Source organism: Salvia splendens, chromosome 4, assembly GCF_004379255.2.
Source record: "Salvia splendens isolate huo1 chromosome 4, SspV2, whole genome shotgun sequence".
In the NCBI taxonomy this organism is placed as follows: Eukaryota; Viridiplantae; Streptophyta; class Magnoliopsida; order Lamiales; family Lamiaceae; genus Salvia; species Salvia splendens.
Genome location: NC_056035.1, coordinates 29,948,321 through 30,012,113, shown reverse-complemented (window position 1 = coordinate 30,012,113; position 63,793 = coordinate 29,948,321). Strand labels below are relative to the sequence as shown.

At 38.8% G+C, this 63,793-nt stretch overlaps 3 protein-coding genes, 1 long non-coding RNA gene and 1 pseudogene across 4 annotated transcripts; 1 reads left to right on the top strand and 4 right to left on the bottom strand.

The window, feature by feature from the left end:
- Positions 1 to 18,662: 18,662 nt before the first annotated feature.
- On the bottom strand, positions 18,663 to 19,328 carry LOC121800942. The gene has a single exon (XM_042200430.1). The coding sequence runs from the start codon at positions 19,326 to 19,328 to the stop codon at positions 18,663 to 18,665; it is 666 nt and encodes a 221-aa protein (XP_042056364.1).
- Positions 19,329 to 29,261: 9,933 nt separating this feature from the next.
- On the bottom strand, positions 29,262 to 30,595 carry LOC121800235. The gene is made up of 3 exons (XR_006050457.1): positions 30,454 to 30,595; positions 29,944 to 30,016; positions 29,262 to 29,514 (listed from the first exon to the last, which is right to left on the bottom strand). It is a non-coding gene; the product is annotated as an uncharacterized LOC121800235 (long non-coding RNA).
- Positions 30,596 to 36,559: 5,964 nt separating this feature from the next.
- LOC121799391 (histone-lysine N-methyltransferase ASHR3-like) lies at positions 36,560 to 41,796 on the top strand. The gene is given in 12 exon segments (XM_042198754.1): positions 36,560 to 36,851; positions 37,465 to 37,617; positions 37,982 to 38,146; positions 38,294 to 38,320; positions 38,488 to 38,605; positions 38,828 to 38,918; positions 39,035 to 39,075; positions 39,078 to 39,127; positions 39,198 to 39,276; positions 39,801 to 39,972; positions 40,361 to 40,441; positions 41,437 to 41,796. Coding segments are annotated over 12 exon segments (1,377 nt in total). The 5' UTR covers positions 36,560 to 36,632; the 3' UTR covers positions 41,618 to 41,796.
- A 71-nt stretch (positions 41,797 to 41,867) lies between these two features.
- Positions 41,868 to 44,828, bottom strand: LOC121799392 (AP2-like ethylene-responsive transcription factor At1g16060). Its single transcript, XM_042198756.1, has 8 exons — positions 44,493 to 44,828; positions 44,324 to 44,406; positions 44,187 to 44,195; positions 44,018 to 44,106; positions 43,858 to 43,931; positions 43,717 to 43,767; positions 42,855 to 42,931; positions 41,868 to 42,598 (listed from the first exon to the last, which is right to left on the bottom strand). The coding sequence occupies exons 1-8, from the start codon at positions 44,630 to 44,632 to the stop codon at positions 42,084 to 42,086; spliced, it is 1,038 nt and encodes a 345-aa protein (XP_042054690.1). The 5' UTR covers positions 44,633 to 44,828; the 3' UTR covers positions 41,868 to 42,083.
- Positions 44,829 to 51,279: 6,451 nt separating this feature from the next.
- LOC121800941 lies at positions 51,280 to 59,976 on the bottom strand (annotated as a pseudogene).
- Between the last annotated feature and the right edge of the window lie 3,817 nt (positions 59,977 to 63,793).

Genomic DNA, 63,793 nt, shown 5'->3' with positions numbered 1-63,793 from the left:
TGCGACCCACCCTAGAGGGAGCCATAATCCTGTGAAATTGCAAGTTCATATGTTTAAACATATTTATAAGATAGCTATGGAATTTTGTTACTGGCGTACGACCTTCCCTAGAAGGAGTATCAAAACATAAATGAAATTCCTAGATGCTAATATTTAGGGTAAAACCTTAGGCAATATTTGGCGGCCATGCCACCTTAGTGGTCTCTGGACTATCCGTCGGTATTGTGACCAGGAAATTGTTGGAATCCGAATTTGTATGACCTCCCTAGAGGCGTACTTATTTTGGTTTTCACAGTAGTGAGATACATAAATTGTTGTGGTTGTTTGCTATTATGTATCAAGCATAGTATGTGATAAATAGTTTTATTTCTTCTCAGTCAAATTCTTAATAATGTCTGTGAACCTTAAAGAAATCAAACTCGAAGGCCAAAATTATGTAGACTGGAAATATTAAATGGATAAGATTCTCATTGCTTAAAACTTAAAGTTTGTACTCACCAGTTCATGTCCTCCATTTCCTCGACAAAATTCTATAAAGAAAATCCAAGAATGCATTTCATGCATGTACTTGACAAGTTCTTTGAGATAGAAGGTCAAACTACTTTCTTTTAAGTAGTAAGACACAACTTGGTTTATACCGATGATAAAGGGATATCCAATGAGGACGTTGTCCAGATTCTATTGGAACATCCAAAAGAGATAGAATGTTTTGATGAATCTTCTGATTCAGTTACTCAAATAGTTTCTACACTCAGTTCATCGCCAAATGTAATAGGAAGTGATTATTTGAAGGTTGTTACTGAAAAGTTGGAAACCTTCGGCATTGTATTCACTTTATTACTTTTGGAGGAAGATAACTTGATAGTTGACGAATTCATTAAGGCTGCATCTTTCCTATGTCTTAGTTCAATCGAACAGAAGACTAGCAATGGAAAGAGGGAAGAGCTGAATTGTCATCAATGAAAGCTATAAAGGCAAGAAATATTTGGTGAAAAGACAAAGAGAAGATACATTGTAAGTCGGATTGACCTCTTATATAAAGGACAATGACTTAGATAACAATGCAACTTCTAAAGAGAGATCTAAATCCAGTTGGGCAGTTGTTGCAGTGGGAGCTATTTATTTATTCTCACTTTATTGTTTTGTTTTGATGTTAGAGATTTTGTTTTATTGGTACAGTCTTGTTTAGAATGAATTTATATTCAGTTTATAAACTCATTTATAATTCTACGATGTTCAATTTCATTTTATAATGCTTGCATTATTGAGAAATGTGGATCGAATATCTATCATAGTACCATAGAAAAACAAATTATACATCATAGTATCTAAACAATATAATTGCAAAAAGATTGAGTTTAACACGACAGTTCAACTTCTTAAACAATGAATGATAAAGTATTTATGGTACTTAAACATAAGGCCAAGAAAATACTTAGTAATTGTTCAAACTAATTTTGTCTAACTCAAGTGACTATCAAGATTTTAACAACTTGTTTGTTGAATAGCTTGAAGGTCAAGTAAGTCTGGTTGATGCACTACAAGTTAGAATCCTTTGGTGGTTTAAGGGATTCAGAATACTTATAGAGATGCAACATAGAAAGACTAGTAAGTCTCAATGGTTTGCACCATAGGAGACGAGCAAATGAGTTAACATCAGTAGTGGGAGTTAAATCCTAGTTGACTACTCCAAGCATTCTTCTAAAGAATGGGATAGTCATATAAGAAGATATCGAAGTCTCTCGAAGATAAGTTCGATAAGTGAACAGTTTTACTCAATAACATCTTATCATTGATGGGATATACGTTGGAAACAAAGAGTTATACCTTAAAAAAACTACCATAACATCAATACCTTCTACAACACATGAGTTGTGGACTAGAGGCAAGTTTAGTCCAGCACATCTCAAGGCGTGGAGTTATTCCAACACATGTTTTGGAAAAGGTATCCAAGTAATTGGAGTTGTGTACTGAGGTATGTTTTAAGGTTGTCTCAAATGATAGAAAAGGTACAGGTTCTATAATCTTCACGGCAAGATATGTGTTTGTTTACACGAATACTAGATTCTTTGATGAAGATTATGAAGAAGAACTACAAGCCTAACAAACATGATAATTCTCAAGATAATGAGAATATCTATTTTCCATCTTAACCAAGAAGTCATACCATTAGAAACTTATGCACTAAGAAAATCAACGTTTGTACCTAAGATTGTAAGAGTCGTGTCGTAGTGGGAGCGTTCTTTACGAACATAATAAGTTCATGGGTCTAAAAGAGTCTTAAGACTCAGTCTTAGATCAACTTGAACATAATCCCTGTAACTACAAGGATGTAATGACTCATCAGATAATCATTCTTGATAAGATGATAGATTCTGAATAACAATCTTAAATAGACAAGAATGTTTGCAAGACTTGCGATACTACCCATAGACTATTTTAGCCAGTGGGAGCTAGTGGATCTGCAAGTGTAAACAGAGATCTTAAAAGGCTAGAATAATGGTTGAACGGTTATACCAAGAGAGAATCATATTCTCGCATGTCATTCTGCCTAAGTCGATCTGTATCATATTGTCTATTGTAGCCTACATAAATTAGGATGTATGTACTATGATTGTCACGACAGTTTTCTTTAATAGAAGTCTTGAGGAGATCATATGCATGGAACATCTTAATGGTTATGTAATAAATGGCAAGAAACAAGTGATTTGGAAGCTTATGTAGATCATTTATGGTCTTAGAAAAGCATTTAAATCATAGAACATGTGTTTCATGCACGTTGTCAAATCTTTTGAATTTGACCAGTGCCCTTAACAAAGCTACAAGTACAAGAAAGTTGAAAGTGCACTATGTATGGTATTCTTGGTACTCTACGATGATGACGTCTATAAAAGTTGATAAACAACTAAGAGGGTTATCTAGCGTAGGAAACTGGTCGTCTACCCAGTTTAAGGATGATGGATTTAAGATAATCTAGTTACATTCTAAGCATCTATGTCATTAGATTGCTAGAAAAAGAATGTTGTGTTTCTTAAAGAATCCTACATCTACACAATACTTAGACACTTTAGCACTGAAAATTCCAAGAAAATGTTTTACTTTTCTAGATGGAATTATCTTGTCTCTAGTAAGTGTTTTACGACACTGAATGAGATCAAGAGGAATGAGACAAGTTCCGTAATTGGAAGTCTCGATTATGCTTTAATGTGTATTAAGTTAGATATTAGCTTTGCTTTTGGCATAGAAGCTTGATATCATATTAACCATGGCCAAGGACATTGGATTGGTAAAGAATATACTATAGTGCTTGAAAAAGACTAAACGGTATGCTCTAGTTTACCAGACATCCATGTTATGTCATTTAGGTTACATCGACTCAATTTTATAATTGATCGGTGATCGAGTCATCCTCTGACTATGTGTTCACATTAGGAGTTGAATACTGAGACATGAAGGAGTGTTGATCAAATCATAGACTCCATCATGAAAATTACAAGTGTGGTTTCATCGGAAACTACTAAGGTAGTTGTTCATCTCAGTAACTTTCTAATAGCTTTGACCGTGATTCCGAGTATGCCTATGAGTATTATATTTTATTATGGTTACTCTAGCCATGTGTCTAACTCGAGGGAAACACGAGCTGATAAGGCTACACAATCACAAAGAGAGGAAGTAAGAAATTAATTAAGGATTAAGTGCGCAGCAAGACGTTATGGTTTCCAAGATATCATCAGAGAACAACCTGACAGATATTTTCACAAAATGCCTATATGGCAACATGTTTTACACATGAGGTGAAAAGTATGATAGTTCGATGTATCGTGGCCCGAGACCTGCTTAGAGTATAAGTGGGAGAGTTTTGGCAGTGGGTATACTCGAAAGCATGATATTGAGTATAAGTGGAAGATTGTTAGGATTGGTATACTGAAAAACATATTTCGAGCTTGTTGCACGGATAGAATTTCTTGTATACAATAAACTCTATAATCCATTTTTAACCCAAGGCGGGAAGAAGTAATTTTATCGCATTGGTGTTTGCTTGTGCATTTATAAGATGTGTCTCAAATATTTAAATGTATAAGAAGCAAACAAGTCTAATCTTCTACATAGTAGACTGGTCGTGAACGACGTTCACAGAAGGTGACGCAGTCAGTTCTTTGTAGATGAGAAATAGAATTTCACAACCTAGATAGGCTTTGGCTACCTATCGTGAAAGGTTGCAGTGTCAGTCCGCATGTTTCCTTACCTTAGGAAATAAACGACACTGGTGTGGTATAGCACTGAAGGATCTAACAGTTGAGATAAGTCTTTCTTGCTATTTACTGAAAGACGAGGTCTCGGTGATTGTTATTTCTTAATCATTGTTGACATAACATTGAGCATACGATATTGATTATGCACTACTTTGATTTATCAAATGGTGCGGATTTTTCGCAATCCAAGAATCCTGGTATCTTGGGTAGTGGTGATCAATGTCTAGAGGTGCTATTATTGTTATTGCAATGAATCGTGTGCTGGGTGTGTCCAGTTTGATAATATCCTCAAGAGGTGTTCGAAAAAGGTTTTATTATTCAGAAACCCGGCCGGTTGGAATTTATTCCAGAATAATAAATAAAGATTTTGAACTAGACAACTCCTGAAAAAAGAGATTAATTAATTAAAGTCAAATAGCCGACTTAAATTAATTAATGGATATTTATATCTTAAACACGGGAAATAATAAATTAAAGAGATAAAGCCCGGATTACTCGTAATTTGGGATTGGACGGGTAGTCAATATTATTTTACTGTAGTGGCTGATAATAATATTCTGTCGGACTTGTATTAAATTGGGGCTCAATTTAATTAGTAAAAGTCCAACAGGTTTGGCTCAAGTCCAACCTCCATGGATCCCTAATCTGACCCATTATAACTCAATATAAAAGGATATTAGAAAGGAGATTAGAAGAGAGATTTAGCGTTAATTAACCTAGAATTTTCGTGCTCCCCTCTGGGAGTGGACGAAAAAATTAGTTTTTGATAGAACTGGTATTCTGTCTCCTTTCTAATCAAGCCATTTTCGATTCTGACAAGCTTTGCCCACCCAAAGGTCAGATTCTGAGTTCGGGATACAGATTAGAAGATTCGTGGTTGAGTACGAAGAACATCACGTGGACAAGGCGTAAGCAATCGTCGATTCTTTGGAGAATCAGATCGGTAATCCTAAACCGTAGAATATCATGAATTAGGATTTTAATTCCTTAAGCATGATTTTTGTGCGTTCTTGTATGCAATTCAATGTTTAACATGTGAATCAATTAATCACATAATCGGTCAAATAAATCCATATGTATGATTTATTTGTGAATGCATGTCTTCCGCTGTGCAAGGGGCACCAAACCCCAACAAAAACTGCATTTTTGTAAATTTTTGACAATAATTAGTTACATTCATTCTACTAAATTATGTATATGAGAAAGTGTGAAAATACATGTACTACGTGGAATAGGTATCCATTCTCCAGAGTTGACCCCATCACTACATTTTTGACAATAATTAGTTACTAGTTATCATTAATCAACCATCAAGGAAAAATATTTCATTAATAATTCATAGGAGCGTAATTAATTATCATATCCCAATATGTCATTAAAAGAACAAATAAAAATTTCTGAATAATAATAAATGTCCTCTCTGCAATATCAAGGGTGCACATAGTAAGGCCACCCGCAACGCGTCACGCGGGTGGCCCGTATTCCGTCACGGAGGGACGGGACGGCGGCGTGATGTGTTGCAGCGCCCCGCCTCGTCCCCAGCCCGTTCCGCGTTCCGTCACGGCGAGACGTCTCGCCACGCGCCGAGGCGACGTGGCGCGCGCCGGCGCCATGCGTGACGCCCACTCGCCCGCCCGCGAGTGGGCATCGTCACGCTGATGCAATAATTCATTTTTTTAAAATTCAAATTAAATAAAAAAATAATAATAATAATTAAAAACGGTAATATTACAGTTAATATAGCCGTTTTCCATTTTTTTTACTCTATAAATACTTCTAATTCATCCTCATTTCACATACAACTACACATCTATTCTTCCCAAATCATCTCCATTTCCTTTCCAATTTCCATCTAACATCTCATCACAAAATATCCGGCGACGGAAAATCCGGCGGTGGCAGCTCCGGCGGGTGGGATCTCAATGCCTTCGGCGACTGGGGGAGCATGTACAACACATTGGGTGGTTTCGGTTCGTCGACGTCGGACACCCTGGGTTCGTCGACGCCGGGGGTACCAACCACCCAATTTTGACGTGGATGCATACGCTCGTCCCTCTGCCCCGCGGTATTCGCAGGGATTATCCTAGATTCGGGGGGATTATTCCGTTGAACCCACTCCGGAAGAAGGCAGAGGTGAGGGAGGAGGCCGAGGCGGTGGAAGCTCCAGGGCGGAGGCGGAGGCGGACGAGGAGGAGGAGGAGGAGGATCTAGGCCGGAATCCGTACGGCCCCAAAGAAATGCTGGCGGTGTACAACGCCTGGATCAACGTCTCGTACGATCCCATCGTCGGGAATCAACAACCCCGGAAGTGCTTCTGGGAAAAGGTCACCGAGGCCTACCACCAGATTAAGCCAAAGGGGTCCCCCCGCCGCACATATAAGATGCTTTGCGCTCACTTTGACCGAGTTGACAGAGAGATCAAATGATTCTGCGCCATCCACAAAAATGAAGCGCTCATTACCAAAGCGGAGCCACATGAGCCTACATTCTGAGGTCGGCTTTGCGGGTCTACTACGACGACACCGACAAACAATTCAAATATGTCGATGTTTAGGAGGTCGTCAAGGACGAGAAAAGGTGGGCCGGCGGTGTGCGGTCCAGCACGGGCTCGACCTCGAAGCGCACGAAGCAGACGGCGAGTGGCCAATACTCATCTGGTGAGGGCGATTCGGGCAGCGGGCCACAAGAGTTTGCCTCGCAATAGGTTGAGACCCCGGCAGACGATGCCGGGGGGTCCTCCCGTGGGCGCCGTCGGCCGCAAGGGAGAAATGCGGCGAAGGCGGCTAGAGGGAGGAGGGGCCGAGCCGAATCAAGCCAGGCGGGCTCGGGCTCGGGCTCGGGGGGACCCCCAACTCCCTTATGGCCATGTATATGACTGCCACAATGGCGGGCACTTCCCGCATGACGCCCGCCCAATACCAAGTCTGGCTTAACGGCATTACGTTTATGGCAGCACAACTTGGAATAAGCCAAAGTTATGTGTTTGACGGGGGTCTAGGTCTCACTTGGTGGGTACTGCTGTACTTGGCTTCGTAATCGTTAAAGAGAGCCCGCAAGTCGAACTCAAAACTTCTTTGGAGGCTTGGGAGGTGGGGGAGGTTTATTTGGAATGTTTGGGCTAGGTTTATCTAGTTGTCGTCCTCGTCATTTTGCAAAGCTCGGAGTGGTTCAAGATCAATAGAAGTCAAATTGTTGTAATAAAATTCTAAAATTTTTAAAGTACCAACTAGTTTCCACTTTGGATCCAAAACTTTGGCAAGCAAAAAAACCGTTGGGATCTCATTGAAATACTTGAGCCATTTTTCAATCATGTAATATAAAACACACATTAACTCAAGATTGTTTGTGGAATTTTTCATTGCAGTTTTAAAACCAAGTGATATGTACATGCAATGTTCTAAAACACGAACGGATGTGCAATAATACACACCCGATAACTCAACGGTGGCATTTCGAAAACCTTTGAATAATTTAAATAAGCTCATGCTTTGATCCCAACAAGAAGAGGTTAGATATAAATCATCAACAGGGAAAGTTCTATAAATATCAACCAAATATTCTATATGCTCTAATGTAGAATGCAACATATCATATGAAGAGTTCCATCTAGTAGACACGTCTAAAGTAAAAGTTGTGTACCTTATTTTCTTCGAGTGGCAATACTTCTTCCACGCCTTGCCAATTTGAGGCTTCCAGTTGATCAAGGATACAGCTGTTGTAATAGGTTGAATATGTTTTTTCCATAAAGACAAAGCATCTTGTACACATAAATTTAATATATGACAAATACATCGTTGGTGAAAATACTTACCACTTATCACCGGGGAGCAAGCCGCAATTAAATCGGGTATACTTGCGGTGTTAGCGGTTGCATTATCAAAACCAACCGAAAATATCTTGTTGCATAACTCATAATCATTCAAAACTTGAATAATTAAAGATGCAATTGCTTGTGCAGTGTGTGGTGAAGGAAATTGTCTAAAACCAATCAAACGTTTATTTAAAGACCAACTATTGTATATAAAATGACATGAAATTCCCATGTTAGAATTTCGTTGGAAAGAATCCGTCCACACATCGGAGCAAATATTAACATTGTGTCCCAAGTTGGATAGAAATTTTCCAATCTCTCTTTTTTTATCAAAAAACTGCCGGTTGTTAGATATTTGAGCAGTTGAGGGGGGAATTCTTTTTGTTGCAACATTAAAAGCGGTTTGCATAGTAACTTCATATTTTTTGTCATTAAAAAATTGAACGGCAAAAGTTTCATTGCCGCTCATCTTACCATGGCATCGGTAACATTTTTGGGATCATATTTAAATATAAGCGTACCTGTTTGAGACGATGAGCCGGCGGGGAAGTTTATTTGGCTTTGGGACTTAGTATGCCCATATTTCACGGGGTGTTTTGTCTTTAAATGGCGATGGAGAGTACCATATCCCCCACCGGTTCCAAATGGATAGACTTTATCGCAATAGTTGCAGTATGCTTTGAACTCACTTGTCTCCACGGTAGTGGTCGGATCATTAGGATTTGAAATTATCACCGGGACCTTCTTGTAATGTTTGGTGAAGATATCGGATTTCAACTTGGGAGGCATTTTCTTCTTTTGTCGTCCTGCGGAAGGAGGAGCATCGGCCTCCTCATCATTTTTGCCAACTTGGCCGGTGCTAGAAGGGGGGAATTGATGCGATCCATCATCACCTTCGTCCGACGATAGATTCACATCATACTCGAAACGCGAAGCCGAATGTGAATGCCCCCCTTGTTGGTCGTCGTCGGCGAGGGCAAGTAACAAGGCCGCATTTCGATCTTCTTCCTCCTACGAAAATTATACAACTAAGTAAAAATACTAACACAAAAATAAAACACATAGACACATAGATGTTGAAAAATGAAATTATGAATTTAATAAAAATTAATTAACAAAAAAACAAAAACATATTAGAACTTACTTGTGCTCGAAGAGCGGCTCGCCTTCCCACCTCCTCCGCAACTTGTGCTCTAGTAGGGGCACGTCGACGACGAGTATCACTTTGATCTTGGGCAATTCCCTTGCCCCGATCACCACCACGACGAGATGAAGACTTGATATTTATGGAAATTGAAAGTGGAGAATAGAAAGTAGTGTGATTGTGTGAAGATGATAACGTGAACAACGTGAGTAAATTATGAGCGCAAATAACGTAAACAACTTGAGAGAATGAGGATGGGAATAGAGAAATTGAGATTGAGAAGAGAAATTCTTATTAACACAAGAATGGGGTGAGTAGAAATGAAGAGGAGGGGGATATTTATAGATGAAAATTGTGATTTAATTTTTAAAAAAATCAAAATTTTGAAAAAACCGGCAGAACCGCCGGTTTACCGCCAGAACCGCTGGTTTTCGGTGGAAACCGGCGGTTTTTAGATGGATTCAAAATTTAAAATTTTTGAAAACAACGGCAGAACCACCGGAACTGCCGGTTTTCGGTGGAACCGCCGGTTTTCGGTGGAACTGCCGGTTTTTTGGTATAAACCGCCGGTTTCGTCAACGGTTTTCTGACGAAAACCGGCGGTTTCTGAACCGGTTTCTGCAAAGGCTAGGGGTAGGTCGGAAATAGGCCTGAAAAGTTGTCGGGAACCGCCGAACCGCCGGTTACGGTTCGTGCAAAAATTGAACCTGAACCGGCCCGTTGGAACCGGCGGTTCCGGTCACGGTTTGAACCGCCGCCGACGGTTCCGGTTCCGAACCGCCGGTGACGGTTCCGGGACGGTTCGGTTCGGTTTGGGGACCTCTACGTATGTTTGCTGCTTTTCAGCTGCTAGCCTGCTACATATATAATTAAATTATTAATTGAAATTAGCAACCCTTTTAAATCGGTTGAATGTACATACAAATGTGAGCTTTAATTTTTTTCTTCACTAGTGTTATCACCCGTGCTATGCACGGGATAATATTTTTATATAATGAAGATAAAAGTGTAATGTAAATAGATTAAAATATAAAAATAGGATCTTGAGAATATAATTGTGTTTATTAACAAATATGTGCTAATTAAAATAAGTTGAAATATAAAATGTAATTAATTTTTAATACTTCCTCCGTCCCACAAGAATATGCACCTTCCAATTTTGAAAACTCTTTTCACTCTAATGAGGTGGGACCATTCTCCACTAACAATACTTTAATTACTTTTTCTATTTACTTCTCTCTTACTTTCTCAATTTTGCATTAAAACTCGTGCTGAACACAAAATGCATATTCTTTATGGACGGAAGAGTAATACTCATCATTTTAGTTATTGTTGGGATATATACATTTTAGTAGTCATATTTGGCTAGCATCTTACTACCAATAAACTTATATAGCTGATTAGAAATTAAAAAAATAAAAATAAATTAGAGAAGGTCTTGCGTCTTATCGAATGGATGTAGAGTTTGATCTTAGAAAGAATTAAATCATAGTATAAAGTAATTAAATTTACGAAATGCATATAGTAATAGTTGTTTTCTCTCTTTAAATTGAAAATATTAAATTACTTGGTTGATATGAGATTTTGTAATAATTTTAGGAAATTTTTTCAAACTTTTTATATATTTTTTTCACATATGGCCACGATAAGAATCGTGACCAACCATGATCAGTTTAAGATAACATTTTTTTTATCAAACTTTAATGTGTACATAAACATAGAATGTATCAAAGTTATAAACAACAATATCTTATCTCATAAAAGAAATCAAAATCAAATTAATTATAGCTAAGTATACTACTTTTAGTAATTTAAATATAAAAATATTTATATAAAATACAAATAATTAAATTATTTATAAATTTAAACTTTAAATAATTTCAACATAAATGTACTTAAATTAGAAAGAAGTAAATTTTGGAGTAACTATTAAGTACTCCATCCATCGCATGTTACTTGCACTATTCCATTTCGCCTCGTCTCAAACTACTTAATTATTTCTAGTTTAATTAATATGTTAGATTAAGTTAAGACTCTCTTTATTAAGTTATGTCTCATTACACTTAAAATTCTAATTTAATTATACTAAAAAATCAATCTCAAATTTACGGCCTAAAATGAAAAGTGCGAGTAACATGAGACGGAGAGAGTATAATACTGCAAAGCAACATAATAAAGTCAAAGTTAAAACCTACCTAAAGACATAGACATACGGTGGAGTAACTAATTACCTTCAAAAGGAATTAATTTAGAGGGAACATCTTTTTTAGTACATTAACTATCTCAAATGAGCAAATTTGGTCCGTAACATTTCATAATATCTTTTAAGGTCCATTAACTATAAGTTAATATCAATTCAACTACTTTTTGGCTATTTCCAATAATTTCATGACCAAATTACCCTTAAGGCCAATGAGGGCAATTCAATCTATTTACCCTCTCATTTTCATTAAAGTATGTAATTTGGGATAGTTGATGTACCTATAATTTTAATTTCAAAATAAAAATATCTTAATAACATTAATATTCTATTTTACTATTATATATGTATGTTTAGTTTTACTTATTTGTAATATTTTAAATCATTGTACTATATTTAATATTAATAGTAAAAGAACATAGATATAAATATATGTAAACATTATACTTATACAATATTTGTATATAAAAGTAGTTCAATTTATTAGATGGAATATTAATTTTTCAATCTTAAAGCTATACATAGAATATGTTATTTTTAAGTGCAATACAAAATTGATGATTAAAAATAAATTAAAATTTATTAACATGTATAGAACCTTAAATAATTCAAAGAACTAAGTTTTATTTTATCTACTCTTATGTACTAATTGTAGTCTAAAATAATTAGTTGAAATTATCAATAACCAATTTAATAAAAAAGACAATGACATTTTTAGTTGAATACATGGTTAATTTAAATCTATGATTGTTTAATTAAATAAAAAATCAATAGTTGCTACCAATTGTTAAATATCACAATGCCGCGTCTTAATATTATCATTAAACCATTTACAACATCATCAAAACTGTTCATAGTTCTCATATCTATTTCCTTGACTATTCCTGAATTATATTTTTTCTACTTTATTAAATTTTTATTTCAATATAGTATATATTATATATTATTATTAACTTAAGTTTTTAGTTTAATAAAATTACGAGATTCATTAAAATAAAATATTATCTTAGTTTTATCTAAATAATTGAGAATGTAACCATATAAAAGTATTAACTAGCACTAAAATGTAATATCATAATATTCAAATAAGGTATGGTATATATTAATAATAATAGTATAAGATCTATTAAACTTAATCCAAATAAATTAGAAGAAAGAAAAAAGTGGATGAATAAAAAGATTGAATTGCCCTTCATGGCCTTAAGGGTACTTTGGTCATGAAAATATTGAAAATAACCAAAAAGTGGTTGAATTGATATTAACTACTCCCTCCGTCCCCGATTAAGAGTCATACTTTGACCTGGCACGGGTTTTAAGAAATGTAAAGAAAAGTTGGTTGAAAAAGTTAGTGGAATGTGAGACCCACTTTTCTATATTGGTTTTATAATAAAATGTGAGTGAAGTGAGTTAGTGGAATGTGAGACCTACTAACCATTTATGATAAAAATGAAGTGTGATTCTTAATTGGGGACGGACCAAAATGGAAAAGTGTGACTCTTAATCGGGGATGGAGGGAGTAATAGTTAATGGATCTTAAAAGATATTATAAAATGTTACGGACCAAATTTTCTCATTTGAGATAGTTAATGTACTAAAAAAGATGTTCCTCTTTAATTTATAACATTATGCATTATACAAAGCTCAAAACCCCCATACTAAAGTCCTATATATATAACAATATTTCCTCCATCCCTAATGAAATAGCACCTCCATATCCATTCTCTCTCTTCCTTTCCTTCTAGCTGTTGCGGTCACTTTGCCTCACCCACGTCGTCACCGCCGCGCCCGCCGTGCTTGCCATCGCGCCCACCCCCACCCCAGACTTACAAAACCAAGGACAATCCACCCTCCCTGCTTAAACCATATTAAAATTTCCAACTTAAAATCAAGACACTTTAGCATATATTGCAAAATGAAATGATTTTGTCAAAGAAAAACAAATCTCTAAGAGCATCCACATTCGTGATCTTGCCAACGAGCACGAATGTGGGCCCGACTCCACTTTTTCTGCCTGCTCTTAGGCAAGAGCACAACACTCACATCCGTGCTCTTCCGCAAGGACGAGCACAAGGGTCCCACCATTCCATTATTCAATATAAATAAAAACATTTCCACAAAATTAAAATGCATTAAAAATACCCGGAATAATATTACTAAATACATTAAATTTTAAAAATTACATAATTAAAATCCTAAAAAATAAAATTTACATAATTAAAATCCTAAAAATTAAAAATTACATAATTAAGCTCCTAAAAATTAAAAATTACATAATTAAATTCATAAAATTAAAAACCCCACTACTCGTGGCCGAATTTCGCCCACATGTGTTTGATTAGGTCTTCTTGTAGCTCAACGTGGGTTCGTTGTGTGCCTTGTTTCGATCCTCTCACCCACAGTCGTATGCACACCTCGGCGTGGGGGAGACCTCGCGCTTGAGGTTCCAGTTTCATCCTCGTCGTAAAAGCTAGCCGCCCTCGGTCCTTCGGCAGCTATAATCATGTTGTGTAAGATAATACACTAGTACATGATGTCGGCGATATTTTTCACGTACCACAGCCGAGACGGGGCCTTCACAATGTGAATCGGGCTTGATGGACCTTAAAGGCTCTTTCGACGTCTTTCCGCGCGGACTCTTGACGTTGCGCAAAAAGAACCCGTCTCGGGTCTTGCGGGTTGCTGAGCGTCTTCACGAAAGTCGACCACCTTGGGTAGATACCATCGGCGAGATAGTAACCCATGTGGTATATATTTCTGTTGACGGCGAAGTCGATCGCCGGTGCTACACCATTCAACACATCATTGAAGAGGGGTGAAGAATAGAGCACGTTCAAGTCGTTGTTGGATCCGAAAACACCGAAATATGCATGCCAAATCCATAGGCGGTAGTCGGCGACCGCTTCAAGGATAAGTGTTGGGCCGCCTCCTTTGTGGCCGTTTAAGTGTTGCCCCCTCCAAGCAGTCAGGCAATTCTTCCACCTCCAATGCATGTAGTCAATGCTGCCAAGCATACCGGGAAAGCCATGGACTGTTTCGTGAAGACGAAGCAACCGTTGGCAATCATCAGTGGTGGGTGCCCGAAGGAATTCATCACCGAAAGTTGAACGAATGCCCTCGCAAAAACTTTTAAGGCAAAGGATTCCAGTGGACTCACCGACATGCAAATACTCGTCGAAGAGGTCGGCCGTTTGCCCAGTAGCGAGTTTTCGAATGGCACACGTACACTTCTGCAACGCCGAGAGACTTTGCCGACCGGCTGCATGTGGACCTGTTTGGAAGTATTCAATACGGGCGGACAATGTGTTGACAATACGCATAAACAAGCGCTTTGACATGCAAAAACGGTGCCTAAAGTAATCTTCCAGAAACTGCGGTTGGTCGGAAATATAGTCGGCAACGAGCCTTTCGTGGGCTCCCCGGTCACGATGAATGTAGCGGTGAGTTGATCTAGTTGGTTGAGGAGGAGGGGCGGGGGTATTCGCTGCGACATATGCTTCATAAGCGGCACGATGTTGTTCAGAGTATTCTTGTTCTTCGCGCTCCGCTTCCGCAATGAGATGGGTGAAATCCATTTGAGGTTTTGAGTGAGAGATGAAGGTGTAGATAAGTTGTATGAAAAATATGAATGAGAGATGAATGAGAGATGATTTGATGTGAAAAATGGATTATGAATGTGTGTATTTATAGAAACTTTTGGGGAAAATATTTTTTAAAAAAATTCAAAAAAATATAGAAAAATGGGCAAAAAAGGCCATTTTTTGGGATTGTGAAAATATTTTTTTTGGTATTATTTTCGATTTAAAAAAAAATATTTTCCAACGGATATGCCGTTGGCCAATCAGAACGTGCCACGTCACCTGCTCGATGCATCGAGCAGCGCCGTGCCAGCGGCGGACAGCGTCTTCGTGCCGCTGGCACGGACGGACGGACGGTTGCAGGCTCGGATGCTCTAACTTTCCCGGCTCGGTACAATACCCACAGCGACAGTGGCCAAGATGTTGGTTTTGTCCTCCGATTGAGCATATGCTTTTGGCTTTCACTGTACCCAACTTCCGAGGGTGAGGATAATCATCGAAGTCTTATTGTGAAATAGAAATACTGCCCCGCCACAGCAGGCGGGTTGCTTCCTCTGTCGTCGCCGACGATTTCTTCACGATTTCTGGTGACGAAGTAAGGGGTTATTCACCAATCTGCTTCATAATTTTTTTCCCAGCCGTTACCTACAATCAATTCACAATTGATATCAACAAATAAAACCATTGATGGTCAGTTAAACCAATTTAATACCCCATCAATACCAATTAAACCAAAATTATCCCCTTCTTCACTACACCTTGCAGATTCTCAAGAATTTCATCTCAAATTTCATAAAAAAATTCTAGAGTAAGAGATAGAGAGAGTGCACAGGAAGGAGCATGACACTTCCTATTTTAACCTGAATTATTTTCGAGGTAGATTACATTCCAAATTCATCTCCTTAAATCTCCAATCTCTTACAATCAAGGTCATATGATTTTGGCAAACATAAAAAAACAACACTAAGAGAGTTCTCTCTATTCTTGTAACCTTTTTTGAACAGAGATAAAAGCTCTCTACTTCCAAATTCTGAAGCAGGAGCATGTTAATAACTAATGGGAAACTCAAACACAACGAACAATACCAACTAAATCTCCCAAACTAAGAGTTTCAAATCAACAACCAAATGTTCGAATTTTCAAAAATCAAAGTTTAAGCAAGATTTTGAAATAAAATACTTAGCTTTCGTTAGTGGGGGGACTCTCGGTGAGCAGCCACATGACGACCCAGACGACGACGCTGATAGCAGCAAGCCGCGGTGACCCATGCAGTGAAGGTGCGGCGCCAGAGTCCGTGAGGCAGCGGAGCGCCAGCAATGGAGGTGGCCAGGCACTGCGTGCGGCCTCCGGACGGAGAAAATTAGGAGAGAGGCGGACCCGAGGTCTCGAGGAAGTTGAGCTGCAGCAGCGGTGACACAAGGATGACGGCGGTGGAGAAATTTTTTAGGGAGAGAATCTGGGTTCACTTTCATATAATGCTACAAAACTTGTCTGGTAAGCCAACATTTTTGGGAAGAACAACACACAGAGAGCACGAAGAGAGAGAAACAACTTTTGTCCATGACCAGCGGGTTTGCAGTCAATCCATTTCTCAAGATGACGAATATTGTACTCCTAATTAATGGATTTTTGTTTTACCGCCAAAAAGGGTTTTATGGTAATTTCTGATATGTATAGATTGTTATCAAAAAGTGCTCAAAAATATATGAATAATATACGTGCTTAAAAGTGTGGATAGATAGCAGAGTATATTGGAGGGATGAGAAAAAGAAGAAGAGTACGCGAAGTGGATCAAGTTATATAGAAGATAACTGACCGGAGGGATCAGTTAACAGATGTCGTTGCCCTTGATCAAGGCGTTCTCTCTCTCGCTCACCTACCAATATAATTTATAACTCCCAAACTCGCACTACTTTAACAGTAAAGCGGCAAGTATGGTATCGATCCCACAGAGAAACTAGTGCATTGAGTATGTGAGTAGTGAACAGGGTTCGGCTGCTGCCACGCTTTAATTTGGGAGTTTCTTCTTGCATATCCGGCTTAAGTGATCAGCCACTCTGTTCTCGCTTCCCTTCTTGTCGACCGCCTCCCAGTCGAACTCTTGTAGTAAGAGGACCCATCTGATCAGATGCGGCTTCGATTCCTTCTTTGCCAAAAGGTACTTGAAGGCCGCATGGTCAGTATAGACTATCACCCTCGCACCCAGTAGGTAGGGCCTGAACTTCTCGAAGGCATAGACCACTGACATCATATCCTTCTCGGTGGGATCATAATTCTTCTGCGCTTGATTCAGAATTTTTGACGCGTAGAAGATAACATAACTCTTCCCATCGATCTTCTGACCCAAGACCGCCCCCACTGCATAGTCGCTTGCATCGCACATCACCTCGAAGGGGTGACTCTAGTCGGGGGCGTGTATGATCGGAGAGCTGATCAGTCATTCCTTTAATAGCTGGAACGCGGCTTTACAATCATCAGAGAACTCGAACTCCACCTTATTCTGGAGCAACCTTGTCAAGGGCTGGGCTATCTTCGCAAAATCTTAGATAAATATTTTATAAAAGCCCGCATGACCCAAGAAGGCTCTGATCTCCTTTTGATTCGTCGGGTATGGGAGTTTCTCTATAACTGCCATCTTTGCTTGATCCACTTCTATCCCGCTGCTTGACACCACGTGGCCTAGGACTATTCCTTCGGTAACCATGAAATGACATTTCTCAAAATTTAGAACCAAGTCCTTCTGCTGGCACCTTTCCAGTACTCTGTTCAGGCTATGTCGCCCTTGATCAAATGTGTCCTCATAGACGGTGAAATCGTCCATGAAGATCTCTATGCAGTCTTCGAACAAATCAGAGAAGATGCTCATCATGCATCTTTGGAAAGTTCCCGGGGCATTGCATAGGCCAAACGGCATCCTCCTGTAGGCATAGGTGCCGAAAGAGCAGGTGAAAGTAGTCTTCTCTTGGTCCTCTGGATTCACCGCGATCTGGATGTACCCGCTGTACCCATCAAGGAAACTGAAATATTGCTTCCCCGCTAATTTCTCAAGCATCTGGTCAATGAATGGCAAAGGGAAGTGATCCTTCTTCGTAGCCGCATTCAGCTTCCTGTAGTCGATGCACATCCTCCACCCAGTGACTGGCCGTGTTGGGATCAACTCATTTTTCTCATTTTTTACGACCTGGATTCCTCCTTTGTTCGGCACCATATGCACTGGGCTGACCGAGTTACTATCAGAGATGGAGTATATGATTCCTATGGAGACCAGCTTCACTATCTCCTTGAGCACCTCTTCCCTCATGTTGGGGTTGAGTTTGCATTGCTGGTCTCGGTGCGGTTTGGCTCCTTCCTCCAATCTGATGTGGTGCATGCATAGATCTGGGTTGATGCCCACCAGATCCGTTAGCTTCCATCCAATAGCCTTCTGATTTTTCCGCAGTACTTCCAGCAATTTGTCTTCCTGCCCCTGGGTCAACTGGCTCTTGATGATAACTGACATTGTTTCGTCTTCCCCCAGGTAGGCGTACTTTAAATGTGTTGGAAGGGGCTTCAATTCCTTCGCGGGTATCGGCACTTCAGTAGGCAACGGGTTTTCTTCTGCTTCTCTTCTCAGTGACTTACCTTGATCAGGCAGCTTTTCAAGGCTATACACTTGAGCCTTCCCGCTTGACCCAGCTGGTCACGGTCGCTTGCAAATTGCTTGATCATCCATTTCGCCAACGTTCAAGGCTTCATACCATTCGGCGACTTCTTTCTCGACTTCTGCATCCATGGTGGAGTTTGTGAACTGTCTTCGCAAAATAACCTCCTCCAGGTACTCCTGCACCAGTGGCTCAGTCACGTCCACCAAATACACATTTTCACTGTCTGATGGCCGCTTCATCGCTTCATCGATGTTGAACGTAAACTGTTCTCCGTTGAAATCCAAGCTGATCGTCCCATTACGGACGTTGATAATAGTGCTGGCCGTCGACAGGAACGGTCTTCCCAACAGGACTCCACTAGACTCCTTCGCTGCTGGCTCTGTCATTTTGATGACGAAGAAGTCGGCTGGGTACAGAAAGTTATTCACCTTCACGATTACGTCTTCTAGAATTCCCTCCGAGTGAATGCACGATCTGTCGGCCAGCTGTATCATGATATCAGTATCGACTAGCTTGGCCTTCCCCAGCTTCTTATAGATAGCATATGGCAGAACGTTGATAGATGCTCCCAAATCACACATGGCGTGCTCCACTTGAATATCTCCAATCGAAATCGGGAGCGTGAACTTTCCTGGGTCGGTCTTTTTCGATGGGAGGTCGCTCCTCTGGATCACGGCAGAGACGTTCTCCTCTGCAATCATTCACCCGTCCTCATTGACCTTCCACGCTAGGTAATCTTTTATAAACTTGCTGATTGGGGGCATCTTCAATGCTGTCAAGAGTGGCACTTTGACTTCCACTCCTTGAACATGCTGGCCACATCGATTGTGGCGTCTCTCTTCCTGGTCACCATTCCACGGTATGGATATGGCTTGACCTTCTCGGCTTCTTCTTGTCGACTCTCTCCTATGGTCTCACCGCCCACTTTCGCTTTGCCTTTTTCTCTCCCATTTGCTTGATCCGCTCCAATGGACTCTCCTTCTTCTTGATGGCTTGATCCAGGTATAGACGCTGGGGACACTGCAGGTGGGCTGGGGCTCTGGTACACCTTCCCTGACCTCAGGGAGACTTCGCTAATGTTCTCACGCCCAGGCTGCTGCACTGTGGCAGGAATTTTGCCTTCGTTTCCTCTCAGCTCTCCCAGTGACATGACAACTTGAGATAACTGCTTTGTAAGCATGTCCAGCGCCTCCCGCTGCTCCTTCTGAGCCTCCTGAATTTCTCGCATCGCATCATTAGGATGGTGCGGGACTATCATTTCTCTTTGACCTTCGTTGGGGTGCCGGTTGTATCTTTGATTCGATGGCCCCCCACCGTGGTTCGGCTGAGCGTAGTCGGACGGCCCATAGTGGTCTGGCTGGTACTGTGGCTGGTTGTGTTGTTGGTTGCCTCTTTGATGTGGCGGGACATAACTCACCACCTGGTTGTTCGGTTGTCTCCCCTGGTTGCTTGACTCGGGGCCTTGATGTCTGTAGCCCCAATTTCAATCCTGCTGTCTGCTTGACCAATTAGGTTGTCGTCCACTGGACCAGTTCCCTTGAGGTCCACCTGACCAGTTGCCTTGTGGTCCTCCTTTGTTTGATCTCTCTTGGTTCCGAGCTGGCCAATTGGGTTGCCCCTCGGAAGATTGTATCTGCTGCGTCGATGGTTGGGGCGGTTGGCTTTGGTTCTGATCGCTCCACCTGAAGTTTGGATGGTCTCGCCACGGAGCATCCCTCTGCTTTCCCTGGATCTAGTTGCCATTTGCATTCCAATGGCCACGGCATTCACCTGAGGTTGCGGTTCCACTTCAGGTGGGAACTCGCAGTAATAGTAGTGGTGCCCCTCCGGTGGTGGTGGCACATAAGGCTTCTCCTTGGGTGCAGGCGGTAGAGGTGCTCTGGACTTCTCTACTGCCTCTAGCAGCTTCTTCTTCATCTGCTCGAATCGAGCCTCCAGCTTCTCATCATTTCTTGCCTCCGCTGCGTGCACGGCACCTCTTCTGTATTGGCCGCGGGAGGTCTCATACGTTCTCTTCGCTTCGATTAGCCTCTCCAGAATACTCTTTGCTTGACTGAATGGGGTCTTTGAGAAATTCCCTTGGGCTGCTAGGTTGAGATCGTTCTTGCTGTCCACCGTAAGTCCGCCATAGAAGGTTGAGTAGATCTCATTCTCTCCCATCTTGTGGTTGGGGCATGCTTGAAGCAGCCCTTGAAATCTATCACAGTATTGGCCCAGGGGCTCAACATACTCTTGCCTTGCCTCTGTAATCTCCTGTTTTAGGGCGCTCGTCTTTGATCCTGGGAAGAAGCGGTCTAAGAATATCATGCGAAATTCAGCCCATGTTCTGATTGATCCCTCTGGCAACCTTGATAGCCAGACTCCTGCATTGCCCTTCAAGACGAAGGGTATAGCCTTGAGCCTATAATCTTCTGATGTGGATCCAGCCGGAACGGGCTGAATATCACTGTATCTGCAAAATTCTTCAAGAAAAGCGTAAGGACACTCCTTCGATAGGCCATAGAAATTGGACAAAACGGCTAGCACTCCTGATTTGATTGCGATTGTGCGCATTCCTGGAGTGACAGCGATGGCATGGGTGGGCTCCTTCTCGTCGTGGGCATGTAAAGAGCCAATTCCTGAGTCGTTGTCGACGAGGGCCATCTCTGCTTCTGCTTGCTCAAGTGGTGGTGGCTTTGGTGGTGCGTACTGTTCTCCTTCCTCCTTGCTGGTCAGTTGCTCAGTGGCTGCTGCTTCTAACCCGGCTTTGTATCGAGTGGTAACAACACCGGCTTCCTGGACACGCCAATGAGCGTTAGTATCTCTGTATATGAGAGGATGATTCAAGTGTCCTCCGCGGTGGTACTTTCTCATGAACGGAAAGAAAAACAATTAGAAAAGAAAGAAAATAAAACTATTTACACATATGTACTAAACACATCCATGTAATATCACCATGCTTCCCCGGCAACGGCGCCATTTTGGAGGGACGAGAAAAAAGAAGAAGAGTACGCGAAATGGATCAAGTTATACAGAAGATAACCGACCGGGTGGATCAGTTAACAGATGTCATTGCCACTTGATCAAGGCGTTCTCGCTCTCGCTCACCTACCAATATAATTTATAACTCCCAAACTCGCACTACTTTAACAGTAAAGCGGCAAGTTTGGGGTCGATCCCACAGAGAAACTGGTGCATTTAGTGTGTGAGTAGTGAACAAGGTTCGGCTGCTGCCACGCTTTAATTTGGGAGTTTTTAACTACTGGATTTATCCTAGGCAGAATGTAAACTAACTACTTGATCAAGTAATTCATCATGCTGGGAAACAGAAATTGGACCAAGCAATCGACAGGTTGAAATAATGACTTAACTACCTAGGCATACTACGAAACTACGAAAACACATTGACATTCAACATAATGAATCACTGGATCAGAGACTTAACATCAAAAATAAACTGGAACAGTAAACAAGATGACGAAAACAAAACAACTCCGATTTTTATACCCAAAGCTCATAACAGTGCTGTGAACATGCGGAATACAAAAAGATCGATTCTTTAACTGCGGAACAACACGAAATTAAACTAAGCTAACAACTTCAGAAAATAAGAAAGCGAGTAAATCCGAGAAGCTCTCAGTTGGAAACTTGAGAAAACGCCGAACAGATATTGAGTATTCTGTCGCGCTCACTACGCTCGCTCTCTCTTTAACTAACCATTTCTAAGCTATCTTTAAAACTGGAGAACTAAACTAAACTTAGAACGGAGCAAAAAAGATAAAAATAAGGTAAAAGAAGGAAACTAAAAAGAAGATGATTCAAAGGAAGCTCTCGTTATGGTGGCACACCCTCCATTTATTAGCTCGCCGCAACGACCCACAGCTGGATAACGATTTCGGTAGAGAATATTTGCTCATGCTGTGATCGAGCATCTCATCGATTGATACGTGCCTTCCTTCTAGAATGTCGTCGCTCCTTAATAACAAAATGATGATTCAGCTTCGTCCTTGCATCTTACGTATCAGCACGTGGCCCCTTCTAGAACGTCGTCCTTGATAACCGATTGATGATCACCATCCAGCTCATCAGCCTCACGTGTCCTCCTTTTATAATACAGTGGTCCCCGCCTAACTGCTTGATCACCCCCTTGATCATTCCACCCGATTTTTGGCCTTTTTCGCCATTTGTAACAACTTGATCAGCTTGGTCTTGTTTCCCTTGGTCAAGCGGCATTCCTGCACAATTAATACTCGCTTTGCGCGATAAATTGATCAAGTAGCATACATTTTACTCCTAAACTGATGCATGAAATAGGCCTTATCATACATCAAGTGTGCATATATATATAATAATACTGTATTTTACTAAGAGGAATAAGTTTATTGAAAAGCATAATAATTAATAAGTGGTGTTAATGTGTCTTGAATCTGTATAGTTTGCCGCTAATCAAACGGGATGCTATGATATGTTTTCTGTTTTAGGCACTAATTATTATATTGGGCCTAGCCCATCGTCTGTGTGCCTATTTATATAGAAGCAGGGCACATAACTCTGTAATCTGAAAATAATCTGAATATAATTTGTTCTCTGCTTTCTGCCGGTGGACGTAACCTGAATATAAAATTCTAAATAGGCTTTAATTCTATTACTTCATTTCACTTGCATTTTATTAAAAAATAATATATAAAATATGATCTAGATTCTTCGATATCTTTTCCCAATCGTTTTACTTTGCATTTTTGAAAAAATCTGCCAATATCATTCAGAACTCTTAATTTCGAACAGAGTATCCAATTTCCAAATGTTACTCTTGTCACCAATACCTATAATTTAGTTGTTTGATTTTTGTGTGATAATAAAGGAGTAAATATATTCATTATGTTGATGATTTGACCATTTTATCATATAGTTAATTATAAGTTTTATTAATATATACTAGTAGTAAATGTTACTACTACTATGTAGCACAAAATACAGTTGCATTGGGAGTCTCAACAAATATACAGCTAATCCATTTCGAATCACTGTTAAGCTTAATAAGGATGGTTAATAATTTAATGATTGCCAAATTCGCATATTTCAAAACTTTTAGAGACACAAGTCGTAAGGTCGTGGGTGAATAATAGTGATTAATGGATGGTAATTATGTTAGGCATAGTTATAGTTATATGCTATGATTTGGATGCCAAACATATTTATCTATTTGAGTCAAACTTCACTAGATTTATCCCTTCTATTGCTAATCATTAGTAGTATGAAATAATTATCTAAAAGTGGTATCAATCTTTAAATGATTCCTTGATTACAACTGAATAAATGATACGTTATGGGCATCAATAACTCATGTACAAAACTAAACTATTCATAGCCCTCAGTTCCTCACATTTCCTCTCTTTGATTACTTTATAAATATCTTCAACTCAAAGCACTCAAAATAAAATTTAAGTACTTGACATTATTCATAATTCTCGTCTCATTTATATATACACTGAGCTTGACTTTGATTAGAAAGACAAAAAGATTGGGAAGAGAATTGGATTATTATGTTCAGTTTGGACTCTGATTATATAATAAGAGCATCCACTCCCGACGGACGTCGAACCGGCGTGCCGGACGTCCGCCATTAGGCAGCCTGCATACGGATACGGACGTCCGCTGCGGACACCAGAGTTCCGCGGCTTTCCGGGACGTCCGCCATTGCGTTGACACGACGGACGTCCCGATTTTTTATTGTTTTTTTGGCTGTCCGTCGGGATGTTCTTGGGAATGTCCGCCATTGTGTAGTGGGATGTCCTTATGACGTGATAGGAGGTGTTTTTGGGAAGTCCGTCGAGATGTCCGCCGTGACATCCGTCCCATTGTGGATGCCCTAACAGAATTTAAAAAATTGGTAAATTATTCCTAAATGATAGAAGGATATTTTGGTCAGAAAATTAAGTCATAAAGTGAAAAATCACTCAAATGATGCAGTACTAATTTACCATCTCATGGTAAAAGGGTCGCATTTTGCTATTTGAATAGATTTGAGAATTATGCAAAATTGAAGCCCTAAACAAAATCTGACTTGTTGAGAACAGTGATAGTAGATTAGTAGTACTACATATTTTAGACTTTTGAATTCAATTGTACACCAATTTCCATTAAATCTAAAAGTGAGTTAGCTATACCAAATCAATTTTTAAAAATTTCCAGCTCTTTTTTTCATGGTTCGTTTCTTCTTCGTTGTTGTTTCTTGATCTCTTTGATATTAGTATACGTTTTCACTTATGTGCATTGTTGAACGTTTCTAGTTGATTGTTACTCAGTATTCTTTTCATCCGTGAAATGTTGTCCATCTTTATCATTTTGATTTGTCCATGAATGTTATCCACTTAGCTTTTTTCATTTTTAATAAAATGGATCACACTTTCCACTAAGTAATTACACTCAAATTATATTATGTAACCCACATTCCATTAACTTTTGCAATTCACTTTTTTTAACATTTCTTCATACCTGGGCGTGATAGTATATGCTTGTACTTGGTTGGTTTGTTGTACTTGCCATTGATCATTTTGTGAAATATATGTGGCCCAATTTGTTTATTAATTGAATATAATCTCGGCCCAATCACTTGTAAAGCCTGAAACATACCTGAGGAGCCCATCCTAGGTCAATGTGTAGGTTTCAAACTAAATGGACCATCCTAGCTACATATTTTACTTAATTTGTTTAAAAGACAATGATAATGAACCTCCAACAATTTCCATGGTCATGGTGACTCAAATTTTAAAACTATTAATTATAGAAAAATTGTTGTACTCTATTCGTTCCTGAAAATTGGTCACTTATTTTCATTTTCGTTCATCCCTAAAAATTTATCACCTTTCATTTTTTTTTGTAGTGTACCTCACATTCCGGAGTAATTACATGTTTCATACTCCTTCCGTTCCATAGTAATAGAGTCATTCTTTTTTTAGTAAAAAGTCAACACATTTCTTCTCACTTACTTTTCCTTCTTTCCTATTTTCTTCTCTCTACTTTTCCCTCTCTCATATTTTATTATCTTTTATTTAATACATTACACACATTTTTCTTAAACTCCGTGCCGAAAAGAAATTACTCTACTATTATGGAACCAATGACAGATCCAGAAAACCAAACCCGTGGGGTCGAAAGATAATTAATCAGATAGTAGTAGTATGATATATTCCTTTCGTCCCACGAGAATATGCACTATTTCCTTTTTAGTCCATTCCACAAGAATATGCACTTTCCAATTTTGGAAACTCTTTTCTCTTTATTGAGGTGAGACCTATTTCCCACTAATAATACTTTAATTATTTTTTCTCTCTATATCTCTTTTACTTATCAATTTTTTCTTTGGAAACGGAGGGAGTAATAATTAAGAAATTATTAATAATACAATTTAAATATTCATTATCTATTCTTAGGCTCGGTAATTAATTAATACGAATACCCATATTTTAAAAATATAAAAAAACACATCATTCAATTTTTTAATTTAATAGTTTAAGATGTTATAAAAATTTAAATATTTCATACTCCTTATTTTATCATTTTTATTATTCTAACTATGCCTTTGTTAACTTCTTCTAAGTATTAGGACTTAGGAGAAGTATTTAATTTTATTTGTTATTGTTATTATTAAATACAACTCAAAATCGAATCAAATTACTGAATCATACTTGTTCACATTTTTTTTGTATTTTAATTATTAAATACAATTAAACTAAACAAGCATATTAAATAGATATATTAATTAAGTTCACACAAGAAAGAAATAAAATACTATAAAGTTGACTTAGGTTACAAAGTTGCAGAGCTGCGCCGCTCCCGCTCTCTTCTCTGTTATCGTTTTTTCCAATCTTCTGCAAACTACTCCTAGTACTGTTAATTTATCTTCTTTTTCAATTTAATCAAGTGAAATCATTATCTCCCCTTATCGTCTCTATTCTTCTTATTCTCTTCCTCATTTCTCCTTCCATGGAGACGAAGTAGCTATAGCGTGGGGTCGGAGCCACAACAGCCTTGGGTTGACGGCCGATTCTGGGAGGTTTCCGGTGGTATTGAGGGCACCCGCAACGCGTGCCGCCGGCGTTCCGCGTGCCGTTCCGCCGGAACGGTTTCGCCGCGGAACGCGTTGCGGCGCACCGTTCCGCTCCCATTCCGTTCCGCGTGCCGACGGCACGGAACGCGGCACGGCTTGTGCCGCCACGCGCTCGGGCGACGTGGCGCTCCCCGCTTCGTGCGTGCTTCCCACTCGCCGGCCCGCGAGTGGGACACGTCAGCGATGACGCAATAATTAATTTTTAAAAAAAATATATATTTTTATAATTTTTTTTAAACGGTCATATTACCGTTTTTTTAACTTTTTTTAAATTTTTTTATTTTTATTTTTATTTTCTTATTCTATAAATACACCTAATTTATTACATTTCACACAAAACTACACATCTACTCTTTCTAAACCAACATCAATTCCTCTCCAATTTTCTATTTCAATCTCCTTCACAAATGTCCGGCGACGGGAATTACGGCGGTGGCGGCTCTGGTGGGTGGGATCTCAACGCGTTCGGCGATTGGGAAACCATGTACAACACACTAGGTGGTTCCGGGTCGCTCGAGCTCGGGCTCAACCTCAAAGCGCACGAAGCACACGGCGAGCGGCCGCTACTCGTCTGGTGACACCGGTGAGGCCAACGAGGGTACACCGCAGGTGTTTGGGGGTACGGGGGATCCAATGCCCGACGAATACGGGGGATCCAGCCGTGGGCGCCGTCGGCCGCAAGGGACGAAGGCGGCGTAGACGGCTAGAGCGAGGAAGGGCCGAGGCGAATCAAGCCAGTCGGCCTCGGGATCGGGCTCGCGGGGAGGCTCGGACACACTTATGGTGGCGTACATGACCGCCACAATGGCATCACAACTTGGCCTTCCGACTCCCCCTCAACCTCGACCGCCTCCGGAGGATGATTCGCCGACGGAGTAGTTTTTTTATTTTCCCACGTTTAATTGTGTGTTTTTTATTTTGTGTTATGTTTTTAGGATTTTAATTGTGTGTTTTTTTTTATTTTTTTAAGTTTAAGTTGAATTTTTTTTAATGTTGTGTGTTTTTTAATAAAGTGTGTTTGTTTTTTATTAAAGTGTGTTTATTTAAATTGAATTGGGTTGGAAATAAAAAAAAATGAAATTGGATGAATAGTAATTTAAGGAACGGTTAAGGAACGAAGGGTTGCAGGTTCCGTTCCTTAGTTAAGGAATGGAGTAAAAAAAGTACAGTGGGGCCCTCAAATAGTGGTTTAAGGAACGGTATAGGAACAGCGTTGTGGATGGCCTGACGGACCTGCGGCCGACCCCACCTAATGGAACAGAGGGAGTACAAAATATTTTACCTTGTTTCGATTTAGAAGTACAAAAATTATTAAGTTTACCTATTACATACAAAAGTTACTAAGTGTTCTAAAATAATACATTCCGTTAAGACCCCACTAACACCGTTACTTCTAATTATATTATACATACAAAAAGTTTTAAATTAAAACATTCCATTAATTATATCAAAAAATTATTTTTATTACTCACAAAAATGAAAAATATAGAGAAAAAATTCATCACTCTTCACATCAAATTAGCGAATTGCATTTTATTGTCTAAGCTTTCTCATATAACAATGGAGAATACAACTAAAAAATATTGAATCTTTTTTGTAAAAAATAAATATTGACTTATTAACTGTTCGAAGCTCTAATTAGCCATTTTATAAAGATAAAATATGGACTTATTTTATACTATGTTCTATAAAGAATATTATAAAAAAATATGGTATATTGATAGACAAATCTTTTTTAAACCAAGATCAATTGATGGAAAAATTGATATTGACAAAGTGATTAATTGTATTAAATCTCTAATTATTCTATAATTATGCTGATAAGTTAAACAAATTATAAACTAACAAACAGTGTTTAAAATATTTAACAGAATCTATTAACTTAAAACACTTAGTAAACTTTTTGTATGTAATATGTAAACTTAATGCTTTTGTACTAAATTGAAACAAAGGTAAAATATTTTGTATAAAATATGTAATTACCCCTCATATTCCACTAATTTATTCTCATTTATGTTTTATTATAAAACTATTATACTCCCTACGTCCATAAAAATATGTGCACTTTTCATTTTCGTCCGTCCCATAAAAATATGTGCATTCCATTTTTGAAAAGTTATATATTAATTTAATAATATAGGTGTCACTATCCACTAATTGTACTTTAATTACTATTCTCCTCATCTCTCTTACTTTACCATACCATTCTCCTATTCTCTCATACTTTACCAATTTTATCTTAATTCTCGTGTCATTTCATCCGCTCATATTTTTATGGGATAGAGGGAGTATAAACTAAGATTCATATGCCACTAATTTTTTAAATTAAATTAAATTACATTTTATCCAGTTTTATGAGTACATAAACAATGCTGGAAAAATTAAACATACTACAAAATGGTTTAATTTGTTGAAAGATTTAAAAGCGTCAAACAATATACCACAAAACAAAGATGGAGAGGTTAGCATGGATATATCCAATTAGATAAAGCCGAAGATACCAAGAATCGCTTTGCATATAACACATGATTAAAAAGTAAAAAAAAAAAAAAAAAAAAAAAAAGGAATAGATTGAGCCGTGCCGCCAATATCACAGGGATGAGAAGCTAATGTAAGAGAAGATTGACAAGGAAGGAAAAATAAGACACTTTGGAAGAAATGCAGTTGAAAACATCACCCATTTGCTTCACCTTCGGCGGCCGCCATCGTTTCCGGAACATCGCCCGCAACCCTTGCCTCATGTTTTCGTTGGAATATTTAGCAGAGCGCAGTTGGTTCCGAAGAGACAGATTTAGCTCCTATAGATTTGAATGGTGAGTATTTGGAAAGAATTAAAGTGAGTAGAGATTTTACAATACAACAACCCCTAATTAATTAATTTGGGTTTGTAGATATTGACTGTCTAATCACAGGTGGGTCTGTTCGTCAGTCTCAACATAGCCATTTTTGATGTTAAAACTTGTCTAATTTGAAGGACAGGTTTTTGTAGGGCCCGTTTGGTTATTGAAGTTTGTGGTTTGTAATTTGAAATGTAGGCAAGGAAAGGATCATGGACCTGACCAAACAGGACGCCGTTGCTTTGGTGTCTGTGTTTTCGAGAGTGCCAATCTCTAAACCCAAGACCAAAGCCTCTTTTACTAATTAATTAATTAATTAATTACTAGGCTGCAAATTCAATTTTTCACATTTTATTTTTTCATACTACTACAAGTCAATATTGATATTACCTGTGAAACAAAAAGTGGAAGATCAGCTAGTCCAAGGCAACACCAGACCCATACAAACCCATATCTGCATCATCTTTAATAAATAAAATCAAATTAGAACAGATGCCACAAAATTAATTCACAAATCAGAAAATTTAAGCACAATGTAATCTTGGCTATAATCATAGTATAAATATTGCAAATGCCATAAAAAAATTCAGAAACGGAAAATAAATAGAACAAAATGTGAAGAGAAATCTGGATTTGAAGATTGAACAAAAAAAAAAAGGGTTAGGAGTTAGGACATCAATCGTTTTCAGTAGAGATCATCAAAAGATGAATTTTTTTTTTGCTTTTTACAGATTTGCGTCATCATTACGGAAAAATAAAATCCATTTCCGATTCCATTCTTGGATTCAATAATAAAAACCACAACACCGAAAAAAGAAGAGAAAAAAAATGTTGCTTAAATTTAAACACATGAAAATGTAACTAAAAACACACACAGGGGAAATTGAATGGTGAACTTACAAATATAGCAACAATTTTGTGCATGAACACTATTAACCTTCATGCATGATCATGATTCATCAATGGAAATTATGAGGAAATAGTGTGTGTTTGTGAGAGAGAGAGAGAGAGAGAGAGAGAAGGGTGGGTGAGTTGGTGAGGTTTGAATTTATTTAAGAGGTCTTCTCTATTCTCCTCAGATATATGTCAGTGGGCAGCTTCTTCGATAGCATAGCTTTTGAAAAAGTTAAAGCGTTGTAAATATCTTTACTCTTTACACTTTTATGGTAGCAGTCTCAATTTTCTTTTTCCTTTTTATTCTTTTTCTTTCTCTAAATTCTTTACTCTAGAGTCAAGATATCCTGCAAACTTTTGAGAAATGTTTTTCTTCTCTATAGGCTTTGAATGCCTCAAGCAAAACCTTGAAACTTTGCCTTATTTCCACATTTAATTCTTTATGTTATACTCCCTCAGTCTGCGAATATGAGTCTCATTTTTTTTATTTTAGTTCGTCCGCAAATAGGAGTCCCAGTTCTTTATTATTATAAAGGGTTATTGGTCCCTAAAACCCTGAACTTTGATCAAATTTTGGTATTTCCCATAAACTTTAATATTGGTCTAAAAATCACAAACTTTATATTTTGTTTGTTATTTCCCATGGCAGCCCAAATAAGATATCTTCAGTAAAAATCTTATTATATGTGGCCAACCGTGAAATGTTTATGATATTTTAGATTACTTTTTTAAGTTCATGACAAGTAGGATAAAATGTTACATAGAAAATCACGTTGATTTAGTAGTGCCAAGTAAGATAAAATATGCATGAAAGTTAGTTGGATATGGTGATTAACCTCCCATGGGAAATAACAAACAAAATGTAAAGTTTGTAATATTTTAGACCAATCTTAAACATCGTGGGAAATGCCAAAATTTTACTAAAGCTCAGACCAATTTTATTGTAAATAATAAAAAAGTCACACATTTCACCAACACATATCATTTAAAACTAACATGTATAAGTAAGACTCATATTCCGCTAACTTTCTTCCACCCACTTTTCTTAACATATTTTAAAACCCATACCGGATAGAAATAGGACTCCTATTCGGGGACAGAGGAAGTACTATTTATAAGGGATATTGCTCTCTAAAACTATAAGCTTTGGCCAAAATTTGGTGTAAAATATCATAGATTATACATTTTGTTTGTTATTTCCCATGGTAGGTCAATCAGCATATCCGACCAACTTCCATGCATTTTTTATCCAACTAGGCACTACTACATCAACATGGTTTTCTACGTAACTTTTTATCCTATTTGTCACGAACTTAGTAATATAAAATATCATAAATATTTCACGATTGTTTTTTCCGAAATATCTTATTTGGGTTGGGTTTGGAAATACTAGTAAGAAACAAAATGTAAAGTTTTTGATATTTTAGATCAATTTTAAAGTTTATGGGAAATACCAAATTTGGCCAAAATTCATGATTTTAAGGATCAATATCCCTATTTATAATTTATACTGTACGAAATACAAAACTCACATACTAATGTTTCTATACATTAAATTTAATAGTAGCTAGTTTATTTTGTAAAAATCAGAGTGATATTCGTTATACTTAATTATTTTAGAAGAAAATGACAAATGTGAATTATATATGATATGCATCATACTCGAACGATAGAAGAGGAAAGCTAAAGACATGCTTGAAAATGATAGAAAGTTAGTATGGGATGAAAATAGCTGTTTTTTTTGGACCACCAACCAACCTACATCAAATAGTCAAATTGTGATAAAGCAAGCCGATATCCTCTGTATCTACGAGCTTGAGAGCATCTCCAATGGCGGCGAGCGGGCCGGCTAGCTGATTTTCGGTGCTCGCCGGTCCGCTCGCCGAACCATTGGAACTGGCGAGCGTCATTTCGGCGAAAAAATCGGCTAGCGCCAGCCGATTCGCAAGCACTCGCCGGTCCGCTCGCCGCCATTGCAGGCTCAGGACCGGCGAGCGTTCGGCGAGCGAATTTAAATAATGAGGCGGAGGGGGGCGACGGAGACGATGAGTGAGGCGGAGGTCGTGTTTTTTTTAAATAATGTAATTTTTTTTAATTAATGTATTTTTTAATGTAAATTTTTTTTAAATTAATGTATTTTTTTATTGTATTTTTTTAATTTAAATAATATTATTGAATTTTCTTGTATCTGTGTCGTACATTTAATTCCGTATTTTGTGTGATTGTCAATTATTTGTTTTATATAATTAGGGGTGATGTGACTAGGCTATTGCTGAGCTATTTACTTGTCCTGATGATGTGGCAGGAGAATTTTTAGTGCTGATGATGTGGCAGGAGGAGTTTGTGGCTGGGCTATTGCTGAGCGAAAGCCACTGGAGATGCTCTGAGCTCAACTTTACGATGTTCGAGCTACAACTCGATAAAAGCTTGTGAACATGTCGTAAACAAGGTTCAAGATCTTGATCAATCTATTTCGTATGCTCAATTAAAGGTTCGTGAACATGTTCGTGAACAAACGAATTTGAACATGCATGTTTGCGAAACTAACGAATGCTTGAGGTCGGCTCGTCCAAGTCCTATTTTTTCGAGTCAAGTCTTGGATAGCCACTCATGATAATATTTCGTGACGTAATTTGTTGTATTACAACTAAGATAATTAATGAACAAAACTGTTCATATATTATTATGGTAATAAAATTATAATCATAAGGTGGTGAGAACAGTTTCTATGTCTGTCTGATTTTATGCGTATTTTTATTACAAATATCGGAATGAATATCATTTATATTTACCATATAAACTTTACTATTTCGCTGATAAAAAAAATAATTACTACTACTAGTTCTATACTTTATAAAAAAATAATTTTTACTAGTAAGAATGATTTAGAATTTGAACATATATAGTTTTAGTTTTGTTAAAGAATTATAAAAAACAAATTTTTATGTGTAAGGAAAAAAAGATATGTCATGGTTTCTAAATTTAGTATTTTAAGGAATTAGAGGGTTATATACAACGTCCTCGCACTTGATTAGCCATAATTGTTCCTTATCGCTCTAGTAGACCAAATATGTTAGAGCATCCGCAGTAGTGCTCGCTGGCAAGGACAGTATCCGTGCCGCTGGCGCGGCTGATCCCTGCTCGCCGCTGGCACGGCGCTGATCGATGCATCGAGCACGTCCGTGCCGCTGAGCAGCTGACGTGGCGGCGCCTGATTGGCCAACGGCAATGCCGTTGGCAATTTCGTTTTTTTTTAAATCGGATTTGATTTAAAAAATCCGAATTAAATAAAAAAAATATTTTCCCACTTCCCAATAAATTATATCCGTTTTCTCCCCACTATTAATTTATTTTTCAATTTTTTCCCCAAAATTCACATTTTCATCTATAAATACTCCCACTTCCACACCAAAAATTCCACACCACACTACACAATTATCATCTAAATTCTCTCATCTTCTCTTATCAATTCTCAATCTTTCACTCTTACTTACAAAAAAAAATGTCCGGCTCCGGCGATCACCCCTCTGGCTCCCGCAGTTGGAACCACGAATGGTTCGGCTCACAACCATTTTCTAGTCCGAAAACGCAATTTTTGGCCCCTCCTCAAACCCAAGGTTCTCAAGTTCCGGGTGGCTACCGGCCTTACCCGGTGGACGACCAAGATGCTCCTGATGGGTGATATGGGTGGGCACCTGAACCCAGATCGGGAGGGAGCGGCGGCTGCGGCTCTCAAACTCCTCCTCTTCCTACTCCTACTCCTACTCCTCGTGGTGTCCGCACCCCGTACACTCCGGCGGAGATGGATCAATTATTCAAAACCTATTTGATTATCTCCGAAGATCTGAAGATAGGCACGAACCAAAGAGAGGATAGGTTTTGGTGGCGCGTCTCTCGCCAGTACAATGAAAACTGCTCGGCTGGAACCATCGAGCGCAATGAGAGTATGGTGCACAATGCCATATTAAGAGCCAACAAAGAAATCCAAAAGTTCCATGGGTATTACCTCTAGGAAGAGCGGTCGGCGGGAAGCGGTAGGTGCGAGCTCGACATCATCAGTGCCGGCTTGGCGACCTACCAATCCATAAATTACAAACCGTTCAAGTACCTCAGCGCTTGGCAGGAGGTGCGTGTGCATCCAAAGTATAGGGGAGGCGTATCATCCTCCTCCAGCAAACGGTCAAGGTCGGTATCTCTATCCGACGCCAGCGAGGATGAGGTGGCTAGCCAACTCGCCGGAGCTAATTTAGGTAGCCCCGATGCCGGCCCGAGCCGGGCCGCAAGGAAGGAAGAAGGCGACGACCAACCGCCGTCACGCCACGACTCCATCCGCCCCCGCTCCCGCTCCTTTTGTGCCACCTCAACCCCCCATCAACTCGTTGTGGACTCTTTTGGCCCAACTCAATTTGGCCGATAGGTCAAATATGACCCCCGAGCAACTTGATTCACATTTGGCAATGATACGGGGTCTCCGAAGAACATTCGGGATAGGGCAAGAGGAATAGTCTTCCACGGGGGTATTTTTTAGCCTTTAATTATGTATTTTTTATTTTTTAGGATTTTAATTATGTAATTTTAAATTTTTAGTATTTTAATTATGTAATTTTTAATTTTTAGTATTTTAATTATGCAATTTTTTTTGTAATTTGTAATAGTATTTCAGATATTTTTAATGCATTTTAATGTTATGGAAATATTTTTATTTAAATTGAATAATAGAATGGTGGGACTCTTGAGCATGTTCTTACGGAAGAGCATGAATGTGAGTGTTGTGCTCTTGCCTAAGAGCAGAGAGTAAAAAAATAATAAAAGTGGGTCTGTGCTCACATCCGTGCTCTTTGGCAAGAGCACAGATGATGATGCTCTTATGTTTGTGTAGTATCGAGTGTGTTTAAATTTAACGCTCATTTCTTTGGTTAAAGAAATAAAAAATAGACCGTGTACGTAGAGTATCAATTTGTAACATAAGAATTTGAACCAAAAAGTCTCACACAACGTACTTTGTGAATGTTGAGTAGTTGGATAATTTCAATTCATATTTCTACTCAAACTTCTCTAACCTATATAAGAGCTCATGCTGTACCAAAATAAACTGTGTAAGAGATCACACGGCGGGGAATTAAAGGGAAATCAAGAATTTACCACGTGAAACTTATCGATTTGAATCAATCATAAAGTTAGATGCAACTAACATCCCATAATATAAAACAAAATTTTGTCCACTGAAGAATTTACCACTAATTCACATTCTGACTGGAAATGTAAAAAAAGTTACTACTACTGTTTAAATTGCAAAGCGGAGAAATTATTATAAGAATGACCCCGAGTTAATGATACCATCTTTTATTTATAATTTCTAAAATTTCCACTACATTATTTATATATTCCATTTGTGGGCTATAAATAGTTTTACTACTACTATATTCCACGAACATTACTTTTAACTATCATTCTCGTTATCTCTCTTACTTTACCATACCATTGTTCTCACCGCTCTTACATTACCAATTTTTCTTAATTTTCATGCCATACCTATTGCCTATATTTTTATGGGACAGAGGGGTATATTATAACTTTCATTTTTAATGTTTCCACTAAATTATGAGACTTTATATTTCATTTCTGGAGTATATTGTACTACTGTATGTAATAAGGTTTAATGCAAAGATTAATAAAAAAGATTAATAAAATAGCGAGAGAGAGAGAGTTATACTGGAGACTATGACTTGAATATTAAAGATAAAAAAACTAATAAAAAAATACTCCAAAATGGAGTAGAAGAGAATTTTTTTTATGTACAATCCAAAATGGAAAAAAGATAAGATTATCAATTATAAAATAATTTAAAAATCAATGGAAATTGAAATTTTGAATTTATATTTGTAACACAATTAAACTCCGTCATCCACTACCAGTAATCATGGTATTGGTAATTGGTCTACATAGTAAAATTTGTGAAGTAGAAATATTGCAAAAAATAAAATAGAATAAATTTTTATGATAAAAATAGAATAATTTTTTAGTAGTAGGAGTTTGTTTTTTTTATTTATTGTAAATTTGGATTTTGTTTTCCCGCCAAAGAGAAGCATCACCCGCCTTCTCTCTCAAATGAATCTTCATCTTCCCCCAAATTCACAAATACGATTCCAACGCTGTATACTCTCATCTTCCACCGCCACCAAAAAATGCCATGTCTTAGCAATCTCATCAATTCACCGCCTTCAGCTTTACCAGACCTCAAGCCCATTCTCTATGATAAAGCAGAATTGCAGCAAGGACCAATTGCCAATGGTCTCAATCCGGAATTCCACAATCCGCCTTCCTTCGATGAAGATGGAGGAGGGGACATCCACACCAAAATTCCCAAGCTCCAGTGGCTCTTCCTCGTCGGTGCTCCCAAATTGGTAACTGCCGTTGCTATTGATGGAATCGAATTCTGTGCTTTTGCAATTCATTTCTTTATTTAAACATCCAGTGCTGTAGTAGTAACATTAGTTCTTAGGGTTCTCTTGTTTGATGCTTTGTAAATTACTACTAATACTGCTTCAACTTCTTCCAAGCTGTATTTTGTTAGGTTATATTCTAAAAATTGTAGGACTAGGTCCAAGATCTTTTATTGTGTTATGATGGTTACAACAAGTATAGTATTTTAATTTGAATTTTTGTTTGCAGCTGTGTTTCTTAATGACTTGTTTTGGTTCCATTGAGCTAATATAGTTAGAAATCTTGATAGTATTAATGATTAGTTCATTACAAGACAACCTTCTAGGTGGCTCTTTTGTTATCATCTGATAGATAATAAGAAATTCTTCGAATTTTGTAATATAAGACTACAGCGTACCGTACATCTCTAGTGTTTGTGTGTTCATCCCAAGAGTTCTTGGAAAACTCATTAAATCTGGAAATCTAGTACAACTTCACAATTCTGAATAGCTTCTACTTCTCACTAACATATCTAGAAAAAGAAGAAAAAAGAATAAAGCTCTCTGTAATGTAAAATGGCTATCATGGTTTCAGATTCAGTGTGGTGTTTGCCGAAGTGGAGTCTACCCTGAGGAGAAGATATTGTGCACTGTTCGTGGTTGCAAGGGTGTTTTTCACCTAATATGTGCTAAAGAGAGTCTGGGTTTTTCATCCTCAAAGGAAAATCAGTTTAAGTGCCCTCAACATGTAAGTTCCATTGCCATCACTACTTAGTCTTTTTGCTATCAAAGATTGAAAATCTTCATAATTTTTTGTGTTGGTAGCATTCTCATCATCATTTCACACCATGACTGCGGGTGTCCAAACGTTAGAATCACATTAATGACAAGAGAAAAGAAATTAACTGTAGGAGTAGAAAATTGATTTTGTGTATGGATTTATTTTGTGCTCATTTTTAGTGACTGGTGAATATCAAATGGGCCTATTACATTTACGCTCATTAAGACAAACTTCTAAATTCTACTAGTTGCAGATTCATTCTTTTGAGTAGTTGTTTGCTGTGCAGTCTGTTAATGAGGACTTACATTTCTTCCATCTCGTATGTGGTCAGGCTTGTTTTCTTTGTAAGCAAAAAAATCATTTGTGGCGATGCATAAGATGCCTGGTAGCAAGTCATGATAAATGTGCTGCGTTTCCAGAGCATGTGGTCCGCATTCCTAACCAGCCAGGTGAAGTTATATGTTGGAAGCATCCTACTGATTGGCGTCTAGAGAAGGTCCATCTCTTCCTTTGCTCGCCAACATTTTCCCTAATTTGTTGTTCTGTATAGGTATAGGATTTTCATTGGTTATACCAACATATTTGAGTAATTCCCATTATACTCGATATCTGGTTTATTGACATACATATTTTTCGTATGCAGCATGAGGTTCCTGCAAATATCACGAAGGTCAGATTTTTATTATTTGTGTATTTTACTAGTAGATCTACAAGTTTTAAGATATCTTTGTAATGAATCTACTGGATCACATAAGGATTTAGCTTGGAAAAATTAAATTTCTTTTACCCTCCTTGATTATAGTACTTATAGTAAGTATTTCTTTTGTTACTTTTCAGGATATATTTTCTCTATTGCCTCTTCCATATACTGAGCAGGAGTTCAAAATTGACATAAATTGGAAAGATCAGGCGGAAACTAAGTTGGAGCCACGTTCATATGTTCACATCAAACGAAGTATCCTTTGCACATGGTGTCTTTTAAGCATCAAGGGGAATACTTTCAACTTTCATTAATGTGTTGATTTTCAGTATCTTCTGTCTTCAATTATATATATTACTACTCCATTTATAACTCTGGATGAAAACTACCTACTAACAGTTTGGCTGATTCAGTATATAGCAAGTTTTCAGTTATGTTTGTGGAAAAATTACTTTTGGTGTCTTTAACTATATTTAGATGTATACCTTGTAAAGAGAAAACGCAATAGTATTGATACTGATATTGGATGCACAAACTGCAACCAATGCTCTGATGGTTGTGTATGCAGGTACTAGTTCTCCATTCGAAACAATTTTCCTAACTACGCATCTACTTGTGTTCTGTACTAAAGCTATATTGTAGTAATTATTCAGCTAAGATTATTTTGTAAAATTTGTGGAACAGGGTTCAGTGCATCAGCTGCTCAAAAGCTTGTCGTGCTCCAAAAACTGTAAAAACCGGCCCTTTCAGAAAGGAAAGAAAATACAGATTGTGAAGGTAAATTTTGGATTTTATTTTAGACTTAGTCATTTATTTATCCTCAAGAATTACTTATGGTGCCTATCAGACGGAGCTCTGTGGTTGGGGTGTAGTGGCTGCTGAATCAATCAGTAAAGGAGATTTCATAGTAGAATATGTTGGAGAAGGTAAATTCATGGAAAATCGAAATATTGATGCTCCAAATGCTCTTTTTCTTGTATAATCAATTACTTACATTGTGATCTTCGTGTCTATTCCATCCATCTGCAATAAAAAGTTCATACATTTGTGTCTAACTGGAGTTCTGCATTCTTGAGTTGCATAAACTATACTGTCAATACAAAAAAATCCTAGACAGCAGCAGGTATATAGAAGCATTTTTCATGGGAAGGGAAACATATCTACTAATAAATAAGTTATTCCTGAGCTTCAGCCTCATAATGCGAGAGTGCTTCAGTATTGTTTTCCCTAGTAAATGGAATAAATGTAGCAGTCCCATTATGGTAAATGGTTGAGTCTGTTTTATATATACCATGTGCTTAATGTCATCCAATCTAACTAATAAAATATCCTACAGCTAATCTGCAGAGACGATCCGTATCAAACTCATATTACTTTTATCTTCAATGTGTATAAAGGTTTTATTAGTTACTTGTATGGGACTTTACTCATGATATGTTTTCATTTGCAGTAATTAGTGATGCCTCGTGTGAAAAAAGGCTGTGGGACATGAAAGACCAGGATGCTAAGAACTTCTATATGTGTGAAATTAATAAGGACTTTGTGATTGATGCGACATTCAAGGGAAATGAATCTCGGTTTCTAAATCACAGTTGTGCCCCTAACTGTAAACTGGAGAAGTGGTGAGTATATTTTATGATTTCTCATCATAGTTATTCATGCCTTGTCAAATTGTTTTTAGGCAAAGCTAAATGGATTTTCCTAAACAAATAAATTCTGTATTCTAGAAATAACCTGAGACGAATATAATTCTTTCAGCATTTGGAAAGTAGTACTACCTACCTGTAGCAGTCAGGCAGCTGCAATTATCTTTCCATATACTAAGAATTCTTTCTGTGGTGACATATTCTGGATATCACATTTCACACTTGGTGAACTTACAGCGATGCTGGACAAGCTCATTTATTTTTTTCCCTAGATAATATGACCTTTATAGACTGCTGATTGTTTTAGTAAAAATGCTCTCTGATTAAATTATTTATAGACTTCTCTGTTTTACCTAATAAATAGGCAGGTTGAAGGGGAGACACGCGTTGGTATTTTTGCTTCCAGATTAATTGAAGTTGGAGAACCACTGACCTACGACTACCGGTATTTAGCACCACCCTTCCCTTTTATCTTCTTTATTTAATACCCCCTCCATCACAACTAAGCTGAGACAAAACTTTTGGGCATGTAGATTAAGAAATTGTATTGAAAAGTAGGAGAGATGAATAAAGTAGGAAAGATAAAGAGATAGTAAAGTAGATGGTGAAATAAAGTAAGAGTGATTGGATGTTTTGTTTTTTTTGTGGAAATGACTCAACTTAGTTGGGACATCCCAAAGAGAAATATGACTCAACTTAGTTGGGATGGAGGGAGTATATAATACCAAATTATGAGTTTCAGTATTATTGTGAGAAGCTTTCAGAGAGTCATGACTCATAACTATCTGGACTTCATGTCTCTATTTTCTTCATTTCAAACATAAACAGTAAGAAGCTTTACTTGATCACTCAGTAATGGCAAGGCTGGAGTTTGTCACTTCATGTCCACCACTGGTATCACACTATCCTGTTTTGACTGCTAACACATGTAGTAGACGGCTTTGGTATAACTACATGGTGACGAGTTAGCTAAAATGCAAAATGTAATGAGCAGAAAGGACCCCAAATGAACTAATGAAGATAATAGGAATAAACATTCAATGTAACTAATTCAGTTTCTTAAGTCAAGTATTCAAGATTTTGTGAATAGGAGCAATTATATTGAAACTCTCTGAAATTGTAGCTAGCCTGGTTATAGTGCTTTAATCTCCTTTGTGTTGAGCCTCGTCTAGAAAAATGTGTGATTTTGGTTTATAGTGACTGCTATCAGCGGCTCCACAAGCTCGTCTAGTCTTTCAAAACTTTCTTGCCTTGATCAGTATGATTGTCCAAAGGTGGCCTCTTAATTAGATATCACTTTTTCCCATGAACTCAATTTGATTTGGTGTCAACCTTTGCCATCTTTCTCATCCAACAACTACTACTATTGATTCCAAAAAAGATTATGCATTGATAAACAATAGCTACAGAGGCTAAGAACTATTTCTTCTACTCCTGCAGATTTGTACAATTTGGGCCGGAGGTTGAGTGTCATTGCGGAGCTCCAAACTGCGGTGGCTACCTCGGAACCAAAAGGAAGATCGTGTTTTCCCAAGCTACAAAAACCAAGCTGGAATTGCACGTATCGTGGGGTCCTAAAAGACAGAGGTCTTCTAAGAAGATAGTGGTAGTTACAAATTGAGTTCATACCAATTTTTGGGGGAGCATGTATGCTTTGGTGTGTGTATATTGCTTTGATTGAGCACATCAGCTTCATTTTTACCACTAGTTAGATCAGATCATGTCCCTGCAAATTGTTAAGGTATCCTCATTTTTCTCTAGTAACCAAAGAACTGCAAATTCTGTTAGTGTTGATGTTGACAGAATTGTGTTTCTACATTCATGTGTACATTTTTACCGAACAAAACTAAGGAAATTTAAGATAGCTCAAGTTATCAAAGTATCAAAGGAAATGCATTAGTAATAAATAGTGTAAACGAATTACAAAAAATACTTGTCCTTGTCTAGCCAATTTCTCAGATTTATTGCATTTGTATGTACGAAAAAAATGATGATTCAAAGAATTAAATATTAGCTTTGAGCATATCTATTAGAATCTGTCACTCTTGACTCTGAGAAACCTGCGACTATTTGAAAAGAATATGAATTTATAACACCAAATCTTCAGCATTGAGCATTGAATCAAACTGCACCATAGGCTGCATGAAGAGCTCCCCGAATATATCATCTCCTTGCTCGTTATACTCACTAAAATCGTTCGATTCGAAATACGTTTTTATGTCGTCCGGAATGGTGCACTGTGGTGGATCAGGATCACTTAGTGTAGGAGTGGAAGGGTACTCTGCAGCCAGTGTCATTTCCATCATCTCCTTGAATTTTGAAGACTGAAGCAGGAGACCGAGGGCTGAGGTGGCGGTGGTGGGATGATGTGGCTGGGATGACGTGGCGTCTGAGGCCGGTTGGAGGAGTTGTGGGGAGGTTAGGGCGCCTCCTGAGTACTCAAGGTTTAAGCTTTGGTCTGAGCTTGTGTCGTTGTTGTTATTGTTATTGTTAGGTCTGAGCCATTTTATGTAACGGCTAAGATCAAAATTTGTGACAGCGTTGAGGCCGCGGTACTCGATGGCTGCCATGTCGTATGCGATGGCGGCCTCTTCTTGTGTAGCTGCATCATTTGATTTGATTTAGAATGATCAAAGATTGGAAAAAATGGGGTGATGCAATTTTTTTTGGGTGTGGGAAGGTTTAGGTTGGTGAGCTTCACCAACTAATTTGATTGTTATGTCAAATAGTGTTTGGGGGGTAAGTTTACCAAATGAAGGTTGTGAATGTACAATATTAAAATTTCTATATGTGACGTGCATTGTAAACTATATTGAAAATTGTCTCACTAAAAATGAAATTAGGATTTGAATGTTTACCATATGTTCCAAGATAAAGGTATTTGTTCCCAAAAACCCTCCCAATTCGAGCTTCCCATCTTCCATTGTGATGATGTCTGCAACAAATTCAGATATATATAGAATCAAAATCCAAATAAATTGGAGTATTGAGCTTTCGTGTAATCAAATGACAACTAGCTTAATTTGATGACTTTGATAACTAATCAACTTAGTATATTCAAAATGTTATCATAGTGACACGATTATGTCAACACAATTTGAATTGGCACCGTAAATATATCAAATTGAAATTTATTTAAATGCATGTCAACACAAAGATATAAATATGTCAATCTAAATTGTGTTGGCATACTAATGTCATTGTGTTAACATTTTTAATATAACGAGTTGAATTAGTTACCATCTTAATACGACCCATGCTTTCAATCGATATTAGTCAGTCTTATTAGTTGTGATATATTGACTTTCTAAATATATATTAGTAGAATATATAAAGATAACTGTGATCAAATAAGTTTACATCTAAAATTCTAAAATGAGAATTGAGAATCATTTCAGTTTGTATCTCAAAACATATCATTTCTCTTTTAAAAACAATTTTACCGTATATTTACTCTAACAAAAACACATTAGTTTACAATACAAATCATATAAATTGCATCTCAAAACATGTCAGTTCACATTAATATTAGTATCAGTTTGTATATTTGAAATTATATTTTTGTCACAACTAATATTTATGAATCAACGAACTGATATTAGAGTCTGATACCATCTATTTTACGATCTAATGAACCAAAATGGTTATTAGTTCCCATATAGATGGTGGTTTAAAAGAATATATATATGAGAAAAAATTCAGTGGTGTCGGTTATCTAACCTTGCCACGCCTCTATATTTAGATACTCCCCTCGAAAATCCACTGCTTTTTCTGCAACCACCAATAAGAATAGTAGTTTTAAGCATTGAATAAAACACAGCAATTACTCTAAAAATATCACTTAAACCCCAATTTACTTACCTTCTCAATGATCCAATATATTCTTCTCTAGACTGCCCATCCATGCCCAAAATCTCATTCTGATAAGTAGACAACTATATATATATATATATGTATAGTGAAACACAAATCAGCATCTCATTTCGGCAAACCATCCGAAAAACGACGTCGTTTCACTCACCGGAAAATTGAGGATAGTGTCTTGACCCCAATACTTGAGAGCAGCCAAGTCATAGGCATGTGCAGCTGCTTCTTCATCATCATAAGCACCTAAACATCACAAATTAAAATCTTGATCATGGATTATAAATTCCTACATAATTTTTTTATTAATAATATTATCTACTTACCAAGATACACTGCATTTCCCATCAAGAATCCATCATACCACCAAGAAAAGTAAAAAAGTAATTAAAATGACAAGTAAAATAGCAATATATATATATATATATATTGATGGATAAAATGGTAGCGCTAGTTGGCTAACCTTGTCTGCCTTTCTTGTTCTGTGCCTCATTCCAGCAGTTCTTGTCCCACAAATGTGCTTCAAACCGACCAGTCCATCGGTGCCTAATATATTTGGCCGTTTAGTAGGGAAGACAGATAAGACAAAACATGATTTATAAGAACACAATTTAATTAGAATATGAACAGACCTTGTAACGCCACGATAAACCGAGCTGCGCTTGGGTGGGGAGTCTCGAGGGATGGTTTTCCTAGTGCGTTTTACCTTAGTCCCGGGATTATTCACCGGAATTGAGGCGTTACCCGGTTTCTGCTGACCCAACTTCACCATGATATGATATGATATGATACTATTAACCAAGAAATGGCACTACCAAATCTTGGATTAGGACTAATATTGATCTAAGTAGTTATTTGAGGATAATTAAACATGACAAAGTCTACAAGCAAAGGTGTTTATAAAGAAAATGGTGGGAGTGTTGGAAAATGGCAGCCGGCTGATTGATTTTTGGCCGAATTAACCGGCTTTCCACAGTCTCTCTCTTGTCTCATCTTTGGTTTTGTGTTATTCATTAACACTTTGTAGGTGAAAAATATTGACATTTTATTATTTTCTTGATTGATTAGTTTATCAACAACCAACCATATCTGCCCCAACTTCCTCAACTAACTTTTGAAATTTGTTACCAGTATATTTCTTTTAATTATAAAACATTACAACTCATTTTTTACATTAATGGTGGCATAGATAATAGGAGTATTTCAATGAATTTGGTAATGAGATATTGGAGATAGTAGTTTTTAAGTCTTTACGTCATGAACTAGAAGACAAATTAATTAGGGTGGTCTAATGTATCCAAATGGTGTTGGGACGATCGACAAAGTTTCTAGCACTATTAGAGAGAGCCTAAATATTTGTAAATTGAAAATTAGATCAATACAAAATACTCCCACCGCTCTAAGCCAGTTGAATTGTTTCTTTTTATTTTTTCACTCATTTTGAAAAAATGATATTCCCTCCGTCCCACAATAAGAGATATATTTTGTCATTTCTGTCTGTCTCACAATAAGAGTCATATTTTACTTTTACCATAAATGGTAAGTAGTTTCCACATTCCACCAATTTATTCCATTCACATTTTATTACAAAACCAATATACTCCATATGAATATGACTCACATTCCACTAACTTATTCATTCCATTTTTCTTTACATTTTTTAAAATCCGTGCTCAAACCAAATAGGATTGCTATTGTGGGATGGGGGATTAGTTAAAGTGGAATCAGAATAATGTAAGAGAGAATAATGTAGAAAATAGTACTATTCTATATATTATTCTCTCTTACTTAATTCTCTCCCCACTTTTACTATTTACTATAATTATTTTTGCAAAATGAGTGCAAAAAAAGAAACGACCCAACTACCTTGAAACGGAGGAAGTACTATATGATGCCTATGTCTCATTTTAGCATTTTGGTCCGTCAATCAAAATTAGTCCAAATCTAAGTGAAGAAATTTTTTCACACATTACACTACTGAATCCACGTTCGATTAATACTATCTTCAACTACTTTGGCATTAAAACTCCTATATATCTCCAAAATATCTAACTATAGGAAACGAATGAAGTTTTTATTTAGGATACCAGTATCTTTAAAATAAATCAAATTGATATCGATATAGTTGATGAAAACAGTTTAAAGTTGAGTGTCGCTGATTAGCCTGCAGAAAATAGAGCATATTTTAGCATTGGTTTTATTAGCTGCAATTTTAATTTATATCTCAATTATTTAAAAATAATTTGAGACATGATACTATCTTTAATCAAGATTACTTATACTATCTGTCCCATTGTTTAGCTTTCTAGAAGATAAAAACAAAACAATACATAATCATCAAATCATGCAGTGATTCTTCTTAGTTTTCCCAGTTTCACACCATTACACACTTAAACATTAGTTAATGCTACAGTGTAACAGCTGAAATTTTCCAACTTAAGTTCTGCATAGCTCCAGAAACAGGGGAGAAACATCATGATTTAAGATTAGAAAGTGTGTTTCACATATGAAAACAAAAAAATTATTAAATACTACCAAAGATGAAATAAAGAAACATATTCTGAAATCCACAGAGAGCTGTGATATACACAGACACAGTGTAGAATAATGAAGCATGTAATGAAATGGTGAGCATCACAGCATTCGTATACATGCTGCACTCCCAAAATTTTAGCCTGAACCTGGCGGGTTGATCCGATAGTTGATGCAATAAAGCGACGAATGTAACATTCGGGGCAGTTGGAAAGAGGAAAAGTATTGTTAGATGGTGTAAGTTTGACGATGCAAGGAGATAAGAAGGAATCACCAATGTCATGTGAACACACACACAGAATAGAACAAGCCTATAAATTTACTGTTTGCAAAAGATAAAATAAGCCAGCAAATCCTGTAGGAAATGAAGATAGACACAGATAATAATGAGTTAATTATATGTTGTATAAAAACATATGACAGAGCTGGAATTGAAGCTCAACATCAGTGCACAGATGCCAACTAATACTAAGAAACAATGTTGCAACCAATAAGAAAAGACAAGCATGAGGTGTCTATATACTGCCAATTCATAACACAGCAACACATTCTCCTCACTGTAATCACTGCCAACAAACCATCAAACCCAACTGCTTCCACATACACAAATTTACTTCCTTTTTTAATGTGAATCTTGTTGATTCAAGAAACATATGTTTCCCAGATTTGTTCTTGCAAAGATAGCCAACAACCCAAACAAGAAACATAACAATGAAAAAGATGGGGAAGGAAGAAGAAGATGATAAGTGTTATGATTTAGATTCAAGCTCAAGAAAGAAAACCCAATGGCTACTTTCACAAACAAAAACCTAATGGCTCCACCAACTAGCAACACAAGAACTAGCAAGCATACCTTAACAAATAATCTAAGCCCGGCAATAGATTAAATGCAACCACAAGAGATTTTGGATAAATTTTCAATGATGAAGATGGGTGCTCAAATTTGAGTCTTTGTTCTTCAATAATGTTCAAAGTCTCCTTCCCTTTGTTTGACGCTTCCCGGATTCACATCGTCCTCTCCTTTTTGAAAGGATTTGTCCTCAAATCCAGTTTTTCGATCCTTCTTTAGGACACTCGGATTCACATCATCCCCTCCTTCTTTTGAAGGATTTATCCTCAAATCCCGATCAAGTACACTTATAAAATCGAGCGAATCCAAATCAAATATCATAGTATCATACTAGAGGTTTATTTCACTTCAGAACCCAAAAGACATTTCACTAACAAGGAGATGGTTCTCACAATCACAATCAACGAACCAACTTACACCATCACATTCAAAATCGAATTTAGCAATGAGAACAAAGGAGACCTCAATCTTAAGATCATTTTCTTGAAGCTTACAAGGAATCATACCAAGTAAAGAATCAAGGTTGTCAACATGATGCTCACTTAATTGCTCCAACACTTTGAAGAAGTGATCACTATTATGAGAAGAATGTGACCAAAAACTATTATGCATAGCATGTAGGGTATGCTCAACACAAGACATGTGAACCTTGTAAAACACCACATGAATCTTGTAAAACATAACATCAATTAACATAAGGAACTTATCAAAATAAGTCCCTCGCAATTGCTCTAACAATTTCAAGACATAGGCACACACATGGGAACAATGCATTATTATGACTTTAATCACAACATAACCCACAAAAGACATGTGATTGGAAAGGTCCTTCACAAAACGACCATAGAACATCCCGATCCCGTTGAAGAGTCTAACCATTTTGCAATGAAAACATGACAAATACCAAGTTCTAAAATCATCAACAATTTCAATTCTCTTGGTCCTACTATTACCATCCACATATTTATGAAACTCAAAATTACGAATAAGTGTAAACTTAGACATCTTAGTATACAAGGAAATCATTTCATCTTTCGAGTTAGAATCCGCAATAAAAATAACATGCTTATCAATGTTTGGATTTCTCAAGAAGGGATCAACATATGATGCAAAGATGGACTTAGCATTCAAAGATTCAAACTATTGATGCCACAAATCACCAATGACAAAGATATCATCACACGTCGGCCTTGCAAAATCAATCTTACTCAAGCATTTCAAAGAAACATCACAAGGAAGCAAGGATAGTGCACTTGAACCTTGTGCAAGGAGCTCTTCGACTTGCTCTTGTTCCTCTTGATCATTTTCCGGTGAGGTAGTTTCCAAGCCATTTGCAACATGATGTCTCACTACCATGTCTTCAATTTTACTTACTATAAAAGGCTCATCAACACAAAAAGAAATATAAGAAGTGTTAATGGGTAAAAGTTTATATTCCTCACTGATGGCAAAAGGCAAAGGATTATCTAGTGCCGACCCAAGGTTGACCTTATAATCTAACAAGCCACTTTTTTTTCTTACATGCTTGTAGTTTTTCTCTCTTGATAGCTTTGATTCACACTCACCCCCACCACTCTCTCTTGGCTTTTGCATCTCACATTTTAGCCTTTTCTCACACTATATTTTTTTCTCTCTCTTGATCATTCCTTAAGTGCTCATTTACTTTTGCAATTTCATTTGGCTTGGTTTCCATGCTCAAGACTTGAAGGGCTTTTAATGGCTCACACTCGTCATTGGCTTCCACTATGTTAGACACGCCATCATTGAAAGTTGGGCGTGCGTCTAATTCATGTATGACCATGGACTCTTTTTCATCCTCACGTTGCTCTTCATCATCATCGGCAACAAAATCCACCATATGCTTGACACGCTCTTTAACAATGTAGTTAACATTGTCACACTCACTTTGAATTAAACTCTTTGAATGAGGGAAATTCGATGTCAACCTTGACGAAACCTTCGTGTGATAGCTAGGATGAGATAGGTCCACTTTCTTTGGTGAGATGCTTCTTCGGCTTGTGTCTCCACCACATGTCGAGAGCTTGAACTCTTCATTGCTTTACTAGAGACTTCCTCCCCCATTAACCACTCATGCACCTTATGACGATCATGATCCCTCATCCACCTAGAATGAGACTCTCCATGGAACTTTGGAGCTCGTTCCCTTCTACTCCCTCTATCAAGTCCATCATCATGGTACCTTAACTTGTAGCCACTCCTACCATGTCTCTCTCGGTCAATAGGTGCTATGGAATGGTTATGCCTAACTCTATCTCTAAGAAGACTTATATCCTCATGAAACGCCGTAAATCCTCCTTTATAGGCGAGTCATGCCTAGAGTTCACCATTTCAAGTACCTACAAAACAAATTGCACAAGACTAGGGACAAGTCCCTTTTTGTTGGTAACACAAACAATACACACACCCGAGAATGGAGAATTTAGTGAGGAGCTCACTTCCCATAATATATACCCCTTTCCCCAAAACTCACACCCAATGTAGCTCGGAAGGCTTACAAATTTTGGTGGCTAGGATACTCTCCCTCACTTGCTCTCAACGATGATAATCCACAAGGGTAGCACAATTCACAAACAAGATATGCAACTAGCCAAGTAATTACTAGTTTTAGAAGCCAAAAGATAAGTGAAAATAAGGTTCTAGGACAATAGGACAAATCAACAAACACTTTGTGTGCATAATTTCACACAACAACAATAGATCCAACAATTAATGTAATTTCGGCCTACAACTTTGTAACAATCAATTTGACATACCCAACAATACATATACCAATTTATAGCTAAAGCCCATGGATATTTTTTGAAGTATCTCTTTTTTTTCTTTTTTTGATAATTTTCTAACAATTACAAGAACAAGAACCAATGGCTCTTGATACCAAATAATGTGAATCTTGTTGATTCAAGAAACATATGTTGCCCGGATTTGTTCTTGCAAAGATAGCCAACAACCCAAACAAGAAATATAACAATGAAAAAGATGGGGAAGGAAGAAGAAAATGATAAGTGTTATGATTTAGATTCAAGCTCAAGAAAGAAAACCCAATGGCTACTTTCACAAACAAAAACCTAATGACTCCGCCAACTAGCAATACAAGAACTAGCAAGCATACCTTAACAAATAATTTAAGCCCGGCAATAGATTAAATGCAACCATAAGGGATTTTGGATAAATCTTCAATGCTGAAGATGGGTGCTCAAATTTGAGTCTTTGTTCTTCATTAATGTTCAAAGTCTCCTTCCCTATGTTTGGCACTTCTCGGATTCACATCATCCTCTCCTTCTTCCGGTTCTTCGATCCTTCTTTAGGATACTCGGATTCACATCATTTTTGCATAATCAACTAACTATCCGTACGTTTCATTCTCAAGAATAGTCGTGAAGTACTCGTATCCATCAAAGTGTATGTGCTTATTGAAGGATTTTTAAAACTAGCAAATTAAACCATAACTTTTGTACCTTTTGACAATTAAAATTTCGATAAAATTCATTTGAGATTGTCGATTTCCTAGATGATTATTCTGTAAATGGTGAAAATATAATTACAAAGGTACAAAAGTTATTACTATAATTTTATTTGTATGAGATAACTGCAAAAGTTATGATTTATATGAAAATTTTCCCTAATTTATCTTGTAACTGTTCCTTCTTTTGAAAAAAATTAACACTGTTTCTGCTGAAAACTGTGCATTTGAACTATTTTTTTGGATGATAAATTAGAGAAAATGTTCCAGGCATTTAGTTAGTTGAATTGTACTTACAATTTTCCGGCGTTTTTCCATTGCTTCTTCTGGGCCTCTCCCTCATGATAGTTTGTAGACCACCCCTACTGGCGCTGCGCTTCTTCTACCAGCGTTGCTCACTGCATCCCCAGCCTTATTGATGATCATGGACTTTCGGTGCAGCTTGCTGACCTGAGATTTTTCCAGTGAATTTCTTTAAACCATGTAGAGAGATTCAACTAATACCCTGTTGTTTGTTTTCTCTTTTAAGTTTTTCTACTTGTAGGGAAGCTGAAAATGAGCAGTTTCATGCAAAAGCAGCATTGGAATCTATGTCTAGTTATTACAAAAGGAGTTAGTGTCTCTTCAAAACTTGAATATTACAAAACTTGAAGCAAGGCGCAGAAAAGTGTTTGAGCTGTCGGCAGATTGCTGCATCACTTCTTCAAAAACAAAACTCTCTGTTGAATGCCTGACTTGATGATGTTTCAACAAACGAGCTAGAACGATATTAAACTGCATCTCCTGGATTCATACAGAACTTCACCAAGAGGGAAGCAACGTTCTCTGATTAAGAGAGGACTTGCCTAACTAAATATATACGCCTTCTAATGTGCTGCCTCAGCAACATCTGCTTCTCCATCACTGTAATCACCCCAACGTTTGATTGTCTTTCCTTCTACAGGCACTGTGTCCGTACTCCTAAGATCTGGAGATTCTGCATCTGCGTTGGTACACTCTCCTCCAGGTTGACAATCGTTATTCTCTACTGTCTGTTCAGAATGAGTTTCTTCATTAACATTTTCCTGTACTTCTGTTGTTTCTGAATGGATGGTTGTTGAGTAGATTGATGATTTCTGTCCATTCCCCTCTGACACGGCACAATGATTGTCTTCTTCATCAGCTTCAGTAATCTCTTCTGCAGGAGAATCTGTTGGATCTACTGAAGATATTTGGAGGCCATCTTGAGTTTCAGGTGTACCATTTGGTAAAGGTGGGAAGCCATCATGTGCCATTGCTACCCCATTCGGTGACATAGAATACCCATTTGCGGTAATTGGAACACAGTTTTGTGTAGCAATATAACCATTTGGGGAAACTGAATAGCCATTTGTAACCCATAATTGACCAGGTACAAACTCATTTGCATGTGGGTTCATTATTCTTGGAGGGTTGAAGTGATTTGGGTCCCCATTGTTTTCAGCATTGTGGAAAGCAGGCCTATTCCGTGGGACACGGCTACCAGATCTGTTATAGCCACCTGAGAGGCGAGAACCATATGGAACTCTAGCAGTAGCAGATTGATGTGGTGATCTACGGGCAGGGTTAACTGTAAGCACAGGTGCTATATTCACTGGAGGTGGCAATATTCCACCGTGCTCTGTATAGCCAGGTAGGACTATACTGGAACTGTTGACGGAGTATATGGAGGAGCTGCAGCAGGTAATTTCTTGGATGTTTCCTTTTCAATCTCTGTATCAACTTGCTTTTCAGCTTCAGTGGGCGACGGAGCAACACTTCCAATAACTTGGTTCGTTTCCTCATCTGTCAGCAAACCTACACTTTCACTTCCGTTATATGAATCAGCCTTCTTCTCTTCCTCCACCACCTTTTCTTTCAAACCAGAGGCATTATGAACCTCCAACTGAGTGGCAGTACCCCTGGAGTCTGATGGAGATTCAAGATCAGTCATCACTTGCGTTTCAGGTCCTGAGCTTGATTTTGTCAGCTTCCACTGTTTCAACTGTCATTTCTAGTTCACTATCAGTTACAGCATCATTGGAATTTTCCAAAGCACCTTTAGAAGCATGTTGATCTTCCTCCTTTCTATTTCCATTCATCTCACTTACCTCAACCACAAGTTTTTGAGTTTGATCTGCCTCCACTTTCTTTGATATTGATACTGTTGGATCGGGCCTATTCGTCTCCTTGATCACCTGCAGATTTTCTTCTGCAGAGCTCTCCCCATGATTTTGCTCCGCAACAGCCTTAACAATGGTACCTGGAGCTAAAGCTACCTCTTTGTATGAGAAAAGCTTTCCAGCAGCATGGACGCTTACTGAACTAACAATAGAAGCTTTAGCAACTTCACCACAAGCTGGGCTTGGAGTATTAGGAGCTGATTTAGCATTGGCCAATTTTTCTTTGGCACTACTAGCTGGTGTAGAAGGATCGTTCTGCTTCAGCTTGAAACTAGCACTCTTGACAAACTTTTTAGGACCCTGTGGAGCTGGGCCAGATGAAGCTACATTTTCATTTGGACTTGTTTTAGGAGAGTTGAAACTACTTGGTTTACCTCTGAACTTAGATGGATGAGAAGCAACCAGAGAATTGGTGTTCAATTTTGCAAGGCTCGGCCTCTTGGAAGCAGAGGGCCTGCGGCCTATAAGAGAGCGCCCCTTAGCCTCTTGCCATCCTTCTTCAGAGATATCCTCCTTCCCAATGCTATCATTTTGGTCCAACAATGTTTTATCTTCTAGAAATGAATCGGTTTTCTTAATCGTGTCCACAAATTGAGGTTCAAATTTGTTTTCCAATCCAGATCTATTTTCTTTATCACTAGAGTTCTCTGCAACAGGTTCACTTTCCAATGTGAGCTCGCCATTTTGATATTCATCCACTGTTTCTGAGTTTGGACTAACTTTTCCCTTAAGCTGTACAATAAAGATGATACCTGGTCACGGAATGCCACAGAAGACAAAAATAACAAAATATATTAGAAACATGATTTTAATCTTGGCACGAGCTTGCTTCTTTTGGGCTTCTCTTGCTTTCATCTCTGCATCAGGGGTTATGTAGTCCAAAAGGTCCGAAACACTAATTTAAGACATTTTCATTCATCTTTAGTGTGAGACGGAACAACAATTAACTATTTCTGTCATGCAAAGTTACAAAAAAGCATGTGTATTTAAATTTAGAAAATAAGTAGAAAGGAATTCCAACCTCAAATGGCCTTTGCTAGAAATAGAGGCGTCTGGCTTTGTAGTTCCATTGCGTGCAGCTTCTTGCTGCTCCAGTGCCTTGGACTCGAAGTATTCTAGCCATGCAGCTGCATCCTGTAGAGATTTCGGACAAGGTTAAGAAAAGGGTCACCACCAAAAGTCATTCTTTAATGATCAGGCATAAGCATTACCTGTGTACGTAGATCTTCTGATCCTAGTTTAGCCTGTAGTATCTGAAGTGTGGTCTGATCGTGTTGAACACTCAGGGACTATGCTTCCATCAACGAGAGAGCGATTGCAATAGCATGATAGCTAGCCGCTGTCTGGAAAAAAAAGTAATGAAAGGGCGGAGATTCAGTATATAAAAAAACTTATGCCTTCTAGGCGTCGCCATTAGGCAATAGTTTCCCTCATCTTCCTATTGGAAGAACTCTATTACGAAGTTTTATCATTTTACAATGCAAAAGGTCCATGTAAGTAGTAAATCGGACCTATGAAACAACACATGAATATATAACCACCATTTACACACAAAAACACAAAAAGAAGAGATTACTTGTATATGATCAGCTCCCAGAAGTCTTTGGTTACACTTGAGAGCCTCATGGAGATATCTAAGAGCAACATGGACATTCCCCAAACCTTCTTTCATCATAGCTACGTTGATATAGGTGGCAGCAGTATTTGGGTGAGAAGGGCCACAAGTTAGATGCAATAGATACAATGCACGGTTGACATATCTGAAAAAAAATAAGTTCTCCAGTTAAAATATATAATTAAGGATATCCAGAAACTCTATGATTTATCCATCTGATGCCTTCATGTTCCCTTGTTTCCATATATGGTGATATTATATGCATACATGTAGAAGGGCCATAATGCAAAGATACATAGACTATCTTTACTTACTTCAGTGCCAGCTCAGTGTGTTGGAGTCTATAGTAGAAGACAGCTAAATCTCCATAGCTTTTCATTGTGTCTGGATGATCCAGACCAAGCTCTCGCTCATTGATATCTAAAGCTTTTTGCTGGTAAATGGTGGCCTGTTCATACGATAAAACAATTAGATCAGAAGTTTATTAACAAAACTATTTTAAAGTTAAAAGGCTTTTGGCATGCTCAGGGCTGTCCAAATTAAAGTGCACGAAACATAGTTCAGCAAAATATGGGTGTTTCTTTGAGCTACTGACATGCAATGGAGAAGACTGTAAAGCTTGCCCTTTTCTGTGACATTACATGCTTGGCTCAACATTTTGCATATACTGTTACTAGGGTATTAATATTATTATGTTATCGGCTAATCAGGGATTCTTCATTGTTATGGACTGAATCCTCATACCTGATTAAAATCCCCGGTGTGGTAGAGCACCACAGCCAACAGACTATATGCCCCTGCTGTCATTCGATGATAAGGGCCACAGACAGAAACCAATTTCGAGAGTGCCTACAAAAGAGAAAATAAATTATTATAGTCGTTATCTCACTCCTGAGCATGATTTGATCATTATCTAAAGCCTCTCAAGGACAGGGGTATAAACTTACCTTTGTTCCATAATTAACCGCATCCTCCAGTTTGCCCTTGTCCAAGGAAGTCTTCGATGATTCCAGAAGTGTGCGTCCATCAGCAGATGAGCAAGCGACGTGCTGTTGGAAAACAAATTCTATGAGAACTACTTGAAACATCCTCTAAAGAAATATTTTCAATTTTTTCATATGAATACTAACAGCTTACTTTATAAACAGGCACCATGCTGATTATATCTGATTTTTTGAATGGGAAGGGAGAGTCCATATCATAGTCTCTCGGAACAAGTTCATGCCCAGTCTGAAAATAAATAAATTAGTAGCTACCTTCTTAGCTAAGCAATCTAAATTAGCTTACCTTGTGCAGAGTCCTCGGAGAATAGCAAACTTTCTTAAATCACTGCGTGCCTCATCCTTCCATTGCCAGCCAAACCTCTTGAAAAGGAATGTCTCGACCCACTTCCATTTCAATTCATCATCATTATTTACATCTGCGTCACCGTTTTTTGCAGCAGGTGTCCCCAGCAACAAATTCAAACAAGAAGCAATAGATGAAGCCATATTAACAATATCATCAACTGCTGCTACAACAGCCTGAATGATATATGCTGATACGCTCGAACAACCATCTCGTGAATACAAAGGGACTGAACATGAGGGAGCTTGTCTGCTAGTTCGACCTGATAAGGATGATTCGAAAGGAAATAAGTCGGGGAAAAACTACGAGAGTTAACAACACATAATGTGAGACTGGCAAAAGGTAAACAGTGGAGAAAAAAGTCATTATAGGCATAAACATAACACATTTGAAAAGTTTAGAGGAAGAATATTAGCAATTCATAACATACATCAAAAATTGAAGCACAAAACTCGAGCCAGGCAAATCTTGGTTTTTCCCCAAAAACTTATGTTATGCTTCTATAAGTGGCAAATATCCAGCTTCAGTTAATGGATCTTGTTTGAGATGTGGGGCATGAAAACTTTTTTTTACTAGCACTAAAAAACATCTTTTTATTAGTGTTAAATGTCTAAATCTTGTCCCATATCAACTTGGTGAAGATCCGATCTAATCTATATAAGTGTGGATAACTCTCCCCCCCTTATGAGGCCTTTTAAAGGGGGTGAATGGCCCATTTCTAATATGGTATTAGACCGGGCCCAAGTCGATGATGGATTTCTTTCTCTCTTATTTTGCCTATCCACGTGATGGAAGTTCGATGTGTCATTCCGGCCCACTCGTGCGGGGGTGTGTTAAATGTCGAAATCTTGTCCAACATCGACTTGGTAAAGATCCTATCTAATCTATGTAAGTGTGGATAACCCTCCCCGCTTATGAGGCCTTTAAAGGGGGTGAGTGGCCCATTTCTAAAAATTAGTATTTATGACTAACTGACCTAGATAGATATGTGACATCTAAACCAACTAATATGTACAATGGGTCGACATTTTAGATGGACAAGGAGTATGCAACGGAAATCAATCAGGACATAAACTATAGATGAACAACAAAACAAATGAAATTACCACACGGCCCAAGGAGCACATCTGCAAACCCCTGGTATGCATGAAATCTGTCAGCGTCCGGCCATCAACTGGTGAAAGTTCAAGTGACCCGAAATCAGCAACCTGTCAGAAGAAAATGGAAGAAAATAATAAATATCAGTTCCGAGGTTCAACTTCAGGTTAAAGATATGTTCTGAATAAAAGAATTACCAATTTTGGAAGGGCTGTTTCAGCATAATATTTGTGTGCCATTTCAATCAACTCTTCAGGTGACTGCAACCACCAATTGCCGGATAGATTAGGCCTTAAATTTGCCACTATTTATAAATCAAAAGGTTTGTTTCAATTTGTTACAGTTCCAAAAGAACCTTTCTAGTTATGAACTTCAAAACACCTCTTGAGAGATGTAAACCTGATTAAGAATAACAAAACAGAAAATATACTTTATTACAAAGCAGAAAGGCAACCTTAAGGTGAAGACCAGTTTCTGATTCTTTAAGGCACAAATATGATGATTCGGGAAGCAAATTTTTCCATATAATCTCCTTGTCATCTTTATCAAAGTCCTTGTTTGAATCTGAATTGCAATTAGCAGAAACTTCCTTGTTGGGGTTAGATTTATTTATTTGATCTCCTGACTTCTTTTTTTATATCCTTCAGCAATCCACCATTCTTTCCAAGACCCTTGACAGCTGGCTCAACTTTGACTTCTTCATTCTTTATAGGCTCATCTTTACCTGAAGCCTGATTTTGCAAATGTTGCACCCAACATGCGCCAAGCTCCCATCTAATGGATTTTTTAAGTGTCGAATCATCTCCCTGAAGAGTCTTTAGACTCTCGGTTAGCACCTGCCTTACCAAAGGCCAACTGGAGCATAATTCTTCCAGATCAGCATTCGGAACTCTTTGAACTGTGTTGGGTGATTGGGGCGTGGCTTCGTGCAACAGCATTCTCAAGCTGGAAACATAAATATAAAACAGAATGATTCATTAGTCCGGGATCACAATACTCAGTCACAGTATTTTTGTAGCGAAAGTAACTCAGTTTTTTATGAATGTGGAATTTGAACAGCATGAATGGTCTTTCCAAAGGTTGAAAAATCTGAAAAATATACAAATATCAAGTAGAGCTATCTCTACCAACTATTGATATTTAATGCATTCGCTCCTCCTTCAGGAAGGTCTTCAATGTCAATATCCCGAGGAATGGCTTTGTAGCTCCAATTTACCACAGCTGAAACTTTAACAATGGCTGTGTGCCCACAATGCCTAACAATGACAACGCCTAAAGTAGAAGCATCCTGAATGGACCAATAATCTCACAGTAAGAATTATAACTTCACATATTGCTGGGAAATAGAAGAGAAAATTTAATAGTTACTGAGACGAACATGTACGGTTGCATTTTCATCAGCAGTTATGCCTTTTAGCAAGTTTCTTTGAGTTACTTCTTCATGTGTAATTCCAAGAACCTTACTCCCATCATTTTTGCTATCCAACTTGGTGCTTCCATCTGGGGGATCTTTTGCAACGCTAATGAGTAGATCTTCAATTCTTTCCTCATGTAATAAAGATGAATCAGGATTACTCGCAGACTGCTGATTGTTTTCTATTAGATGCTTTATTGCAGCAACAGCTTTGAAAACCGAAACATCAACAAGTAGACTATGAAGGAGAAAGGCTTTCCTATCTCTTAGCTGACGCTCCTCAGATGTTTTACATGGCATTGCTGCCAAGATAGCGAGCTCCTTTGCCCATGGCCTTTAGTCGTGCTTCCCGTCTCTTCCCTGTCCGCCTCCACTTCCTCCCCAACACTCATCTTCAGTCGGAAGGGGAGGGAATGTAGAGGGATTCTCAGAAACAACAGAGGGTACTAACCAAGTGTTTGCTCGAAAACCATATGGAAGATTCCCAAACTGAGAGATTACAGGTAATGTTATCTTTGTGTCCAAAAATCATTTTAGGGTTTTAAGTTCTAAATCACTCACTTTGTTGTGCTCGGCGAAAGCTTTCATCAGAGTCTTAAATGCCTGAGCCAAATAGATATAACAGAAGTTGATGAACTTCAGAGAAAAGGCAGATGCAAACAGATTTGAATTGCAGAATTTCGAGAATACGAGAAGCTTAACAGGATAAAGTTGTCTTCACTTACAGAATGAAAAGTCCTGCTTATCTGCTTCAAAAGACCGGCTAATGAGTGGCTTACAAGATTACGCTTTCCGGCTGGATAAAAACCTTTTCGAGAGGCAACTATTGTTGTTGGCTTCCCGGTGCAAATCCGCACCTACATTCCAAAATTGATGGCAAAAAACAGCCCATCTCAGACACTCTGCCCCATGCAGCAATAGAAAAATAGCAGAAATTCATATGAAAAACATATTGTGAGCAAGTATTTCCAGATGCTAACGTCAATTTGGAACAAATCCGGGTTTTTTCTTCTTTTGTACTAGACAAAAGATATCATTCCTCGTTTGTACTGCACTTTTTTTTTGTTCCGGATTTAGGAGAGACGCATGACCCTCATGCGTCTCTTTTTAATGAGACGCATGACTCTCATGCGTCTTTCATAGAGACGCATGAGAGTCATGCGTCTCTCTTTTTTTCCGTTTTATTTTAACCCCGGAAAAGTGGGTGGCTGGCCACTCGTGTCGGGGCAGATTCTTGGTTTACATGGGCGCTGATATTGACTCAGATGAGGACGAGGTAGACGATCAGGCCAGCCATGAGGAGTCCGCGATCATAGCGGCGGATTTGTCCCACATTTACGCACTCGATGGCTGGCAGCGCGAGGAGGATATTGAACTGAGGGGAACGATTGGTGGCAGGCCAGTGCGGATACTTGTGGATACGGGGAGTTCCCATAACTTCTTACACCCTACGGTGGCTGAAAAACTGGCATTACCCCTGCGGCAGATCCGTCCATTCCGCGTGTACGTTGGTAACGGTGCGTCTTTGCTTTGTACCCACGCTTGTGTTCAAACTAGATTGGTTATTCAAAGGCATATTTTTCTGGTCGACTTACACATCTTACCTGTGCATGGCCCCGAGGTAATATTGGGAAGGGTTTGGCTGAAGCAGATGCGCAGAGTGACCAGTGATTATATCGACGGAACATTGGAATTCTTGCGCAATGGACGGCAGGTGTGCCTGAAATTGGTGCCGCCTTCAGCCGAGGAGGTGTCGCTGAAGACATTCGCCTCCCTTCTGACGCTGCAGGGCCCCGCAGAGTTGTTCGAATTGATCCACTATCCGGCAGGGGAACCCCCGGGGCACGCCGCGACGGCAGAACTGGCATTTCCGCAGGACCTTCCGGACGAGATCCGTGCGGTGCTGGACTCCCACAAGGAGGTATTTGGAGTGCCGTCGGGTGTACCCCCCAAACGTCAATTCGACCATAAGATACATCTGTTACCGAATACAAAGCCGATTAATGTGCGGCCATACAAGTATCCGTATTTCCAGAAGAATGAGATCGAGAAACAGGTGAAGGACATGTTAGAATCGGGCTTAATAAGACCGAGCCAGAGCCCTTTTCTTCGCCAGTTTTACTTATAAGAAAAAAGGACGGCTCGTTCCGTTTTTGCATCGACTACAGGGCACTGAATGAGGTCACCGTGCCGGATCACTTCCCGATTCCGACAACCGATGAGCTGTTCGATGAACTGGGCGCGGCAAGGTTCTTTACGAAGTTGGATTTACATTCGGGGTATCATCAGATCCGAATGAGCGATGAGGATATCTTCAAGACGGCATTTAGGACTCACGATGGGCACTTTGAGTTCTTAGTGATGCCGTTTGGCCTGACAAACGCGCCCTCGACATTTCAGGCGGCGATGAATGCCATTTTCAGACCGGCCCTGCGGCAGTGGGTAATAGTGTTCTTCGATGACATCCTGATATACAGCCCGACGTTCATGTCGCATGTCCGTCATATTCATGAGGTGTTATCAATTCTGCGGGCACATAAATTTTTCGTGAAGATGTCCAAATGCACATTCGTGTGTGCTTCGGTGGAATACTTGGGTCATTTCATTTCAGAGGGCCAGTTGAGGGCAGACCCGGCAAAGATTGAGGCCATGGTGGCTTGGCCAAAACCGTAGACCGTAAAGCAGTCGCGCGGGTTTCTGGGTCTCACAGGGTACTACCGGCGGTTTATACAACACTATGCATCCATCGCCGGCCCATTGACAGAGTTATTAAAGAAGGATAGCTTCGCGTGGTCGGCAGCGGCGGCAGACAGCTTCGACGCCTTAAAGCAGGCAATGACGTCGGCCCCGGTTCTACGCCTCCCAGACTTTACTCGAACTTTCTATCTGGAAACGGACGCGTCGGATTTTGGAATTGGAGCAGTGTTACTCCAAGAGGGACATCCGTTGGCCTTCTTTAGTAAGAAATTAGGCCCGAGGCGTAGGGTGTCATCCACCTACCATAAAGAGTTGTACGCGATTGTCGAGGCGGTACAGAAGTGGCGGCAGTACCTATTGGGGAGAGAATTCGTTATCCACAGTGATCAGAAGAGCCTTAAAGAGTTGCTACAACAAGTCATTCAAACGCTGGACCAACAGTTCTATGTCAGAAAGTTGATGGGGTATAAGTTTCGCATTGAATATAAGACGGGAGCCTCGAATAAGGCGGCTGACGCCCTCTCTCGACGCGATATAGAGATCCCGGAGGGTGGGGCAGAGACCACAGGGGCGGACACCCGGTCGGCAGGTGAGACCCCGACGTTGGCGGAGGAGACGGGCCAGGCGCTAATGGCCGCTGCCCACCCGGTGTCGAGCATCTGGGAACTATTAAAAGCCGAAACACAGACGACGCCAGATTTAATTGAGCTGCAGGCGGCGTTGCACCACGGGCATGCCGATCCGGCAATCTCCATGACGGACGGGTTGATATACTATAACCGTCGGGTGTATGTGAGCAAAGACTCGGAGGCTAAGGGTGCGTTGTTGTTTGAGCATCATTCCTCACCTGCAGCGGGACATCCGGGAGTGGAAAGGACGTTCCGTCGTTTGGCGGCATCCTTTTATTGGAAGGGTATGGGGAAGGAGGTCAAGGCTTTAGTCGAGACGTGCTATGAATGCCAGACAACCAAATACTCGACGCAGAAGCCGGCAGGATTGTTGCAGCCGCTACCCATTCCGTCGCAAGTGTGGGAGTATGTTTCCATGGATTTCATCACGAGCCTCCCATCATCTCGGGGATTCACAGGAATAATGGTAGTAGTGGATCGATTATCGAAATATGCGCATTTCGCATTGTTACCAGTTCGCTACAACGCTTTGAAGATTGCGAATTTATTTATCGAGACGGTGGTAAAGCACCATGGCTTTCCCAAAACCTTGGTGTCGGACAGAGATCCGGTGTTCTTGAACGAAGTGTGGGATGAGATGTTGAGGTTGAGCGGCACCAAGTTACATTTCTCCACCGCCTATCACCCGCAAACGGATGGTCAGACGGAGGTACGGAATCGTGGGCTAGAACAATACTTGCGGGCGTTCACGGAGGACAGGCCTACCAAATGGGCGAACTTTTTACCATGGGCGGAGCTCGCTTTGAATTGCTTCCACCATGAGGGGCTGGGGATATCGCCTTTTCAGGCACTTTACGGCCGCGAGCCTCCACCTTTGGTCGCGTCCCCTCCTTCCGTGTCGACGCCGCCTGATGTGGCCAGCCTGATCCGCCAGCGGGGGGAGACTATTAGGATGCTTCGGGATAACTTGGAACGAGCACAGCAGAGGATGCGACGGTCGGCGAATCAGCATCGCAGGGATGTTGAGTTTGAGGTGGGAGATAAGGTTCTCCTAAAATTGCAGCAGTACAGGCAGCATTCGGTGGCGAGGCCTTTGTCTTCGAAATGATCACGTCGTTTTTACGGCCCATTTGAAGTGCTGGAGCGAATCGGCCAGGTGGCCTACCGGTTGCAATTGCCGGAAGGGAGCAAGGTCCATAATGTATTTCATGTGGGGTTGTTGAAGCCTTTTGTGGAGAACTCGCGTTGGGCGAACGCGGAGTTGCCAATGAGTTTTGCACGGGGGAAGCCGGTGTCATACCCGACAAAGATATTGGACCGTAGGACTATCTGGCGGGACGGAGCAGCTGTGGAGGAGGTCCAGCTGGGTTGGTCAGACGATGCGGGCGATCACCCGACGTGGGAACCGGCGGAATTGGTGAGTAGGAAGTTTCCAGCTCTCCTTGAGGACAAGGAGTGTTCTAAAGGAGGGGGAGTTGTTACGGGACCGGCATCGGCTAGGCTCAGGGAGCGGGAGGTGCAGTCCGAGGTGGATCTTGACGCCGACACTGGCGTATCGGCGGAGGAGCAACGACCGGTGCCAGCGAGATGAGAGCGTTCGGAGAGACGGGTCACGAGAAGGCCGACGCGGTATGGGGACTTCGTCCCGACGTGAAGAAGGAGTCTTTTATTTATTGTTGAGTCATTTAAATTATGTAATTGATTAGAATATTTTATTGCATTATTTTTACGTTGAGCGTACGTTAAGTTCCTTTCCGGGTTTTCTTCGTTGATTCTTTCCCGGATCGTAGGTCGAATCAACCCTAGGGTCCTTAGTATAAATACGTGTGTATTTTATTTCCCAACTTCAAGAAATAAAATATTTTCACACTATCTCTCTCCTTTCTTGTGCCTCACGCACAAACTCTACGATATCGTCGTCGGAATTGCTCGACGGGCAAGGTACCCGCGAAGTTCGACGTTGAATCATTGATTTGGGGAACTCTATCCCTAACAGTACAACATCGATGCCGCATCCGGTCCGGTTGAGACGGCCGAAACCTCCGGCTTCCCGGACTTGGACTTGGCCGAAACGGTGGATTTGGGATTTG

Bases quoted from the DNA above. Each gene is read 5' to 3' on its own strand.
- LOC121799392 (XM_042198756.1), bottom strand. From the start codon at position 44,632: ATGGTGAAGTTGGGTCAGCAGAAACCGGGTAACGCCTCAATTCCGGTG. The intron at 44,407-44,492 runs GTCTGTTCATAT...CAAATATATTAG, and splicing joins GTTTATCGTGGCGTTACAAG to GCACCGATGGACTGGTCGGT. The intron at 42,932-43,716 runs GTTAGATAACCG...AATTTGTTGCAG, and splicing joins AAATATAGAGGCGTGGCAAG to ACATCATCACAATGGAAGAT.
- LOC121800942 (XM_042200430.1), bottom strand. From the start codon at position 19,328: ATGATTGCAGAGGAGAACGTCTCTGCCGTGATCCAGAGGAGCGACCTC.